Below are 72,089 nucleotides of genomic sequence, written 5' to 3'. Positions count from 1 at the left end.
TGTGGTCCATGCTATCACACCACACGCATCTAAAGGGTTCTTTTCCTTTAGGGCCTCGACGATTCATGTTGGCTAGCGTGACCCTCTCGAACTTCTTCGCTAGCTCTTCAATGATGTCATCATCAATCTTCTTTTCTTCCATGTTACTTTGTCTTGGCGGCTCCGCTACTTTCGGCGGTCTTGCTTTCTCCGTGGTAGTCGATCCCGTCAAGTCGGTGTCATCAACCCATTGGCGACGCTTGTCGAGCCTATTGCATCCCCGCTTCACCGCGATCCAGTTCGCTACGAGCCCATTTGCTTGGGTATCATCTTCGAGAAGAGTCCCCAACTCCCGTCTATCCTTTATGTCTACGGCCTTCAAGAAGTACAAAGTCTTGTCCTCTTCAAGCAACACTTGGTCCGTATTGGGGAGACGACTAAACATCTGGTCGAATTCGTCGTACACCCTCGAGACGCTCATCTTCTTATTCTTCTTCTCTATCCACTTCATCAGGGCATGTCGAGTCATCCTAGTTGAGTCTTCAGTCACGAACTCCGCTGGTATCATTTTCTCGAACTCGGACCATGTTGTCTTACCTTCTTGAAGCTCGATGACGCATCTTTGGATGTTGTTGGCGACAACTCTCTTGAAGCTTGCGATTTGACGTGCCTCAGACACGTCCCTCTAATTCATCTCCCTCTTATATGCATCAAGGAACTTCGTAACGTTCCTTCCATCGAATTGGCCCTCGAGCTCTACGACACGATCGACAGCCTTCTCCACGCTCGCGTCGTTGTCCCGAGATCTCATCATTTGCTCGACGATTAGCATCTTCCTTTCGAGCTCTCCTGCTTGGTTGCTTGAGGACGCCATCTCCAAGTATTAATCTCGACTTGATCCTTCCTACCGCCTTGTTCACGTCGGGTTCACCACTTAATTATGTCGTGAAGATCCGTCACTACGCGCGGATCGTGAGGCGGAACCGCCGGGGTTCTGGTCCAGAAGGATTTAGAGTCGATACAAGCTTTGGCGAGAAAGTACTTAAGATAGATTGGGAAAGAGAGAAGTTGAGATTAAACGATTGAGAAAGATCGATTGAACTTTTTATCTTTGGATTTAAGAAACAAGTTGCACCATCAATTTGATAACGAATTTCTTCTTCTTAATTTCATAATAAAAAAAAACCGTGTTTTTTCTCCTGCCCCTTCCCTCTTTTATAGATGCTCTCATGCATATGATGCATGTGAGGGTACAAGACATGCATAAATTGCATGTTTGCCATTTGGCGCTTATGTATTACATGTGGTGCATGATAACCATGTCACTCATTTTAGTTCTCATGTATGAGAATTTACATGTAAAAGTACAATGATAGAAATATAATTTCAACTAAATAGCATGGCTTAATGGTAAACCAATTGACTCCTAACTTGGAGGTGCAAGGTTTGAATCCTTACTTGCCCTCCTTGTATATGTAAATATGTATATATATTTATATATTTATTTATGTAGTCGCCAGACGCCGGTTCACCGGATACCGTCGCCGGATGCCGTTGGTTACCGGTGCGTCGCCGGATATCGATGCATCGCCGGATGCCGTCGGTTACCGGTGCCGCCGCCGGATGCCGTCGCCGGATACCGGATGCCGTTGGATCACCGTCGCCGGATTGCCGCCGGATTGCCGTCGGATCACCGGCTCCATCGCCGGTCCGGTTTTGGTTGGCCAAAACCCTTTACGAGTAGCTAGCCCACCTCCACTCTTAGTTCAAGTTACCTTGAACTCTCTATGCTCCACACATAGACACAACGATAATATCTTTTGCTTCACCTTATATATGATGAGAGTTGTATTTGTCGTTCCTATGTGGGATATCTCACAATTTTCTCCTTTCCTTTTACAAACTTTATACCCTCATATCTTGACATTTAGTTGTCCATTTCTCGTGTAATAAAGTGCATTCGAAACCTCCATCATTTTGTACTTAGATATTAAATCTATTTAAAATGTTATCTTCACAATTATTGTACTACGTGATTCATACTCGATTTCGTACGTTTTATAGGATTTTCACACTATTGCCGAAAATCTTCACGACAACGTGATTCATACTCGATTTCGTACGTTTTATAGGATTTTCACACTATTGCCGAAAATCTTCACGACAACGTGGTGACAAGCACCAACGACAACGGGACCTACCATCTTGTGGAGCTTGACGGTACGAGGATGGCAATACCGGTAGCGGGGAAGAGGGTCAAAGAGTTTAAGAAACGACACGAGTACGAGCCGGATCTGGGAAGCTTGGACGACGATGAAGGGCGGTTTAAGGCGGATGACGAACCGGAAGACGAGGAGTAAAGCATGGACCGGTTTTCTCCAGCAGGAGCCCAATTTTGGCGCATACCGGTGGATGTGCGGTTAGGTGGGGGCGGATGTCGTGAAGAAAACCGTCCCTAGGCGGAAACCGAGTTTAGCATGTGTAAACCGGCCCTTGCACGCGAGCACACTTTTCGTTGTATAGTAAGTAGGTAGGTACAAGTCGGTTGAGGTGAAATCCTAGGTAGCACGCATTCAATAGTGAGAGAATCGAATTGTATCTCTGTCCAAAAGGACAGAGAAGTAATATGATGTAACGGGTGATAACGGCCTCCCTCCTTGGGCTATAAAAGAGAGGGAGAGGAATGAGAAAGGAACGCGCGTTAGAGAGGAAGAGGTGCTGCCGGACTAGGACCGGCCCTTCTTCTCTACCACTCTCCATAGCCATTTTTGCGCAGGCTTTCGGGAGGCTGACTCTGCTCCGCGGAACGCCCGTGTGCTTCCGGCAGAGACTCCATCTCGCTCTTCTATGTGGGTGTGTGAGCAGGCGTCGGTGTCCGCCTTGCCTGCCTGTTAGTTGTAACAGTCTTGATATATACATACATGATCATATACTCGGACTTCGAGTCGTCTTGTTTGTTGTGTTGTTGGACTGTGATTCCTGTGTGCTCCCGTGTCAGTGCGTGTGCAAGTGTGTCTGTTGCCTTTCCGTTCTCCTCCTTCTCAGCTATTTCTCGGTACAAGGCCCCGGTGGTCCCGCCTCGTTCTCCACGCACGCGCGTAACAACGCGACAACAGTAAACCACTGATTCAAGTATGGGGCAATCGATGGTTCGAGGATGCCCATCTCCACCTTCTGTTACAGCAGGTCCATCAACTTCGGGATGTGAGCTCTAGGTACTGGAATCGGTTTGAGATTCCACGGCACATGCGGTACTGTGAAGATCACCACTGGTTCCACAACCGTCGGGTCTACGCACCCGATCTCCTCCGGTGTGAATGCGAAAGCCTTCCCTTGCCTCCCGAGCATTCTTCGAATCCGGTTCTCTTCCGCCGGCTGTAGAAAGTCACCCGCACCGATCTTGAGCTCTTGTAGTGTTATGTCGGTGAACGTGTGTCCTATGCTGGCCGGATCTCGTAAACTTGGGTCCGACGCGACCCCCTTTATCCATAACTCGCTGCCCTCCAGCAAGGGTGTCGCGACTGGCCTCACCTTCCGGTCCAGAGTCTTGTACTTCGTATCCACTCGGGCCGTCCAATCCGACTCGAGTCCATTACCGAAGTCGGTGATGCCTTCGTACATCTTTTCTGAACTTACCGGAATCGTCTAGTCCTCATTAAGGCCTTCTCCGAACACCTCCCATAACTTCCCTAAGGTGTTGTCAAAAGAGACCGCCTCCACGGCTCCGTTGATTTCCTCTTCAGGGCCGAGGACTCTGCATGCCCGAAGTCGCTCCTCCACCCGCTTCTTTTCCCGGCCAACTACGTTGGCTATCGTACAACCTCTGCTATCGAAGAACCAAAATTTCCTACCTATGGTACATGTCTTCTTGCCTGTAGTACATCTGTGGGGTTTTTCTGGGGTGTCCGGACTATCGCGGTCCCACGCCTTGATAGCCCTCTCTAAAAATCCCCTCGGTTTTCGCCACTGAGGGTGTCGCGGTTACGCTCATGGTTCGGTCGCACCGTCAGGAACTGGATCGAGTGACGCCCATCTTGGCTCTTGACTCGTGCATATGCCGAACCGTTGTCCAACACCTTTGTCTCCATCCGTGCCGCTATGATGTACGGTTCCCCAAGTATAACCGAATGCGAGGACGTCTCCTGCACAAAGAAGTGCTGATCGATCTCGACATCGCCGATTTTCACTCGTACATTCGGGCAGGCTCCATGCAGCTCTTCTATGGTGCGCGTTGCTGCCCGTATTTTCCACCTGTGCTTGGTGTTGATCGGCCACTTTCCCTTCTTGTAGAAGTCCATGGACATCAAGTTGATCTCCGAACCGTGGTCTACCAACACCACCACCGGCTCATGGACGTCCCCAATCCGAACAGGGGTTTCCGTAGTGGCCCCAGCCCAGTGTAGGCTCGAATAGTGGCTTTCCGCCAAATCTTCCTCTAGGGCCATGTCTTCTAGGTGCGTCGTTCGCACCTCCACCGGCTTCTACGGCTCTGACTCCCTCAAAAGCCTTTTCCGCTTCACCAAGTCTACGATGGAGTCATGGAAGTCCTTCTTGGCGATACCGAGCACTTCCCTCAGCGACAACTCCACTTTGCTATCGAGGATCCGTTCCTCTAGGACCTTTCGTAGGTCCGTGGTCCTTTCGATCTTTGTGCTCAACTGATAACCGACCTTCTTGGCCTTGTCAGGTGCGCCGGATGCACCGACATCATTCTGCATCGGCCCAAACCGGGTCTCATACCATTGGGAGGGTCCCCCCCCCCCCCGGTCTTTCCCGTGCGATTGTCTTCCAGTAGAACCTCGTAGTTCTGGCAAGCGGCATCCACGAAGCCCGTCTTCTCTTCGACCGGGTCACTGCACCCGGTTACCTCCCGGACCCGTCTTTCCGCGCGGTCCACTTCCTCTTTCCTTAACCGTACGCCGGCTAGGCTTTCCAACATCAAGGGCCTGAACCCAGAGTCTTTCGTTTTCCGGACTTCATCACTTCCGACCCGGATTCCAGCCGACGTCAAGTAGTGGACGGTCTCCGCGTGGCTAGCCGTCGCTTCTTCCATCAGTCGTTTCATACCCACTCGTCCGACATTCAGATCCAGGGCCCTTCGGGTCTCGCTAGCGTGCACCCGATCATTCCATAGGTACACCACGTTAGTCCTTACGGGTGTGGCCAACCGCGTCACATCACAAGCACCATTTCCCAGCCGGAGGCCTCCGGTCACGGACTTGTTCGCCGCCATCCCTCCGTGCTTGTGCAATCTGGAGGTCCCTCACCATCTGAGTCAGCTCCTCCAGAGCCGCTCCTCCGGACGAGCCTTTGACCATGCTGGTCGAAGTCGAGCCGGTCTCAAGCCAGTCTCGGGTCTCTTCCCTTCGCGCTGGTGGGGGTACCTGGACCTTCCTTGTCGCAACAGAACCCGCCCCCGTCAAGCCTTTATCGAGCCACTCACGCTGTTTGTTAAATCGGCCACAGACTCTCTTTACCACGGCCCAGTCGGTTGCTAGGCCGTCATCGGTCTCCAGCAGGAAGCCCACTTGCTCCCAGTTCCTTACGTCCACCGATTTAACGAACAATAGGACACGACTTGTGTCCAGTACGGTCCGGTCCAACGCCGAAAGATGCGCGAAGCGTTCTTCAAATTCCCGAAGGAGCACCGGCGCATTTCTCCCCTTCTCGGGGGTCTCCACCCATTCCATGAAGTCCCGCTTCGATAGCCGAAGCGCGTCATCAAGCCCGTATTTTTCAAGGAGCCGACCTTCAAATTCTTCCCAGGTCCGACTCTCAGCCCATACCTCAAGCACCTCCGCGTGGATGCCCGACATTGCCACCTGAGGGAATCCGGCCAGTCGCCTGTCCTCCGGGATGTTCCTGTTCCTCATCACCATGTTGGCTCGGTAAGTCTCCAAATAGCTCGTGGCGTCCTTCCCATCGAACCGGCCTACCGTGCTGATGATTGCTTCAATAGCCCTGTCGAGGGCGCCTGTGCCTTCGCGCTGTCGTGATATTACGCTAGTGCGTATAGAAACGAGGCGGGACCGCGGGGGTCTTGAACCGAAGAGCAAGCGAGGGTGGAGAAAGAGAGAGGACCGGTTACGCGGGACCGGGGATACACAGGGACACGGCCCTTCAACACAGAGAACGCGAACAGACGCCGACACAGGTAGACGCAAACAAATGAATATAAATGTATATATATGAGCAAGAAGCTACAACCCGCGATGGGGCACAGGATGGTTACAACTGAACAGGCCGGCGAACAGATGCCGATGCCTGTTCGCTGCGTCGCACAAAAGGGAGCAGGTCGGAGGTGCTACCGGAAGCACTCGGGCGTTCCTTGCAACATCGCGAGCCTCCTCGAAAACCCTGGACAGGAAAAGCTATGGAGGAAAAGAAGGAGAACAGAGAGCGAAGCGTCCAGAATCGGTCCGACAGCACTTCGTCCTCTCTGCGCTGTCCCCCGTTCTTCCCCGTCCTCCTCCTTTTTATCCGTCAAGAAGGAGCCGTTCGGCATTAAATTCCTACCTACCGTATCTAACCACTTCGATCCTCCTAGGTACCTAATTCGCCTCTATGTACAACTTGGCGCGCACGTGCGTGAAGAGCCGGTTCCCACGCCTCGGTGCCCCAATTCCACCCTTGGACGGTTTTCTTCACGACATCCGCCCCCACCTAGCCGCGCATCCACCGGCATGCGCCAAATTAAGTTGGGACGGAGAAAACCGGCCCGCCTTCACTCTTCGCCCATCGGTCCTTCCTCGGTCTCGGATCGGTCGTCGCTGCTGTCTAGGAGAACCGGGTCTGGCTCGTCGTCGTGTCGCTTCTTGAAGGCTTTGATCCTCTTTCCAGCCACAGGTATCGCCATTCTCGTGCCGTTGAGTTCCACCAGGTGATACGTCCCGTTGTCGTTGGCGCTTTGTACCGCGTACGACCCAAACCATCTCCGCGCGAACTTCCGTGTAGCCCGGTGCTGGTTGTTGAGGCTGCTGTCGTAGACGAGCACCCAATCACCTTCCTCGATCTTCTTCGGTCGAACCTGGCTTTGTTCTTTGTCCTCGCCACCCGGAGCTTCTCCGCAGCCAGCTCCACGTCCTCCGGTCTCCGCTCGAGTTGTCGTATACGCGCGGCCAACAACTCCTCCCGGCTCATCTCGTCCCTCCAGCCGACCGTTGCCCATGAGGAGATCGTCCGTTCCATCGGCATGATCGGTTTCTGGCCGAACATGAGCTCCGTCGGCATGTACCCGGTTACCGAACTGTGCGTAGTCCGGTCTGCCCACAAAGCATAAGGTAGCAGCCGCGGCCAGTTACCGACTTGGCCTCCGCATGCCCGAACCAGCGCCTTAACGATCGGCCCGTGTCCGCGCTCCACCTTTCCATTCGCCTCCGGATTGTACGCAGTGGTGAGCGAGAGCTTGACTCCCAGCCGGTCGAACAGCTCCGCAGCTTCTTCGGCGTCCAACTCCCCTCGGTCAGCCACGATCTTTCCGACGCACCCGTACCGGCATATCACGTCCTCGATTAGGAATCGACATACGGCCGCGGTCGTTTTGTTCTGAAGGGCTCGGCCTTCCACCTGGTTCGTTAGATCCTCCCGTGCTAGGACCAGATACCGCATCTGTCCTACCCCCATTGGCATCGTTACCAGATCTACCATCCATTTGAAGTGGATGGTCGGAGGGTACGTAGGGTGAAGCTCGTCCCGGTGTCGGACTACGGAGTGCATCTGACAATTTTCGCAAGTCGTCACGAACCGACGCACGTCCCGGTACAATCCCGGCCACCAATACTTCCCCTTGAGTTTCTCGAATGTGGCCCACGTTCCACGGTGTCCAGCCCAAGGGCTGTCGTGGTAGGCCGCCAGCAGCTCCTCCTGTTCCTCCTTCGTCGCCACCACCCGGAGCGGGACGCCGCTCCTCTTCTTCGGGTGTTTCCATAGATAGCCATCTCGGAGAAAGAAGCGGTACGCTTTCTTCCGGATCCGGTTGGCCTCGTCTTTCGTCCATGACGCATCCGGCGCCATTGTCCTCAAGAACCCGCCGATCCGCAGCCACTCCCCGTCGTACTTGCTCGCGTTGAAGTCGTTAAGCGCCGGAGTGCTCGTCCCGTCTGTTGTTACGTATGCTGCCTCAAAGAAGTCCACGCCGACCTCTTCGTCCTCCGACACCATGCCGCCCTCGTCATCGAACCTCGCCCTCGAAAGCATGTCGGCCATGGCGTTGTCTTTCCCGAAAATGTGTCGTATTTCCGGGTCCAGGGACTTGATGTACGCTATCCACCTGAGCATTGCCAGGTCCAACGTCGCGCATCCGGAAACCATGCCGAGAATTGGCAGGCAATCCGTCTCGATAATCACTTCTGTCCCGATCAGATAGTCTTTGTCGGCCTTTACCGCCGAAACGATACCCCAGAGTTCGCGTTTAACCTGGGCGTATCCTCGCTGCCGCTCACTGAGGACTTTCGCGCCGAATCGGATCGGAAACCGATTGCCGTCCTCGTCTTGTTGGTTGACGACCCACCCGATTCCGGTCGGACTCGTGTCAACCGTTATGTATACTGGGGTGCCCTTCTTGTAGACGGCCTTCCGGAGCGCCGGTGCTGCCAAAAGAGCCTCCTTCAGCTTCCGGACCGACGCCGTGTGCTCGTCAAGCCATTCGAACCTTCGCCCTTTCTTCAGCAACCCGTACAGCGGCTCCGCGACGTGTGCGTAATGCGGGATCCATATGTGGTAGAACGCGCATGCTCCCAAGAATCTTCGTACTTCCGTGACCGAGCTGCAGTCGGGCTTCATCGCGGAGATGGCTTCTACCTTTGCCGGAGATGGTTTCCGGCCATATGGCCCACATAAGTGTCCGACCACCATGATTTCCGACTGCCCGAAGGCTGATTTCTCCCCGAGAAGGTGAGCCTCGCATCCTCTAGCCTTTGCAGCACCTTCCGTGACCGAGCTGCAGTCGGGCTTCATCGCGGAGATGGCTTCTACCTTTGCCGGAGATGGTTTCCGGCCATATGGCCCACATAAGTGTCCGACCACCATGATTTCCGACTGCCCGAAGGCTGATTTCTCCCCCGAGAAGGTGAGCCTCGCATCCTCTAGCCTTTGCAGCACCTTCTCGCAGTCGTCGATGTGTGTAGCCACGAATCGCCGGCATCCGTCCGGCCCGATCGTCTTGTCCTTCTCTGCTACCGGGCATCCCTTGATCGGGATGTCATCCAGAAACGGCATGGTGATGTCCGGGATGCAGTCCCTCAGAACCTTGTTCATTGCATTCACCATGTGGGCCACCGAGTTGGTCCCTCCTTGCGGCAGCGTACACATCCGCACTAGGCCGAGGGGAGTTCGCATCGTCGTGATGTCACTGCTCTCCACGGCTAGCTGGAACTGGTCGTACCCTGAGTATAGATCACCGACCGAGTAAATCGACCTTCCGGCGAAGGCCTCCGCGAACTCGTCTATGGTCGGTCCGATCCCTGCGTTCCGAATGGTCACCCTATTGACCGGTTGCAGGTCCTGAATGAAGCGCAATGATCCGTTTTTCTTTGGTACGGTAAACCATCGGTTTGAATACGGGGCGCTCGACGGCTCGAGAATGCCCATATCAACTTTCTGCTTCAACAGCTCCATCAACTTCGGGATGTGAGCTCTCGGAACCGGAATTGGCTTGAGATTCCACGGTACATGCGGTACCGTGAATATCACCATCGGCTCTACGATCGTCGGGTCTACGCACCCGATTTCCTCCGGTGAGAATGCGAAGTCTTTCCCGTGCCTTCCGAGCATTCTCCGAAACCGGTCTTCCTCCGCCGGTAGTAGGAACCCGCCCCCACCGATTTTGAGCTCCCGGAGCGTCTCGTTGGTGAAGGTGTGTCCTATGCGGGCCGGATCTCGTAAACTGGGGTCTGACGCAACCCCTCTGATCCGGGACTCGCTGCCCTCCGGTAAGGGTGCCGCGACTGGCCTTACCTTCCGGTCCACAGTCTTGTACTTTGTGCTCACTCGGGCCGTCCGATCCGACCCGAGCCCCCGACTGAAGTCCGTGATGACTTCGTACATTTCTTCGGAACATACCGGTATCGTCCGATCTTCGTTAAGGTCTTCTCCGGCAACCTTCCTCAGCATCCCTAAGGTGTCGTCGAAGGAGACCGCCTCCACGGCTCCGCTGATTTCCTCGTCCGGGCCGAGAACTCCGCACGCTCGAAGTCGCTCTTCCGCCCTTGTCTTTTCTCGGCCGGCGATGCCGACTATCGTACATGCTCCGCTGTCGGAGAAGCAAAATTTCCTACCTATTGTACACGGTCTTATCGTACAGATGTGGGGTTTTCCCGGAGCATTCGGACTGTCGCGGCCCCACGCCTTGGCAGTCCTCTCTAAAAATCCTCTCGGTTTTCGGAACCGAGGGAGTCGTGGTTACGTTCGTGGTTCGGCCGTACCGTCAGAAACTGGACCGAATGGCGCCCGTCCTGGCTTTTGACCCTTGCATAGGCCGAACCGTTATTCAGCACCTTGGTCTCCATTCGCGCCGCCGTGATGTATGGTTCCCCTAATATGACCGGGTGCGAAGACGTTTCCTGTACGAAGAAGTGCTGGTCAATCTCGACGTCGCCGATCTTGACTCGCACGTTCGGGCAGGCCCCATGCAGTTCCTCTGTGGCGCGCGTCGCCGCCCGTATCTTCCACCCGTGCTTGGTGTTGATCGGCCACTTCCCCTTCTTATAGAAGTCCATAGACATTAGGTTTATTTCCGAACCGTGGTCCACCAACGCCACCACCGGTTCCCGAACATCTCCGATCTTTACCGGGGTCTCCGTGGTCGCTCGGGCCCAGTGTGGCCTCGAATAGTGGCTCTCCGCCCACTCATCTTCTAGCGCCGAGTCGTCGATGTGCGTCGTCCGCACCTCCACCGGTTTTTCCGGTTTCGTCTCCGTCGACAGTCTCTTCCGTTTCACCAAGTCTACAATGGAGTCGTGGAACTCCTTCTTGGCGATCCCTAGCACCTCCCGTAATGACAGCTCCACCTTGCTGTCGAGGATCCGTTCCTCTAGGACCTTCCGTAGGTCCGTAGTCCTTTCAATTTCCGTCCCTAGTCGGTATCCGCCCTTCCTGGGGTTATCTTGCGAGCCGGGCCCACCGGCGTCGTTCCGTTGTTGTCCGAATCGGGTCTCGTACCGTTGTGAGGGCCCGGTCGCTCCGGCTTTCCCCACTCGTTTCTCTTCTACCAGAGCCTCGTAGTTCCGGCAAGCGGCTTCTACGAAGCCCGTCTTCTCCTCGACCGGATCGCTCCACCCGGTTATTTCCCGGACCCGTCTCTTAGCGTGGTCCGTTTCATCTTTCCTCAGTCGCGCGCCGGCGAGGCCTTCCAACATTGCTGACCAGAATCCGTCTTTGCTCTCCTTTCGGGCCTCGCTGCCCCCGACCCGAATGCCGGCCGACGCCGAGTAGTGGATGGCCTCCACGTGTCGGGCCGCTGCCTCTTCCATCAGTCTCTTCATACCTCCTCGCCCGTCGTTTCGGCTCAGGGCCCTCCTAGTGTCGCCAGCGTGCACCCGGCCTTCCCACAGGTACACCACCCGGTTTCTCAGCGCCTCTGCGAAATCGCCGCAGTCCTTCCGAATGTGGCCGACCTCGTCGCACCACATGCATCTGTTTCCCACTGCAGGCCGTCGGTCGCGAGCCGGCTCGCCGCCTTCCCTGCGGGCTTGTGCAATTTGGAGGTCCTTTATCGCCCTCGTCAATTCCTCCAGCGCAGTTCCTCCGGTTGAGCCTCTGATCACGCCGGTCGAAGCTGAACCGGTTTCCAGCCACTCCTGGGTCTCTCCCTTTCGCACCGGCTGCGCCGGTTCAAGCTTCCTTGCTGCGACTGAGCCCGACCCGGTCGCCCCGTTATCCGCCCATTCTCGCCGTTTGTCGAAACGGCCGCAGGCTCTCTTAACCGCCGCCCAGTCGGTCGTCAGCCCGTCTTCGGTTTCCAGCAGGGCGCCCACGTGATCCCGATCCCGCTCGTCCACCGACTTGACGAACAGTAGGACCCGGCTTGTATCCAGGATCGTTCGGTCAAGCGTCGAAAGGCGCGCAAAGTTTTCCTCAAACTCCCGGAGGAGTGCCGACGCGTTTCTTCCCTTCCCGGGGGACTCCACCCATTCCATGAAGCTTCGTTTCGAAAGCCGGAGCACGTCGTCCAGCCCGTATTTCTCTAGGAGCCGACCTTCGAACTCCTCCCAGGTACGGCTCTCCGCCCGCACCTCGAGCACCTCCGCATGGATGCTCGGCATCGCCACTCGGGGAAATCCGGCAAGACGCTTTTCTTCCGGAATGTCCCGCATCAGCATCTCTGCACCGTAGGACGCCAAGTACTTCGTGGCATCCTTTCCGCTGAATCGGCCGATTGTACCGACGACCGCCTCAATGGCTCTGTCGAGGGCGCCGGAGCCCTCGCGTGCGTTTACTAACCGGTCAACGGCCGAAGCCATGGCCTCTGCCAGATCCGATCCCCTCATATCCTGCTCTTCTGCCGCCTCTTTCACGTCGGGTTCACCAAGATGTCGTGATATTACGCTAGTGCGTATAGAAACGAGGCGGGACCGCGGGGGTCTTGAACCGAAGAGCAAGCGAGGGTGGAGAAAGAGAGAGGACCGGTTACGCGGGACCGGGGATACACAGGGACACGGCCCTTCAACACAGAGAACGCGAACAGACGCCGACACAGGTAGACGCAAACAAATGAATATAAATGTATATATATGAGCAAGAAGCTACAACCCGCGATGGGGCACAGGATGGTTACAACCGAACAGGCCGGCGAACAGATGCCGATGCCTGTTCGCTGCGTCGCACAAAAGGGAGCAGGTCGGAGGTGCTGCCGGAAGCATTCGGGCGTTCCTCGCAACAGCGCGAGCCTCCTCGAAAACCCTGGACAGGAAAAGCTATGGAGGAAAAGAAGGAGAACAGAGAGCGAAGCGTCCAGAATCGGTTCGACAGCACTTCGTCCTCTCTGCGTTGTCCCTCGTTCTTCCCCGTCCTCCTCCTTTTTTATCCGTCAAGAAGGAGCCGTTCGGCATTAAATTCCTACCTACCGTATCTAACCACTTCGATCCTCCTAGGTACCTAATTCGCCTCTATGTACAACTTGGTGCGCACGTGTGTGAAGAGCCGGTTCCCACGCCTCGGTGCCCCAATTCCACCCTTGGACGGTTTTCTTCACGACAGCGCGCACTCACTATCCGATCCACATCTGAAGCCATGGCTTTTGCAAGATCCGACTCTCTCATCTTTCTATTCCTCTACCGCCTGTTCACATCGGGTTCACCAAATATGTCACGTTGTTAGCACATGCGTGGAGAACGAAGTGGGACCATGGGGGCCTTGGACCGAGAAATAACCGAATGAGAGGAGGGGAAGGAAACTACCAACGTAATCCGCACGCGCACGGACACACAGATTCACAGGAGTTGCAACTAACTCTGAACAATGGAGACAGAATGAATGTATGTGTATATATAAATTAGGGAGTTACAACCGGCAAGCCGGTGAGTGATAGGCTCCGACGCCTGCACACACACACACAAAACGCGAGATGGAGACTCTGCCGGAAGCACTCGGGCATTCTGCGGAGCAGAGTCAGCCTCCCGAAAACCTGCATAGAACGACTCTAGAGAAGACAGAGGAGAAGAGCTCGGTTCCAGTCCGGCAACACTTCGTCCTCTACAAAACGCGATACCCCTTTTTCATTACCTCTCCCTCTCTTTTATAGCCCAAGGAGGGAGGCCGTTACCACCCGTTACATCATGTTTATTCCCTATCCTTTTGGACAAGGATACGCCTCGATTTTCTCCCTAATGAATGCGTGCTACTTAGGATTTCACCTCAGCCGACTTGTACCTATCTGCGTACTATACAACAAAACTTGTGCCCACGTGTAAGGGCCGGTTTACGCACGTTATACCCGGTTTGCGCGTAGGGATGGTTTTCTCCACGACAACGTAAGTAGGGAGAGTTACGAGGAGAGCGAATCAAGGGGGCGGAGAATCTAGGAAGTTAAAGTGATAAGGCCATGAATGCTCTGTAACGGTCGCTCCTTGTGCTATAAAAGGGGGCGACCCTCGACTGATTTTGGTGTGGTCTAGAGAGGAGAAAGGAAACGGAGACCAAAGAAGATGAGGAATCCTACGACGTGTCACCGGAAGGCGCTGCCCGTTGTCGTGAAGAAAACCGGCCATAGGCGGAATCGGAGAACAAGGCGCATTAACTGGCTCTTACACGGATAAACGTGTGAATTGATATTTTGTACATGATTCATAATTGGGTCGGCTGATGCAAATACTAGGTAGTATACATTTATTAGGGGATTGTGCGTATCTCTATCGAAAGGGACAACGAATAAAGCGATTTGACTATGGAAGAATTGCGAACTATTTAAGAAGGGAGAGGAGGAAGAAAGTTTGTGCGTTGGGGAGGAGGAGGTGCTACTGCAGAATGGAGTGCCGAGCTCTCTCTTCTCCTCTGATAGTCGTTCTTTGTGGGTGTCGGGAGTTCGTTGCCTCTGCTTCGTGGACAGCCTGTGTGCTTCCAACAGAGGCTCCCCCCCCCTTTCTTTTGTTTCTTTGAGTCGAGTGTGTTCTGTCTGTGTGCGTGACTAGGATCCCTGTGTCAGGACCGTCGCCGCCTTGCCGGTTGTAATCGTTAGAGTTTGCAATCTCTGGATATTGTAATCGACTGTCACTGTAATTAAGAGTGTTGTTTCTTTCTCTTTCCTCCTCCCTTTGCGTATCTGCAACTCTTCTCTTCTCTTCTCTTCTCTCTCTCTCTCTCTCTCTCTCTCTCTCTCTCGCTCCTCGGTTCAAGGCCCCCGTGGTCCCGCCTCTTTCTACACGGACACACATATCAACGCGACACCGTGCTCATGTCAGACGCCCGAGTGCTCTCGATTAGGGGATCGACCTTCTGTGTGCCCACTCAACTTCGTATCTGACTACTGTAGAGCCTACACTCGAACACCGTCACTGATCCGGTTGTAATCACCCATGACGCTACGCACATATATTGATTAGTAGAAGCTTATCCACCTAATGCAAGTTATTCTTAGCATATCTGTCTATGCCTGTGTCTATGCACGACCCTCTTACATTGTCTCTCTCGTTTCGCTAAATCTTTTCTATTTAAACCGTGGTCTCAAGGCTCACGTAAACCACAGACTCTTCCTCCTTCTTGATTCCTTGGTTCAAGACCCCCATGGTCCTGCCCAACTTGTACGCATCCGCGAGGATTTCCTCGACATATTTGATGAGCCCGACGTGAAGAGGGGCGGAAAAGGAATCTGAAAATGAGAGGAAGTGAACTTGCAGAAGCAATGGCGGTGGCAGTAGACCACATGGTTAGCACTCGCGAGGGCGCGAGTGCCCTCGACAGGGCCATAGAAGCAAGATAGGCCGGTTTAGTGGGAAAGACGCCACGAGTTACTTAGAGGCCTACAAATCTGAAATGCAGATGAAGAATATACCCGAGGATAGACGGCTGACAGGGTTTCCCCGGGTCGTGACACCACACATCCATACAGAGATGACCGAAATACAAGCGGGCTGCCGTGATTGGGCGGAGTTTGCGGAGGAAGTTCTCGAAAGATACAGCTACGACGACTCGCTCTGGCTATCGAGAACAGCCCCGACAAGGGTTAGAACGCTTCGACGCTCCTCCAGGAGTTCGAGTCACGGTTCGCGCGGCTGTCTAGATTGGACCGAACCATGCTCGAAATGAGCAAAGTCCTATTTTTTGTTACGTCGTTTGACTCGCGCTGTCGTGCCTTTCGGCGCTAGATCGTTTGCGTGAGTCGGGTGGGAACCGCTGGGGTTTTGGAATAGTTTGAGATGATTTTAATGATGAATAGATTATTATAAACTTGCGAATCCCACAAGTATAATATATTTTATTAATCAGTATTTAGATAAGAATATGTATTTAGATTGAAAGAAAGATATAAGAAACTTGTGAATCCCGCAAGTATAGATTATTAGATTTATTAATATTTAGAATCCTAATTACAATTTATCATAGATTGGAAGAGATAGATTATATAAAACTTCATGAATCCCACGATTATAGTTTATTGGTGTTTCAGGAAATATATCCAATTTGCCAAATATTTCACACACCCCCCCAATTACATTGTGCTCCCCATCCTTATATAGCGATGAGGGAGTCATAGCAATCCATCCTTTTTCTTCTCTAACTATAGACTCCATACTTTTCCTATAGATAGACTATATGCTTTATCTAAAGTGATCATGCTTTTTCTAACTTGCGCGTTTTTTATCAACTATAGCTTTCATGCACGCTAGATGTGCATGCGTAGTTTTTTCTTTTAGCATGCATTTTCTTTTAACTAAAGTTTATCCTAGGTGAACTAACGTTTCTATGTGGAACATCTACTTTTTAATACTAATGAAATGCTAGTGCAATGGTAAGACATTACATTATTAACATGGAGGTGCAAGGTTCCAATCTTGCCCTATGCATGTAATGCTTATTTTGATATTTTCTCCTTTTTTTTCTTCATATTTATTCAATCGGTTATTTTATATTATTTTCACATAGTGTACGAAATACACTACGATAGCGCATCCGGGAAAGCATGGGCCTTCTTCTGGAAACCAACCGCGGTCTCACGACTGATTGGGCGACTGTCAAAGAAGTATGCAGTAGGATTGACAAATACCAAGATTGGAAAGAAAGGGGCTCCTCACCGGCCGGACTAGCTGTCGAAACCAGAGCCGAGCCGACATCGACACGAATGGAAGAAACGAGTAACTCGCTCGAGCTAGGCTCACCCCCGGCGAACATAGTCACGGGGCTTGCAGGCGGCGTAGGACTAAAAGAACTGACAAGGATGGTGCGCGACCTCCAGATCGCCCAGGCCCGGCGAAGCGACGAGGATCAGCCGCGCGACTGATGACCGCCAACCAATCAGAGGTGCATATGGTGCAACGCCACCAGAAATTCCCGGAGAGATTGCGCTGACCTCGGTGAAGCGCTCAGAAGTAATGTAGTCTATCTTTCGAATGGCAGGATACATGCGAGCAACACACGAAGATTGCTTGATGCGAATTTCGGACGAGGTGGCATGAAGAGGCTAATGGAAGAAGTCGCGGCATAGCACGTCGAAGCCGTCCACTACTCGGCTTCGGCCGACATCCACGTCGGCAAGAATGCGACCAAACCCAATTCAAACCCTGGGTTCTGGCCTGTTAATCTCGAGACCTTGTCTGGAGGAAGGTTGCAGAAGGGAGAAGCAGAGCGCGCGGTGGAGCGTGGCCGCACTGGGCAGGAGCGACTACAGAAACTCCCGTTCGTATTGGGGACGTGAAGGAACTGGTGGTAGCATTAATCAACCACGGGTCAAAAATTAACCTGATGTCGATGGACTTCTAAAAAAAAGGGGAATTGGCCGATCAACACCAAACACAGGTGGAACATATGCGCGGCTACAAGAGCCACAGAAGAACTACACGGGGCTTGCCCGAACGTCAGGGTGAGAATCGGAGACGTCCATATAAACCAACACTTTTTCGTGCAAGAGATGTCCTCCCACCCGGTCATCCTCGGCGAACCATACATTATGGCGGCTAGAATGGAGATCCTTGAAAATAACAAGGCCGATTTTTAAAAGGGGCTATCAAGGCATGGGGCTGTGATAGTCCGAATAGCCGAAAAACTCCGTACACTTGTAAAATAGGAAGGAAAGTGTGTTCTCCGACAACAGGGGATGTGCCATAGCCGGCATCAGTGGCCGAGAAAGAAAGCGGGCCGAGATACGCTTAAAGGCATGCGGAGCCTTGAGTCACGACGAAGGGATTGAGGAAGCTGTGGAGGTGGTCTCGTTCGATGATACCCTTGGGGAAATCGGGAAAGTAGCCGAAGGAGGCCTAAGCGAAAACCGAGTCATACCGGTCAACTCGATCGACATGTATGAAGTCATTGCAGACGTCGAAAGAAAAACCAGGGTGCATCGGATCCCCCAAGTAGACACCAAGTACAAGGCTGTGGACCAGAAGGTGAAGCCCGTCGCGGCCCCTTACCGGAGGGCAGCTGGGAACGAATAAAGGGGGTCGCTACCGACCCGAGCTTGCGAGATCCGGCTGACATAGGACACCATTTCACTGACAAAACACTATGAGAGTTGAAGATCGGTGGGGGTGGCTTCCTACTGCCGGCGGAGGAGGACTGGTTCAGAAGGATGCTCGAGAGGCACAGGAAAGCCTTTGCATTCTCGCCGAGAGAGATTGGATGCGTTGACCCAACCATTGTCGATCGGCGCGGACGGGTGCCGAAGGTTTGTCACCGACCATATCTCCGACTGCGAGAAGATACTACAGAGGCTCCAAGGCGCGCGGCTTACCTTCTCAAGAGAAAAGTCGGCCTTCGAACAACCAGAGATCTTAGTGGTGGGCCATCTATGTGGGTTGTATGGACGGAACCCATCGCCGACCAAGGTAGAGGCTATCTTGGCAATGAAGGAGGAGTGCGGATCCATCACAGAGGTCCGGCGATTCTTAAGAGCATGCGCCTTCTACCACATATGGATCCCTCAGTACACGCACGTCGCCCAACCACTCTACAGCTTGCTGAAGAAGAGCAGGAAATTTGAATGGACAAAGCAACATACCGAGGCGGTCCGAAGGCTAAAACGAACGCTCACCGCGGTACCAACTTTACGCAAAGCGGAATACGCACCGGGAACTCCAGTCTACATCACGATGGACACCAGCTCGACCGGGATAGGATGGGTCGTAAACCAAGAGGACGAAGATGGCACGCGTTTCCCTATCCGGTTTGGTGCGAAGGTACTAAGTGAGCGACAACGAGGATACGCCCAAGTCAAGCGCGAGCAATGGGGTATCGTTTTGGCGATTAAGGTCGACAAAGACTATCTAATTGGGGCAGAAGTGATCATAGAAATGGACTGCCTGCCAATTCTCGGTATGGTCTCCGGATGCGCAACGCTATCTTGGGTACATCAAGTCCCTGAACCCAAAGATACGACACATCTTGGGTAAAGACAACGCCATGGCCGATATGCTTTCCAGAGCAAGGTTCGAGGACAAGGATGGCATGATATCAGAGAACGAAGAAGTCGGCGCAAACTTCTTCGAGTCGGCAAGGATAACGATAAAAGGGTGAAGTGCTCCGCCCCTGAACGAGTTCGATGAAGACGACTACGACGGGGAGTGGCTTCTAATCGGAAGATTTCCTAAAACAATGACGGTGGACGCCTCGGTGACTAGGGAGGTAGCGGGACAGCTCCAAAAAAGGGCATACCGATACATCTTATGAAATGGGAAAATCTAGAGGGTCCCAAAAAGGCGAAACGACACGCCGCTCCGAGTAATAGTGCGGGCGGATGATCAAGAGAAGCTCATATTGGAGTTCCACGAAACCACTTGGTCTAGACACTAGGGTACATTGGCCACATTCAAGAAGTTAAAGGAGAAATATTGGTGGCCGGGTATATATAAGAGCGTGCACAACTTTGTGTCCACGTGCGAAAGCTGTCAGATGAAGTCGGTGGTTCGACACCGCGACGAGCTGCACCCAACATACCCCCCGGCCATGCACTTCAAATGGATGGTCGACTTAGTAACGATGCCAATGGGAGAGGGTCAGAAGCGATACCTAGTGCTAGCTAGAGAAGACCTAATGAACCAGGTAGAGGGTCGAGCACTAACAAACAAGACCACCACGACAATATGTAAGTTTCTGATCGAAGATGTCATATGCCGATACGGGTGCGTGGGAAAAATCGTGGTTGACCGAGGAGAGCTAGACGCGGAAGAGGCCGAGGAACTGTTCAATCGGCTAGGCATAAAATTGTCCCTCACGACGACGTACAACCCGGGGGCCAATGGAAAGGTTGAGCGGGGCCACGGCCCGATCGTAAAAGCCATCGTAAAGGACGAGTCGGTGATTGTCCAAGGTTGCTCCCTTACGTGTTATGGGCGGACAGGACTACCCACAGTTCGGTGACAGGGTACATGCCGGTGTCCCGAAGAAAACCGGCCAGAAGCGGAAACGGCGAAGCAGGGTGCATGAACTGGCCCTACACTTTTCCACACCAATTAATACCTTGTACATAACTAGGAGTAGGACGGAGGGTGTAAATAGACTAGATGTGACGCATCGAATGTCTAGGAAATCAAAGAGTATCTCTGTTAGAAAGGACAGAGAAGGAATTGATGAAAATGAGGGTGCAACGGCCTGCCTCGACGGCCTATAAAAGGGAAGGAAGTAGGCGGATGAAGGGATCATGTTTTTGGGGTATCGGGGATTAGCAAGGACGAAGTGCTGCCGGACCGGGTAGCGAGCTCTCTCTCTCCTCCTTCGGTGGTCATTCTTTGCGGGTTTTGGGAGATCACTGCCTCTGCTTTGTGGACAGCTCGTGCGCTTCCATCAGAGGCTCTCCCTTCACGTTTTTATGCTTGGTGTGGGAGCATTTTTTGTGTGTGTGCGTGTGTGTTCACCTAAGTTGGGTCCGTTGCCGGCTTGCCGGTTGTAATCGCTATTGATTTTGTAATTAAGACTTTGTTCTCTCTCTCTTTCTCCCTCTGTGTTTCTGCAAGCTGCTCTCTCTCTCTCTCTCTCTCTCTCTCTCTCTCTCTCTCTTCTTTCTTACGCTCCTTGGTTTAAGGCCCCCGCGGTCCCGCCTCTTTCTGCATGCGAAGAGCGTAACAACTCAACACCGGCGTAACTAATGTTTGGACAGAAACCCACCATGCCAGTGGAGCGGATAATCGTCTCGTGGACGGCGATCAATTGGGCCAACGAAATGAGCCGAGAGAAATTGCTAGCAGCCCGGATCCGGCAGCTCGAGCGAAGGCCGGGAGACGTGGAGCGGGCCACGACGAGGGTGAAAGAAGCGAAAATCCGGAACAAGGCCTGGTTCGACCGAGCACACCGGCTCTAACCAAGGAAGATTGAGGAGGGCGATTGGGTGTTAGTCTATGACAACAACCTCGTCAAACAAGATAGGTCTACGGGTAAGTTCGCGAAGCGATGGTTCGGGCCATACGTGGTAATTAGTGTCAATGATAATGCGACGTATCATCTCGTTGAGCTCGACGAGACCCGAATGACGACTCCGGTGGCCGGGAAGCGGATAAAGGCCTTCAAGATGCGGAACTGGACCCATGAGCCGAAAGTGCAAGTTCTGAAGTCGAGGACGAGTAGTAGATGGCCTAGATCCCTCACTAAATTCGCTGCACGGCACATAACAGAGTATGTGCGGTTTAGTGGGGGTGGATGTCGTGAAGATTCCAGGACATAGGTGGAAACAATGTGAAACACGTGGGAACACTGGAGTGCACGAGTGCACACCCCTAGTGAATTAGATAGTGTAAGTACTAGGCATAGCTAGAAGGAGGTGTACTAGGTATTTGAAGCATTAATAGGGATTCAGACATCGCGTAAGTTGGGAGAGTTACGAGGAGAGCGAATCAGTGGGGGGGGGGGGGGGGGGGTGGAGAATCTAGGAAGTTAAAGCGACAAGGCCATGAATGCTCTGTAACGGTTACTCCTTGTGCTATAAAAGGGGCGACCCTCGACTAATTTTGTGTGTGGTCTAGAGAGGAGAAAAGAGACGGAGAGGAGAAAGGAAACAGAGACCAAAGAAGACAAGGGATCCTACGACGTGTCACCGGAAGGCGCTTCCCTTGCTGGCGTCAGACGCCCAAGTGCTCTCGACCAGGGGACCGACCTTTTGTGTGCCCACTCAACTTCGTATCTGACTACTGTAGAGCCTACGCTTGAGACCGACACTAATCCGATTGTAACCACCCACAACGCTGTTGCACACAGTGCTCGGGCACAACCGAGGAATAGGATCAACTCACAGAAAACAAGAAATATAAAATGTACGAAGACAATGGAGAGAAGAGTACACAGGGTGTTTTACGTGGAAAACCCTAAATGGGAAAAACCACGGGAGTCCTCAAACTCCAACTATCACTATACACAGAGATGTACAATGGTGAAGCTACAAGGCAACAACCTTGAGCTCACTGTCTTCGCCACAGGCGGCGGTAATGCACAGAGGCATCGACCTCTTCCTCTCTCTCTCTCTCTCGGCTGCTCTCACTTCGCTCTCTCGGCTGAAAACATAAAATGAGCAACAACATAAACCTGTTTGCCCTAAGTCATATTTATACACATATGACTTTCGGGCTATTTACAAATATAGCCTCAAGGGCCCTTGGCAAACATATTCACAAATATGTCCCCGCATCCGGATCTCGCTCCGGGTACATTCATCATCCGGCTCCGTAGCCGGGGTCTTCATCATCCGGCTCCGTAGCCGGGACCGTAACCGTAACCGTAACCGTAACCGTAACCGTAACCGTAACCGTAACCGTAACCGGGATTGCCGTCATTCATCTCCGGACATCCCATTCGGAGGGACCGAAATCCCAACAAACTCCCCCTTCACTTCGGCATGGGATGTCTCTCCAATCCGATCCTCTTCCGGCATGCTTCCAGCTTGTCGGGTGTGAGTACCTTGGTCAGCATATCCGACCCGTTCTCGTCCGTGTGGATCTTCGTCAGCACGAAGTCCTTGTCTTCTATCCTTTCCCGGATCCAGTGGTATCTACGCTGGATGTGCTTCGTCCGGGAATGATAGGCCGCATTCTTCGCAAGGTGGATGGCACTCTGACTGTCGCAGTAGAGTCGGTACTCCTCCTGCCGGATACCGAGCTCTCTAATGAAGTCCTTCATCCATATTATTTCCTTGCCGGCTTCAACAGCCGCCATGTAGTCCGCCTCCGTGGTTGACAACGCAACCGTCTTCTGCAGCCTCGACTGCCACGAAACAGTTCCTCCTGCATACGTCATCACATACCCTGATGTGGACCGGCTGGTATCTGCATCAGCCGACATATCCGAATCGGTAAAGCCGTCGAGTTCGGCCTTACCGGAGCCGAATCGGAGGCACACGTTTGCCGTGCCCTTCAGGTATCGGAGTATCCACTTGACCGCGTTCCAGTGCTCTTTGCCGGGATTGCTCATGTACCGGCTCACCACTCCGACTGCGTATCCTATGTCCGGTCTTGTACACACCATTGCGTACATCAAGCTTCCGACGGCAGAGGCATATGGTACTTTCATCATGTCCTCCTTCTCAGCCTTTGTCTTGGGGCTTTGCTTGCTGGACAACTTGCAGTTTGCCGGGAGGGTTGACCCGACCGGTCTTGCTTCCGACATGTTGAACCGGTGAAGCACCTTTGTCACGTACTTCTCCTGTGATAGCCACAACTGCTTCTTCTTCCGGTCCCGGATGATGTGCATCCCTAGTATTTGTCTCGCCGGACCCAAGTCCTTCATTGAGAAGGTTCGGTGAAGAGCCTTCTTCAGCATCCGTATCTTGACCTGGTCCCGTCCGACGATCAACATGTCGTCCACGTACAAGAGGAGTATCAGAAAGTCTCCTCCTTCGAACTTCTTCACAAACACGCAGTGGTCGGACTGCGTTTTGAGGTACCCTTCGTCGGTCATGAAGGAGTCGAACTTCCGGTACCATTGCCGGGGAGCCTGCTTCAGTCCGTAAAGGCTCTTCTTCAACCGGCATACTAGGTGCTCCTTCCCTTTCTTCTCGAATCCTTCCGGTTGCTGCATGTAGATCTCTTCTTCGAGGTCACCGTGAAGGAATGCCGTCTTCACGTCCATCTGTTCTACCTCGAGGTCCATGCTTGCCGCTATGCTCAGCACCGTCCGGATGGAGGTCATCTTCACTACCGGGGCAAATATCTCGTCGAAGTCGACGCCCTTCTTCTGCTGAAACCCCTTCACCACGATCCTGGCTTTGTATCTCGGGGGGTTTCCGGCATCTCCCGGTTTCAGCTTGAACACCCACTTGTTTCGAAGTGCCCGCTTTCTTTTCGGCAACTCCACAAGTTCATACGTGTGGTTCTCATGCAGGGAATCCATCTCGTCCTGCATGGCACTCAACCACCTGCGGCTCTGGGTGTCATGCTTTGCTTCTTCAAAGCTCTCCGGCTCCCCCTCGTCGGTTAGCAGCACGTGCTCTGGATCCGGAAATCTCCGGGGGGCCCTCCTCTCTCTTAGAGGATATCTCCGTTCGGGAGCTTCGGTAACCGGTTCTTCCGATTCTTCTTCATCCGAATCCATTTCGGGATCGGGGCCGGTTCCGGTATCATTTTCATCTTCTTCGGCCGGTTCTGTTTCTTCACCGTCTTTGGCCGGATCCTCGAGTGCTAACCGGTCCCTTGCCGGTCGGGACTGCTCCTCGTAGAGTTGATCCTCACCGGTCGACTTGGAGCTCTTCATCTTCTTCTCCGACTCCCAGTCGGCGAGTGTCTTGTCCTCCATGAAGATGATGTCTCGACTCCTGAATATCTTCTTGTCGACCGGGTCCCATACTCGGTAGCCGAACTCATCGTCGCCGTAACCGAGGAATATGCATGGCCGGGTCTTTGGATCTAGCTTTCCTCTCCGGTCCTTTGCCACATGCACGTATGCGAGACACCCGAACACCTTCAGATGCCGGTAGGACACTTCCTTACCGGTCCACACTTTCTACGGCGTGTCTCCGTCCAAAGGTACTGAGGGTGATCTGTTTATCACGTATGTCGCCGTCGACATTGCCTCAGCCCAAAACCCCTTGGGTAATTTCGCATGCGCCACCATACTCCGGACCCTCTCCATTATGGTCCGGTTCATCCTCTCGGCCAGCCCGTTCAGTTCCGGCGTCTTCGGCACAGTAAACTCGAGCCGGATTCCCTTCGAGCGACAGTACTCCTGGAACTGCCCCCGGTATTCCCCTCCGTTATCCGCTCGTATCGCTTTCAGCTTCTTGCCGGATTCCCTTTCCACTCTCGCGTGGAGTTCTTTGAAAACGCACAACACTTGGTCCTTTGTCTTCAGCGGTGCCGTCCACAGCTTCCGGCTGTGATCATCAATGAATGTTACGAAGTACTGGGCTCCGCCATGTGACTTTGTTTCTACTTGACACACGTCAGTGTGCACCAACTCCAATGGTGCGCTACGTCTCGTCGGTGGCCTTGAGTGGAAGGAGGTTCGGTTCTGCTTACCGGCCAGGCAATCGGTGCACTTCTCCAGGTGCACATGCTTCACTGGAATAAGGTTGTCTTCTGCAAGCCTCTTCATCCCCTTCTCACTCATGTGGCACAGTCTTTTGTGCCACAGCTCACCGGTAGTGTCGGCTGCCACATTCAGCTCTTCCGGACATAACCGGGCATTCATCAGGTACAATGTGTTCTCTTTCCGGGCCCGAGCCACTATCAGGCTCCCCTTGCTGAACTTCATTACGCCGTTCCGGATGCTACCTGTGTAGCCCTCATCGTCTAGCCTCCCGGCCGAAATCAGGTTCAATCGAACCTCCGGAACGTGTCGGACATCCTTCAGCAGCATTTTGCATCCGGTCGGGGTTGTCAACCACACGTCTCCTATGCCGGCAATCCGGCATGTGCCTTCATTTCCCATCCGGACACAGCCGTGCTCACCGGTTGTGTAGGATGAGAAGTATTTCTTCTCCGGGGTCAGGTGGAACGACGCTCCGGAATCGACCACCCAGGTCATCTCATCGCCGGCAATGTTTAGTTCACTTTCTTCGGTAATGAGCATTATCTCTTCTTCACTTGCCGCGAGTGCCGTCGTTCCTTTCCGGTCCTGCCCTCGCCGATCCGGACCTCTCCGGTCCGTGGCTCCCCGGTATGCACCGTTTCTCTCCGGTGACTTCTTCGAATCGGTGTCGTCGGCTCCGTTGTCTTTTCGGTAATGCCGACAATTCTTTCGGAAGTGCCCCGGCTTCCCACAGTGGAAGCATGTGGGCCTTCCTCTTGACTGCGACCGGGTCCCCGACTTCTCCCGTCTTTGCGGACTCCGGTTCCATTGTCTTCCCCGATCCGATTCGGTAAGCAGCGCCTTCGAGTCGGAGGCCGGTTCTTTATCTCTCCGACGCGCTTCTTCGTTCAAAATACTTGTCTTTACCGTTTGTAAGGACAAGTTATCTTCGGTGCAGGAGGTGCTGAGAGTCACCACCAAGTTCTCCCAGCTTTCCGGCAATGTACACATCAGGATGATGGCTTGCATTGCATCCTCCAACGGGAACTTGATCGCCGCAAGCTGGTTCACGAATCCCATGAACGTGCTCACGTGTTCCACCATATTCTCGCCGTCCCGGTACTTGAGGTTCACTATCTTCCTCATCAAGGAGGTCCGGTTCAACGCATTCTTCCTCTCGTAGAGGCCCGACAGCTTCTTCCACATCTCATATGCGTTGGTGTCGTTCGCCACATGTTGTAGAACGCTTACATCGACATATTGCCGGATCGTCGCTACGGCTTTCCGGTTCAGGAGTTTCCACTCCGACTCTATTACCCCCTTGGGTATCTCGGCATTGTCGATCGGTTCATACAGGTCTCGGACGATGAGAAGGTCTTCCATCTTTATCTTCCAGTCGGCGTAGTTCTGTGAGTTCAACACCATCATGCCCGGAGGCCCACTACCGCCGCCTTCCATTTTCTGTGTTACCGTCGCTCTGATACCAGTTTGTTGCACACAGTGCTCAGCCACAACCGAGGAATAGGATCAACTCACAGAAAACAAGAAATATAAAATGTACGAAGACAATGGAGAGAAGAGTACACAGGGTGTTTTACGTGGAAAACCCTAAATGGGAAAAACCACGGGAGTCCTCAAACTCCAACTATCACTATACACAGAGATGTACAATGGTGAAGCTACAAGGCAACAACCTTGAGCTCACTGTCTTCGCCACAGGTGGCGGTAATGCACAGAGGCGTCGACCTCTTCCTCTCTCTCTCTCTCTCGGCTGCTCTCACTTCGCTCTCTCGGCTGAAAACATAAAATGAGCAACAACATAAACCTGTTTGCCCTAAGTCATATTTATACACATATGACTTTCGGGCTATTTACAAATATAGCCTCAAGGGCCCTTGGCAAACATATTCACAAATATGTCCCCGCATCCGGATCTCGCTCCGGGTACATTCATCATCCGGCTCCGTAGCCGGGGTCTTCATCATCCGGCTCCGTAGCCGGGACCGTAACCGTAACCGTAACCGTAACCGTAACCGTAACCGGGATTGCCGTCATTCATCTCCGGACATCCCATTCGGAGGGACCGAAATCCCAACACTAATCCGATTGTAACCACCCACAACGCTACACAACTTATCCACCTAACACAAGTTATTCTTAGCATATCTGTCTGCGCCTGTGTCTACGCACGACCCTCTTACACTATCTCTCTCGTTTGGCTAAATCTTTTCTGTTTAAACCGCGGTCTCAAGGCTCACTTAAACCACATACTCTTCCTCCTCACTTCTTGATTCCTTGGTTCAAGACCCCCGTGGTCCTGCCCAACTTCTACACATCTGCGAGGATTTCCTCGACAACGGATTCATGACACTATCCCTCCTCTTAAAATGACGAGTGGAAAGAGTTGTTAACAATGCAGGGCCGGGTTTGTTGGGATACCAACAATGGAAGTCGTCAATAATAGCTTGAGCATTACAAACATTATCGACAGGTTCCCATGTGTGATTGCTCAGAGTATGGCCTAGCCAATCAACTAGATAATACAACTTATTGCGCACAATCTTTGAATTAGAATGGAGGCTACCTCATACTCTGGGCCATCAGAAAGTTGGAGAAGAGGCGATTGCAACACGATACGATTGGGAATCGAGTTGGTGTGGTAAGGCTCCAAAAGAGAGTTGTGAAAGACTGGATGAAGCTGCAAACCTGCAGGAAGATCAAGACGGAATGTTGCATCATTAATCCGCTTCGTGATGACAAAAGGACCCAAGCGTTTATAATCTAGTTTATCACACGGTCGATTAGTCTTTATGTGACGGCGTACCAACCATACCTGATCACCAACCTTGAATGGAGACTAAAGACGATGTCGATCTGCATGGGCCTTATGTTGGGCTTGACCTTTTTGAAGATGAGAAGACAACTCAGACTGAAGGTGTTGTAGTCGGTGGAGATGTTGCTCTGCACTAGGGTTTGGTGAGATCACTAGAATGTCCAAGAGACACCATTGAGGATGGTTGCCAGTATAGGCATAGAAAGGTGTGACCTTGGTAGAAGAGTGTATGGTGTTATTGTATGCAAACTCTTCAAGATGCAATATATGACACCAATTATATTGTTGATAACTGATGAAACATCAAAGATACTGCTCAAGTGTTTGATTTGTGCGCTCTATTTGGCCATCACTTTCGGGATGATATGCTGAAGAGAGTTTGCAAGAGATTCGGAGCCCGTCACATAGGTGCTTCCAAAAGTGAGAGATAAATTGCAGTCCAAGATCACTAATTATGTTGTTTGGAAGACCATGATGGCGAAATACTTCATGCATAATGATATCTGTTGTTTCTTGACTACTGATGCTTTTTATGCAAGGTAGAAAATGTGTCATCTTGGAAGACCGATCCACTACGGTTAAAATAGCATCAAAACATTGTGAAGGTGGTAGATCTGTAATGAAATCCATAGTAATTGACTGTCATGGCTTGCTCGGAGTCGGCAATGGTTGTAACAACCAATAAGGATGATGCCTAGGCATTTAGCGAGTTGTGGCAATGGTAGCGGAAGATCGGATGTCTCAGGGAGAAATTGTACAGCTTGGAAGTCGGCGTGACAAAGACTATCAACGACCAAATTGGTTGCACCTTTCCGATAGGAGAGGGTAAACTAATAATCTTAGAGTGCTAACGTCCATCGCAACAAGCGGTCCGAGGGTTGAGTGCGGCTAATGAAGGCGACAACCTTTTCTTTCCCATGGCAATCGGCTTGCAATAGGTCAGCTCCTAACCCATGGTTTGATGCGTCTGTCTGCAATGTGAATGATTGGTCAAAGTTAGGATGGGCGAACAACCCCGATTCCTGGACCATGGTTTTGAGCCAATGAAGGCTATCTTCGCAACCAGGATCCCAAATGAATGAAACACCTTTCTTCAAGAGTTGGCAAAGGGGAAAAGTGACCAAGGCGAGGTCTAGATGAAGCAAAGGGAAAAAGTGATCATGCCCAAAAAACGTTGTCATGGAGAAAATTGGCCTTAGGCGGAATCAGTGTAAAAGGTGCATGAACCAGCCCTTACGTGTGGGCACAAGTATTGATAAGTTGTACATAATCAGGAATAAGTAGGCTAATGTAAATATACTAGGTAGTACACATTTATTAGCTAGGAAATTGATGCGTATCTCTGTCCGAAGGGACAGAGAATAAAGATGATGTAACCAGGATGTGACGGCCGTCCCCGACGCCCTATAAAAAGAGAGGGGAAAAGGTTGAAAGGGTATCGGGTTTTGGGAGGACGAAGTGTTGTCGGAGTGGGAACCGAGCACTCTTCTCATTTTCCTTCGTTGAGCTCTGCGGGTTTTGGTCAGTTGCCTTAGCTCGAGGGAGAAGCCCGTGCGCTTTGACGGGGGCTCCACTGCGTGCTTTGTGTGTGTGGGTGTTTGCATGTGGTCGCTCACCGGCTCACAGGTTGTAACCTCGAAGAGCATTGTATTCACCTAGTTGTCTTAATCGATTCCTTGTTTGTGAGTCCTCTGCGTATTTGTGTGTGTCTTGGCCCATTGTTGCCATGAAATCAGACGAGAGTGTTCATTCTTCGTACGTTGTCGCGGTAGTGTTGAGCCAGCAAGCACGAGTCGAGGATCGTTCACCCAGTAAGCACTATGTACCTACTTGCCAGTAGCCGGTACTCACCAGCCCATTGTTTCCCCTTGCTCCTCCCTCAGTTTCGAGTATTCCTTGGTCCAATGCCCTTGCGGTCCCACCTTAATTTCTTACGCGAGAGCGTAACAACACAACAACGTTGCAATGATTTTATGGAGGTGGGGTAGGGGTAGTTGGTGATGGCTGCCATGTTTGCAGTGTCCATATGGATTCCATCGCTAGAGATGATGAAGCTGAAAAAACAGAGGCTGGTGCTTCCCCATCGACACTTCTTCCATTGGAGTTGCAAGTTATGCTTAGTTATGCAAGCGAGGACTTCGGCGAGAGTTTGTCGATGGTCCTCCCAAGTGGCCGTGTGGATAAGGATGTCATTGAGATAAACGAGGAGGACACCTGTGCTGATAAGGGCGGCGAAGATGAAGTTTTCCATGCGTTGGAATGTGCTGCCGGCATCCGATAGGCTGAACGACATGCAAGTGAATTGGAATAGCTCGCGGCATGTGCGGAATGCGGTCTTGTGGGCGTCATAAGGTTTTAGGGGGATCTGCCAATATCCCAAGGCTAAGTCCAGGGAGGTGAAATAACATGAGCCACCAATTTGATCCAAGAGGTCGTCCACACGAGGGAGCAGGTACAGGTCATGGATAGTCACTTTGTTGAGAGGCCTGAAGTTGATGCAAAAGCAGAAGGTGCCATCATCCTTCTTGACGAGGTGGGGTTCCGAAACCCAATCGCTGGTGGAAGGAATGATAATACCTTTAGTGAGCATGTTGGTGACGGCGACATCGATGTGATCGTGGTCTAGGGGGGAACGTCAGCAGGTAGCTATGCAGATTAGAGTGGCTTCCCCGGTACAAATGGCATGTTGTACTGGGAAAGAGACAATAGGGGCATGTGTGGGCTAGAGGTTTAGTGATGGAAAACGAGCTAATAATTGGCCAATGGAGACCAATCGCTCTTGTGAACTATGGGCCACCAGAACTTGGCTAAGGGGGGAACAAGGGAGCTATCGTGTAGGAGGGGGATAGGGGGAGCATGTGGGACAAGAAGTTTATGGGCATCGAAATTAGTCACAGCGCAACGCTTGAGGAACCAATCAAAACCTAAGGTGAGGGGGAAGAGTTGGTGGGGCAAGACATAAAAGTGGTGTGAGAAGGCGAGAGTGCCTAAGGTGAAGGTGCAATGGGCTTGCATGAAAGAGTGGTAAAGATGTTGGTGATCACCAAAAAGGACTTGGATGGAAGGAGTAGTGGATGTGGGGAGACCTAACTGGTGAACAAAGGTGGTGTTAATGGAAGAGATACTACTACCAAAGTCTAACAAGATGGTGTGGGTGCAGTGATTAATGGTGGCGAGAATGGTTCATACCTACGAACTGGAAGAGGCGAATGCTTGGATGTAGAGGGCCAACTTTTCCATCAGCACCCCAGAATTCAGTTTCCCGGAAGCTTAGCCAATGATGTTGCGTCAACCATAGTTATCTGAACTTGTTGCTTGTGATACTGTTGTTGCAATTTCCAGCAGTGACGTCGGACGTGTCCATAATTGTGGCAGTAGAAACACTTCGGGCACCCTTGGCCATCATGGTTTGGAAAGGTTGCGGCGGGCCTGCAGTTGCATGTTTTGGACTTTAATGTCCATGGGGGCTGCGCCTTGGTATTGGGCGTGCAAGTTGGTCAATGATGGATGGGGCCAACAATGTGGGAGTCGGATAACATACAAGCTTCGATGCATTGGGCAATGAGGATGGCGTCGTTGAATGTCGTGGGACCTTGGTCCCGAGCGTGACGAGTGATGTCATGGCGCAAACAGGGCCATAAATAGAAAAGCTTGACATGCTCAGGCATGGTAGGGTTGGCACGAACAAGGAGTTGATTGAGGCGAACACAAAATTGGCCCACGGGTTCATGTGCTTGCTGCTGCAATGTTTCGAGTTGTTGTAACTCCATTTGGGCCGAATTTTGATGGGCAAAGTTTTGCATGAGGAGATCCCGGAGGATCACCCAGTTCTCTGTCACGTCGCTTGATTGTTGGACATACTAGGTGGCAGCTGAAAAGAGAGATGATGATAGAAAAGAGAGAGAAGGAAGATATAGAAACCCAAATCTACAAAGATATATTAATAAGGAGTGATGATCATAGAAACAAGAGAAAGAAGATACATAAACTCAAGCCTATAAAGATGAATTGATCACTAGAAAAACACACTACATGAATAGGCAAGAAAAACACCACAAGAAAAAAACTCTCCTCACCACCTCACTCTTCTTGCTTTATATGAAGTTCTCCTCTAGTAGATAAGTTTCGCTTGCTTTCTTTTCCACGCTTTTTTTAGAGCTTTTCCATCTCCTATTCTTAGCTATGATACAACGATCTTCTAATCATCATATCTCCCTCATCCATGCTCCAAATTTAGAGTTTTAAAAAGCTACGGATAGCTCTCGTCATAAGCTTTCCAAACCATATTTACACATTATATTTGGCTTCCAAACGAATGAGTTATGAGCGTTCGTTGTAGACTGCATTTTGGTGCCCGCTTTTTTCTTCTTTTACTTTTCTCCACGTGACTTGCTTTTTGTTTGACTTATCCTCAAGACCTTAGCTCGTGATCTTGCCCTTCGGGTGTGAATTCTCCATACCTTATATTTTTGTAGACTTCAATACCTTGAATTCTAAAAACACTTTCACATTTAGCCCTCCCCCTTGCTTTTTGGTGAACCATTTATGGTGAACCCTAAGCTACTAATAAAACTAAAGGTTCTCCTTCGCCTTATTCATGGCTATAGACAAAGAAGGAGAAAATAAATAGAAAAGAAACAAACTATGTGAGTAAAACCCCCGCTAGTCGATAGGAAAAACCTCACACTTCTAAACACACACACATACACATTGACAATTGCCATCACCATCTTTCTCCTTGTCAACACAAAGAAAGAGGTTACAACAATTAGTATATCTTCATCAACTTTCCAAACAGAAGTAGGTCTATGTGATACATAACTCTTGATAGAAGTAAGCATGTTAACATATGAATAAATCTTTCGAGCGAGCGAACCTTTTGTACAAATACCTTCAAAGCTTCGAGACTTGTCAGAATTGTCATATTTTGAATTATGTCAATCTTTGCTTCATCAACATGACTTTCTTCTTGGCACACCACATTCTCCACATTACCTTGTTTTTTATGTATGACCATTTCATCTAGAATCTCATCTCGAAAAGGAAGCAAAAATAAATCTCGTTTGGTTGAATCATTCAAGGATTGGAAGTTGACGTCTTTCTCCTTTGGAACAACCACAATAAGTGAGACAAACTTCAAATTCTCCAACTTGATGTGGTGTTTGATGCCTTCTACTCTTATCTGTGAATAGTCATTTATGAATAACTTTGTAAACTTAAAAAAAAGAGAAATAAACCTTAGATCCTCTTCTCCTTGGACATCGTTTGAAATCATCTTCTTTTTCCCCTTTAGGGTGATAATACTTTTCTCTTCAATGACTTCTTCTTCCTCCTTAGACACCATGTGGAATGATTTGTTTTCCCTATCCCATGAAGATTCATCAATTGTTATGCTTTCCTCTTCTTGATTGCCATTATCGATAGATGATTCCTTCTCCTTTATACATTTGATTAGTTGTGGTGGATCCTTTGATGGTGATAAGTTAATGATACTCCAATCATGCATTACAAGTAAATCTCTTGGCTCTTGGTCAAATTGTTGTTGAAGAGTTGATGCCCACATAACTTTGTTGCCACTCAATGCAAATCCAAAACACAAATCTTGCACGAACACCTTCATACACTGCAACTTGGCACTTACCAATGCTTCCTTACACGCATTGATCTCCAAAAGCCAATCTCCAGCTATCACTTCTAGGTTACCTTCTTCATCTTGCAACTTCGTTGTGGGTACTTCACCATCAACAACTTCTTTTGTCATATCTTCCATTTCATCTCGCACATATTCATCATCAACCACCATATCGCTTGTTGTATCAATAATGTCCTCAACATGATGTACATTGGCATCACCATCCATAACATCGCTTCTCATAACAATCTCCTTAGATTCGTCTTTCACATCATCATTCTTTATATCATGGTTGTCCTCATGAACTAGATGGGGGAACTCCACATTCATCACCTCTTCTTCATTGTCTCTGGAATCACCTTCATAGACATCATTATAACTCCAAAAATTAGAATAATGATATGAGGGAACCTGTTGAATCGGACATTGCAAGTAGGCTGGTTGTTGGCTCATGACCGATCCACAATTATTATAGCTTGGATTTATGGTATATGACGCCGATAATCCATATGCTTCACCGAATAACAACTTCTTCAATTGTTGATCATAACTTTGACATACTCGAATCAAATCATGGAAAGACCTTGGGTACTTCATATGCACTTCATATTGAAAATATGGATCTAGCCCTGCTTTGAATCTTTCCATCTTGAAGTATACATCTTCAACGCCTCCAACAAGTCCAATCCAAGTGGACCATATATCCAAAAACGTCTTCTCATACTCGAGGTAGCACATTGGTGAAACCATACGCAATTGGAAAAGTTCTCTTCGTAGATCTGTCGCATCGCGAATTCCATATCTTGCCATTAGTTTGATGATGAATCGGTAGATACAACCATCAATTAGTGGACAACCGTTCCTCCCGTTATACGGAAAGGGTCGACCCTCCCTGGAGCGCCAAAATGAAAAGAGAGATGATGATAGAAAAGAGAGAGAAGGAAGATATAGAAACCCAAATCTACAAAGATATATTAATAAGGAGTGATGATCATAGAAACAAGAGAAAGAAGATACATAAACTCAAGCCTATAAAGATGAATTGATCACTAGAAAAACACACTACATGAATAGGCAAGAAAAACACCACAAGAAAAAAACTCTCTTCACCACCTCACTCTTCTTGCTTTATATGAAGTTCTCCTCTAGTAGATAAGTTTCGCTTGCTTTCTTTTCCACGCTTTTTTTAGAGCTTTTCCATCTCCTATTCTTAGCTATGATACAACGATCTTCTAATCATCATATCTCCCTCATCCATGCTCCAAATTTAGAGTTTTAAAAAGCTACGGATAGCTCTCGTCATAAGCTTTCCAAACCATATTTACACATTATATTTGGCTTCCAAACGAATGAGTTATGAGCGTTCGTTGTAGACTGCATTTTGGTGCCCGCTTTTTTCTTCTTTTACTTTTCTCCACGTGACTTGCTTTTTGTTTGACTTATCCTCAAGACCTTAGCTCGTGATCTTGCCCTTCGGGTGTGAATTCTCCATACCTTATATTTTTGTAGACTTCAATACCTTGAATTCTAAAAACACTTTCACAGTAGCGACATTTTCGAGCAGGGTACGAACTTCCAAAGCTTTGCACTCGTCAGACCATCGATGGTAACTGGAGATCATCTCAAAGTGAAGCAGAGCATAGCTTGATTTGTGTGGTTGATTTGAAGCATGGCGTTGGAGAAGAGTTGGAGGAGCTCCTCGATTTGGAAAGGGTGTGGTTTTTTGTGAGGTTGCGAGAACTCGGGCTCCATCTGGCTATCAATGTTTGAGGCGACGAGAGGGAATTAGGATGCCATGAACGAGGTGGTAATGGCTAAAATTTTACCCCGATTCTCAACCAATGATGTAAAACACACATAAAAGGAAACCAAACCAACTTGCCTAGCTTCTTCCTTATCAAATTTCAATTTATAGAAGATAAAAATGTACCCAATTTGGGCCGGCCTATCTACACGCGTCCCAAAAGGGCACAGGGTGTGCTAAAAGGGTCGTGTGATAAAAGGCATGCACTCGCATGAAAGGGACACCACAATATGCATAAACAAACATGAATATTAGAACTTTAACAGTCTTATTATTGATAAAGTAATTTTGTATATCAACTATCCAACCTTAGCTCAAATAGTAAAGCGGAGAATTGTAGTTAGCCTATTGTGATCCTTAGGTCGTTGTTTTGAATCCGATAGGTAGTATCTCAAGCTTTCATATCTAGATCCACAATGTGCATAAATAAAAATAAATATTAGAATCTTAAAAGTAATGGTTGTTATTTATGTTGCTTGTATCGTTAGTCCGAATATGAGAGGTAAGATCTAAAGCTTTCTTACGATCATCATACATTATACTTTTGAGGAAACACAATATGCATCTATATAAACTTTTTCGATTAACAAATGTAATTTTGTTAATAAACTCTCCAACCTTAGGTCAGTTGCTAGAGCAAAGATTTGTAGTTGTCCTACTATGATCTTTAGGTAGACTGTTAGTTAGAATTCGAGAGGTCAAATCTCAAGCGTTCAATCCATGGTAAGGCAATATTCTTTTGCAGAGTCCATACAATATATGCCTTTTAGCTCCGTTAATAGATTGGAGAACTATAGTTAAACTATTGTGGTGTTGGGCTCATTAGTTTAAATCGGAGAGGTTAGATATCAAACATTCATACCATGCTAATGAATCCTTCTTTTGAGGATACACAATATACATGTAGATAAATTAATTTTATATAATTAAATGTAATTAGATCAATCATCTACCCTTACCTCAATTGGTAGAGCGGAGGACTGTACATAACTTATTGTGATACTTAGGTCGTTGGTTTGAATCTAACAACATGGATGTTAAGCTTTAATATTATGGTAATCCACTATCATTTTCAAAACCTAAAAGTAATTTACAATACGCATCAATAAACATAAATATTACAACTGTAATACTCGTCTTATTAATAAAATAATGATGACTGATAGATCAACTATCCGAGCTTAACTCCGTTGATAGAGTGGATTGTAGTTGGCCTATTGTGATCCTTAGGTCGTTGGTTCGAATTCGACAGGTCGAATCTCAAACTTTCCTATGATAGTAGTGTACTAATCCACAATGTGCATAAATAAAAATAAATATTAGAATCTTAAAAGGAATGGTTGTTATTTATGTTGCTTGTACTGTTAGTTCAAATAGCAGAGGTAAGATCTAAATCTTTCTTACGATGATAAGCCTTTATACTTTTGAGGAAGCACAATATGCATCTATATAAACCTTTTAGCTTATCAAATGTAATTTTGTTAATAAACTATCCAACGTTAGGTCAGTTGCTAGAGTGAAGATTTGTAGTTGTCGTACTAGTATGATCCTTGGGTTGTTAGTTAGAATTAGAGAGGTCAAATCGCAATTGTTCAATTCATGGTAATGCATTATTCTTTAGCGGAGTCCATCCCATATGCGTCTTCCGTCTGTTAATAGATCGGAGCACTATAGTTGCCCTATTGTGGTGTTGTGCTCCTTAGTTCAAATCCGACATGTTCGATATCAAACATTCATACCATGCTAATGCATTCCTCTTTTGAGGATACATGATATACATGTAGATAAATTAATTTTATATAATTAAATGTAACTAGATCAATCATCTAGCCTTACCTTAATTGGTAGAGCGGAGGACTGTACATAACTTATTGTGATCCTTAGGTCGTTGGTTCGAATCTGACAGGTTGAATGTTATGCTTTAATATTGTGGTAATCCATTATCATTTTGAGAACCAAAAAGTAATTTAGAAAATGCATCAATAAATATGAATATTACAACTTTAATAATCATGTTATTAATAAAGTAATTTTGTATAACGACTATCCGACCTTAGCTAGGTTGGTAGAGCGGAGGCCAATAGTTGGCCTACTGTGATCCTTAAGTCGTTGGTTCAAATCCGACAAGTCAGATTTAAGACATTCATATGATGGTAGTCTACTAATCTACAATGTGCATAAATAAAAATAAATTTTACAATCTTAAAAGTAATGGTTGCTATTTATGTTGCTTGTATCGTTAGTTCGAATACAAGACATAAGATTTAAAGCTTTCGTACGATGGTAATCCATTATACTTTTGAGGAAACACAATATGCATTCATATTAAGGTTTTCAATTGTCAAATGTAACTTTGTTAATAAACTACTCAACTTAGGTCAGTTGCTAGAGCAAAGATATGTAGTTGTCCTACTATGATCTTTAGGTAGACTATTAGTTAGAATTTCATAGGTCAAATCTCAAGCATTCAATGCATGGTAATGCATTATTCTTTTGCAGAGTCCATACAATATGCCTTTTTGCTCTATTAATAGACTGGAGGACTGTAGTTGCCCTATTTTGGTGTCGGGCTCATTCATTCAAATCCGAGAGGTTAGATATCAAACTTTCATACCATGCTAATGCATTCTTGTTTTGAGGATACACAATATACATGTATATAAATTAATTTTATATGATTAAATGTAGTTACAACAATCATCTAGCCTTAGCTTAATTGGAGGAGTAGAGGACTGTACATAGCTTATTGTGATCCTTAGGTCATTGGTTTGAATATGACAGAATGGATGTTAAGCTTTAATATTATGGTAATCCACTATCATTTTAAGAACCAAAAAGTAATTTAAAAAGTAATTTAGATTATGCTTCAATAAACATAAATATTAGAACTTTAATAAGTGTGTTATTGATAAAGTAATTTAGTCAACTATCTTACCTTAGCTCACTTGGAAGAGTGGAGGACTGTAGTTGGCCCACCTGATCCTTAGGTCGTTGGTTCAAATCCAACGACTCGGATCTCAAGCTTTCTAACTAGTTGTAGATTAGTCTACTAATCCACGTTGTGCATAAATAAAAAGAAATTTTAGAATCTTGAAAATAATGGTTGCTATTTATGTTGCTTTTATCGTTAGTTCTAATACGAGTGCTAAGATCTAAAGCTTTCTGACGATGATTACCCTTTATACTTTTGAGGAAACACGGTATGCATCTATATAAACTTTTTAGACTGTCAAATGTAATTTTGTAAATAATCTATCCAACCTTAGATCAGTTGTTAAAGCGAAATTTTGTAGGTAACAAACTAGTATGATCCTTGGGTCGTTAGGTAGGATTGGAGATATCAAATCGCAAGCATTCAATTCATGATAATACATTATTCTTTTGCGGAGTTCATACAAGTCATCTAGCCTTACCTCAAGTAGTAGAGCGGAGGACTGTACATAACTTATTGTGATCCTTAGGTCGTTGGTTCGAATCTGACAAAATGGATGTTAAGCTTTAATATTATTGTAATCCACTATCATTTTGAGAACCAGAAAGTAATTTAGAATATGCATCAGCAAACATAAATGCTACAACTTTAATAGTCGTGTTTTTGATAAAGTAATAGTAAATCAACTATTAGACCTTAGCTCAATTGGTAGAGCGGAGGACTGTAGTTGGCCTACTGTGATCCCTAGAATTTTAGAATCTTAAGAGTTATGGTTTTTAGATATAATCAATGATCAACCTGAAGTTGTAAATCTATCCCCTTATGTGCTCTTAGAGTGCACATTTTGTGATAGAGCCCCAAATGAGGAGTGGCTAGTGTGCAACTCAACCATATGGGTTGATAAGGTGTTAATCTAGGAAATCGTAGATGTGTAGGACACAATGTATTTAGGAAAGAGCGAAATAGGTAATAGGATTGGCTAATCAAGTCAACTAGAATATTTTTGGGCAAGTTACGATGTACTTAGTCTTGAAATATGTGCCATTAACTTCAAGATCAATACTATCTAGCAGTGGCCTATATCTAGGGAATTGGGTCATATTAAATGACAAGTCAGTTGACACAAAAGGAATATCTCCACTACTATCAACTGACTTGCACATTTAATGTTATACTCAGGCCAAACATAGAATATAATCCACTTTCTTACACAGTGGCTGGATTGATCATCAGTCCCCACTAATTTTGTAGTGAGCTGCTCTATATCCTATCTAAGCTCTAAGGTGTGAGTGCATGGGTAAACTACGATTGTGAGCTACTCTAATATCTAATAGAAGTTTTCTTTTCATATATCCATCTCTATAATTGTAACTCTATATATCTATCTAATTGATTCTCAATATTTCTAACAATGGTTGCTATTTATGTTGCTTTTAACGTACGAGAAGTAAGCTCAAAAATTTTCGGACGATGATAACCCTTTATACTTTTCAGGAAACACGGTATGCATCTATATAAACTTTTTAGACTATCAAATGTAATTTTGTAAATAAACTATCCAGCCTTACCTCAATTGATGGAGCAGAGGACTGTACATAACTTACTGTGATCCTTAGGTCGTTGGTTCGAATTTGACAAAGTGGATGTTAAGCTTTAATATTATGATAATCCACTATCATTTTGAGAACCAAAAAGTAATTTAGAATAGCCTCAAGAAACATCAATGTTAGAACTTTAATAGTCGTGTTATTGATAAAGTAATACTAGATCAACTATCCGCCCTTAGCTCAGTTGGTAGAGAGGACTGTAGTTGGCCCACTGTGATCGTTAGGTCGTTCGTTCGAATCCGACAGGTCGGATCTCAAGCTTTCCTAGTAGTTGTAGTCTACTAATCCACGTTGTCCATAAATAGAAACAAATTTTAGAATCTTAAAAGTAATAGTTGCTATTTATGTTGTTTTTATCGTTAGTTCGAATACGAGATATAAGATCTAAAGTTTTCTTATAGTGATAAGCCATTATACTTTTGAGCAAACACGATATGCATCTATATAAATTTTTAACACTGTTAAATGTAATTTTGTAAATAATCTATCCAACCTTAGGTCAGTTGTTAAAGCGAAAATTTGTAGGTGCCATACTAGTATGATCCTTGGGTCATTAGGTAGACTTGGAAACATCAAATCGCAAGCATTCAATCCATGGTAATGCATTATTCTTTTGCGGAATACATACAATATGCGTCTTACTTCCGTTGACAGATTGGAATACTGTTGTTGACCTATTGTGGTGTTGGCCTCATTAGTTCAAATACGAGAGGTTAAATATCAAACATTCATACCATGCCAATGCATTTTTGTTTTGTGGATGCACAATATACATGTATATAAATTAATTTTATATGATTAAATGTAATTAGAATAGTCATCTAGCCTTACCTTAATTAGTGGAGCGGAGGACTGTACATAAGTTGTTGTGATCCCTAGGTCATTGGTTCGAATCTGACAAAATGGATGTTAAGCTTTAATATTATGGTAATCCATTATCATTTTCAGAACCAGAAAGTAATATAGAATATGCATCAGCAAACATAAATATTACAACTTTAATAGTCGTTGTTATTGATAAAGTAATATTGTATATCAACTATCCGACCTTAGCTCAGTTGGTAGAGCGGAGGACTGTAGTTGGCCTACTGTGATCCTTAGGTCGTTGGTTCGAATCCGACAGGTCGGATCTCAAGCTTTCCTACGATTGTAGTATACTAATCCATGTTGTGCATAAACAAAAATAAATTTTAGACTCTTCAGACTTATGATTGCTATTTATGTTGCTTTTATTGTTAGTTTAAATACGAGAGGTAAGATCTAAAGCTTTCTCATGATGATAACCCTTTCTACTTTTGCGGAAACACACTATGCATCAATATAAAAATTTTATATTCTCATATGTAATTCTGTAAATAAACTATCCAACCTTAGGTCAATTGCTAAAAAGAAAATTGTTAGGTGTCATACTAGTAGGATCCTTGGGTTGTTAGGTAGAATTCGAGAGGTCAAATCTCAAGCATTCAATCCATGGTAATCCATTATTCTTTTGGGGAGTCCATTAAATATACCATTTAGCTCAATTAATAGTTTGGAAGACTGTGCTTGACCTATTGTGGTATCGTGCCTATTAGTTCAAATTCGAGATGTTGGATATCCAACATTCATACGATTGTAATGGATTCTTGTGTTGATAAACAATATACATATATATAAATTAATTTTATATGATTAAATGTAATTAGATCAATCATGTAGCCTTACCTCAATTGATGGAGCAAAGGACTGTACATAACTTATTGTGATCCTTGGGTCGTTGGTTTGAATTTGACAAAGTGGATGTTAAGCTTTAATATTATGATAATCCACTATTATTTTGAGAACCAAAAAGTAATTTAGAATAGCATCAACAAACATCAATGTTAGAACATTAATAGTCGTTTTATTGATAAAGTAATACTAGATCAACTATCCGCCCTTAGCTCAGTTGGTAGAGCGGAGGACTGTAGTTGGCCCACTGTGATCCTTAGGTCGTTCGTTCGAATCCGACAGGTCGGATCTCAAGCTTTCCTAGTAGTTGTAGTCTACTAATCCACGTTGTCCATAAATAGAAACAAATTTTAGAATCTTAAAAGTAATGGCTGCTATTTATGTTGTTTTTATCGTGAGTTCAAATACGAGATATAAGATCTAAAGTTTTCTGACAGTGATAAGCCATTATACTTTTGATCAAACACGATATGCATCTATATTAATTTTTAACACTGTTAAATGTAATTTTGTAAATAATCTATCCAACCTTAGGTCAGTTGTTAAAGCAAAAATTTGTAGGTGCCATACTAGTATGATCCTTGCGTCGTTAGGTAGAATTGGAAACATCAAATCGCAAGCATTCAATCCATGGTAATGCATTATTCTTTTGCCGAATCCATACAATATGCGTCTTACTTCCGTTGACAGATTGGAGGATTGTTGTTGACCTATTGTGGTGTTGGTCTCATTAGTTTAAATACGAGAGGTTAGATATCAAACATTCATGCCATGCCAATGCATTTTTGTTCTGTGGATGCACAATATACATGTATATAAATTAATTTTATATGATTAAATGTAATTAGAACAGTCATTTAGCCTTACCTTAATTAGTGGAACGGAGGACTGCACATAAGTTGTTGTGATTCCTAGGTCATTGGTTCGAATCTGACAAAATGGATGTTAAGCTATAATATTATGGTAATCCATTATCATTTTCAGAACCAATTTTCAGAACCAGAAAGTAATATAGAATATGCATCAGCAAACATAAATATTACAACTTTAATAGTCGTTGTTATTGATAAAGTAATATTGTATATCAACTATCCGACCTTAGCTCAGTTGGTAGAGCGGAGGACTGTAGTTGGCCTACTGTGATCCTTAGCTCGTTGGTTCGAATCTGACAGGTCAGATCTCAAGCTTTCCTACGATTGTAGTATACTAATCCATGTTCTGCATAAATAAAAATAAATTTTAGACTCTTCAGACTTATGATTGCTATTTATGTTGCTTTCATTGTTAGTTTAAATACGAGAGGTAAGATCTAAAGCTTTCTCATGATGATAACCCTTTCTACTTTTGCGGAAACACACTATGCATCAATATAAAATTTTTATATTCTCATATGTAATTCTGTAAATAAACTATCCAACCTTAGGTCAATTGCTAAAAAGAAAATTGTTAGGTGTCATACTAGTATGATCCTTGGGTGGTTAGGTAGAATTCGAGAGGTCAAATCTCAAGCATTCAGTCCATGGTAATCCATTATTCTTTTGGGGAGTCCATTAAATATACCATTTAGCTCAATTAATAGTTTGGAAGATTGTGCTTGACCTATTGTGGTATCGTGCCTATTAGTTCAAATTCGAGATGTTGGATATCCAACATTCATACGATTGTAATGGATTCTTGTGTTGATAAGCACTATACATATATATAAATTAATTTTATATGATTAAATGTAATTAGATCAATCATGTGCCCTTACCTCAATTGATGGAGCAAAGGACTGTACATAACTTATTGTGATCCTTGGGTCGTTGGTTTGAATTTGACAAAGTGGATGTTAAGCTTTAATATTATGATAATCCACTATTATTTTGAGAACCAAAAAGTAATTTAGAATAGCATCAACAAACATCAATGTTAGAACATTAATAGTCGTTTTATTGATAAAGTAATACTAGATCAACTATCCGCCCTTAGCTCAGTTGGTAGAGCGGAGGACTGTAGTTGGCCCACTGTGATCCTTAGGTCGTTCGTTCGAATCCGACAGGTCGGATCTCAAGCTTTCCTAGTAGTTGTAGTCTACTAATCCACGTTGTCCATAAATAGAAACAAATTTTAGAATCTTAAAAGTAATGGCTGCTATTTATGTTGTTTTTATCGTGAGTTCAAATACGAGATATAAGATCTAAAGTTTTCTGACAGTGATAAGCCATTATACTTTTGATCAAACACGATATGCATCTATATTAATTTTTAACACTGTTAAATGTAATTTTGTAAATAATCTATCCAACCTTAGGTCAGTTGTTAAAGCGAAAATTTGTAGGTGCCATACTAGTATGATCCTTGCGTCGTTAGGTAGAATTGGAAACATCAAATCGCAAGCATTCAATCCATGGTAATGCATTATTCTTTTGCCGAATCCATACAATATGCGTCTTACTTCCGTTGACAGATTGGAGGATTGTTGTTGACCTATTGTGGTGTTGGTCTCATTAGTTTAAATACGAGAGGTTAGATATCAAACATTCATGCCATGCCAATGCATTTTTGTTCTGTGGATGCACAATATACATGTATATAAATTAATTTTATATGATTAAATGTAATTAGAACAGTCATCTAGCCTTACCTTAATTAGTGGAACGGAGGACTGCACATAAGTTGTTGTGATTCCTAGGTCATTGGTTCGAATCTGACAAAATGGATGTTAAGCTATAATATTATGGTAATCCATTATCATTTTCAGAACCAATTTTCAGAACCAGAAAGTAATATAGAATATGCATCAGCAAACATAAATATTACAACTTTAATAGTCGTTGTTATTGATAAAGTAATATTGTATATCAACTATCCGACCTTAGCTCAGTTGGTAGAGCGGAGGACTGTAGTTGGCCTACTGTGATCCTTAGCTTTAATATTATGATAATCCACTATTATTTTGAGAACCAAAAAGTAATTTAGAATAGCATCAACAAACATCAATGTTAGAACATTAATAGTCGTTTTATTGATAAAGTAATACTAGATCAACTATCCGCCCTTAGCTCAGTTGGTAGAGCGGAGGACTGTAGTTGGCCCACTGTGATCCTTAGGTCGTTCGTTCGAATCCGACAGGTCGGATCTCAAGCTTTCCTAGTAGTTGTAGTCTACTAATCCACGTTGTCCATAAATAGAATATGCATCAGCAAACATAAATATTACAACTTTAATAGTCGTTGTTATTGATAAAGTAATATTGTATATCAACTATCCGACCTTAGCTCAGTTGGTAGAGCGGAGGACTGTAGTTGGCCTACTGTGATCCTTAGCTCGTTGGTTCGAATCTGACAGGTCAGATCTCAAGCTTTCCTACGATTGTAGTATACTAATCCATGTTGTGCATAAATATAAATAAATTTTAGACTCTTCAGACTTATGATTGCTATTTATGTTGCTTTCATTGTTAGTTTAAATACGAGAGGTAAGATCTAAAGCTTTCTCATGATGATAACCCTTTCTACTTTTGCGGAAACACACTATGCATCAATATAAAATTTTTATATTCTCATATGTAATTCTGTAAATAAACTATCCAACCTTAGGTCAATTGCTAAAAAGAAAATTGTTAGGTGTCATACTAGTATGATCCTTGGGTGGTTAGGTAGAATTCGAGAGGTCAAATCTCAAGCATTCAGTCCATGGTAATCCATTATTCTTTTGGGGAGTCCATTAAATATACCATTTAGCTCAATTAATAGTTTGGAAGATTGTGCTTGACCTATTGTGGTATCGTGCCTATTAGTTCAAATTCGAGATGTTGGATATCCAACATTCATACGATTGTAATGGATTCTTGTGTTGATAAGCACTATACATATATATAAATTAATTTTATATGATTAAATGTAATTAGATCAATCATGTGCCCTTACCTCAATTGATGGAGCAAAGGACTGTACATAACTTATTGTGATCCTTGGGTCGTTGGTTTGAATTTGACAAAGTGGATGTTAAGCTTTAATATTATGATAATCCACTATTATTTTGAGAACCAAAAAGTAATTTAGAATAGCATCAACAAACATCAATGTTAGAACATTAATAGTCGTTTTATTGATAAAGTAATACTAGATCAACTATCCGCCCTTAGCTCAGTTGGTAGAGCGGAGGACTGTAGTTGGCCCACTGTGATCCTTAGGTCGTTCGTTCGAATCCGACAGGTCGGATCTCAAGCTTTCCTAGTAGTTGTAGTCTACTAATCCACGTTGTCCATAAATAGAAACAAATTTTAGAATCTTAAAAGTAATGGCTGCTATTTATGTTGTTTTTATCGTGAGTTCAAATACGAGATATAAGATCTAAAGTTTTCTGACAGTGATAAGCCATTATACTTTTGATCAAACACGATATGCATCTATATTAATTTTTAACACTGTTAAATGTAATTTTGTAAATAATCTATCCAACCTTAGGTCAGTTGTTAAAGCGAAAATTTGTAGGTGCCATACTAGTATGATCCTTGCGTCGTTAGGTAGAATTGGAAACATCAAATCGCAAGCATTCAATCCATGGTAATGCATTATTCTTTTGCCGAATCCATACAATATGCGTCTTACTTCCGTTGACAGATTGGAGGATTGTTGTTGACCTATTGTGGTGTTGGTCTCATTAGTTTAAATACGAGAGGTTAGATATCAAACATTCATGCCATGCCAATGCATTTTTGTTCTGTGGATGCACAATATACATGTATATAAATTAATTTTATATGATTAAATGTAATTAGAACAGTCATCTAGCCTTACCTTAATTAGTGGAACGGAGGACTGCACATAAGTTGTTGTGATTCCTAGGTCATTGGTTCGAATCTGACAAAATGGATGTTAAGCTATAATATTATGGTAATCCATTATCATTTTCAGAACCAATTTTCAGAACCAGAAAGTAATATAGAATATGCATCAGCAAACATAAATATTACAACTTTAATAGTCGTTGTTATTGATAAAGTAATATTGTATATCAACTATCCGACCTTAGCTCAGTTGGTAGAGCGGAGGACTGTAGTTGGCCTACTGTGATCCTTAGCTTTAATATTATGATAATCCACTATTATTTTGAGAACCAAAAAGTAATTTAGAATAGCATCAACAAACATCAATGTTAGAACATTAATAGTCGTTTTATTGATAAAGTAATACTAGATCAACTATCCGCCCTTAGCTCAGTTGGTAGAGCGGAGGACTGTAGTTGGCCCACTGTGATCCTTAGGTCGTTCGTTCGAATCCGACAGGTCGGATCTCAAGCTTTCCTAGTAGTTGTAGTCTACTAATCCACGTTGTCCATAAATAGAATATGCATCAGCAAACATAAATATTACAACTTTAATAGTCGTTGTTATTGATAAAGTAATATTGTATATCAACTATCCGACCTTAGCTCAGTTGGTAGAGCGGAGGACTGTAGTTGGCCTACTGTGATCCTTAGCTCGTTGGTTCGAATCTGACAGGTCAGATCTCAAGCTTTCCTACGATTGTAGTATACTAATCCATGTTGTGCATAAATATAAATAAATTTTAGACTCTTCAGACTTATGATTGCTATTTATGTTGCTTTCATTGTTAGTTTAAATACGAGAGGTAAGATCTAAAGCTTTCTCATGATGATAACCCTTTCTACTTTTGCGGAAACACACTATGCATCAATATAAAATTTTTATATTCTCATATGTAATTCTGTAAATAAACTATCCAACCTTAGGTCAATTGCTAAAAAGAAAATTGTTAGGTGTCATACTAGTATGATCCTTGGGTGGTTAGGTAGAATTCGAGAGGTCAAATCTCAAGCATTCAATCCATGGTAATCCATTATTCTTTTGGGGAGTCCATTAAATATACCATTTAGCTCAATTAATAGTTTGGAAGACTGTGCTTGACCTATTGTGGTATCGTGCCTATTAGTTCAAATTTAAGATGTTGGATATCCAACATTCATACGATTGTAATGGATTCTTGTGTTGATAAGCACTATACATATATATAAATTAATTTTATATGATTAAATGTAATTAGATCAATCATGTGCCCTTACCTCAATTGATGGAGCAAAGGACTGTACATAACTTATTGTGATCCTTGGGTCGTTGGTTTGAATTTGACAAAGTGGATGTTAAGCTTTAATATTATGATAATCCACTATTATTTTGAGAACCAAAAAGTAATTTAGAATAGCATCAACAAACATCAATGTTAGAACATTAATAGTCCTGTTATTGATAAAGTAATACTAGATCAGCTATCCGCCCTTAGCTCAGTTGGTAGAGCGGAGGACTGTAGTTGGCCCACTGTGATCCTTAGGTCGTTCGTTCGAATCCGACAGGTCGGATCTCAAGCTTTCCTAGTAGTTGTAGTCTACTAATCCACGTTGTCCATAAATAGAAACAAATTTTAGAATCTTAAAAGTAATGGCTGCTATTTATGTTGTTTTTATCGTGAGTTCAAATACGAGATATAAGATCTAAAGATTTCTTACAGGGATAAGCCATTATACTTTTGATCAAACACGATATGCATTTATATAAATTTTTCACTGATAAATGTAATTTTGTAAATAATCTATCCAACCTTAGGTCAGTTATTAAAGCGAAAATTTGTAGGTGCCACACTAGTATTGATCCTTGGGTCGTTAGGTAGAATTGGAAACATCAAATCGCAAGCATTCAATACATGGTAATGCATTATTCTTTTGTGGAATCCATACAATATGCGTCTTACTTCCGTTGACAGATTGGAGGACTGTTGTTGACCTATTGTGGTATTAGGCTCATTAGTTCAAATACGAGAGGTTAGATATCAGACATTCATACCATGCCAATGCATTTTTGTTCTGTGGATGCACAATATACATGTATTTATATTAATTTTATATGATTAAATGTAATTAGAACAGTCATCTAGCCTTACCTTAATTAGTGGAGCGGAGGACTGTACATAAGTTGTTGTGATCCCTAGGTCATTGGTTCGAATCTGACAAAATGGATGTTAAGCTTTAATATTATGGTAATCCATTATCATTTTCAGAACCAGAAAGTAATATAGAATATGCATCAGCAAACATAAATATTACAACTTTAATAGTCGTTGTTATTGATAAAGTAATATTGTATATCAACTATCCGACCTTAGCTCAGTTGGTAGAGCGGAGGACTGTAGTTGGCCTACTGTGATCCTTAGGTCGTTGGTTCGAATCCGACAGGTCGGATCTCAAGCTTTCCTACGATTGTAGTATACTAATCCATGTTGTGCATAAATAAAAATAAATTTTAGACTCTTCAGACTTATGATTGCTATTTATGTTGCTTTTATTGTTAGTTTAAATACGAGAGGTAAGATCTAAAGCTTTCTCATGATGATAACCCTTTCTACTTTTGCGGAAACACACTATGCATCAATATAAAATTTTTATATTCTCATATGTAATTCTGTAAATAAACTATCCAACCTTAGGTCAATTGCTAAAAAGGAAATTGTTAGGTGTCATACTAGTATGATCCTTGGGTGGTTAGGTAGAATTCGAGAGGTCAAATCTCAAGCATTCAATCCATGGTAATCCATTATTCTTTTGGGGAGTCCATTAAATATACCATTTAGCTCAATTAATAGTTTGGAAGACTGTGCTTGACCTATTGTGGTATCCTGCCTATTAGTTCAAATTTAAGATGTTGGATATCCAACATTCATACGATTGTAATGGATTCTTGTGTTGATAAGCACTATACATATATATAAATTAATTTTATATGATTAAATGTAATTAGATCAATCATGTGCCCTTACCTCAATTGATGGAGCAAAGGACTGTACATAACTTATTGTGATCCTTGGGTCGTTGGTTTGAATTTGACAAAGTGGATGTTAAGCTTTAATATTATGATAATCCACTATTATTTTGAGAACCAAAAAGTAATTTAGAATAGCATCAACAAACATCAATGTTAGAACATTAATAGTCATGTTATTGATAAAGTAATACTAGATCAACTATCCGCCCTTAGCTCAGTTGGTAGAGCGGAGGACTGTAGTTGGCCCACTGTGATCCTTAGGTCGTTCGTTCGAATCCGACAGGTCGGATCTCAAGCTTTCCTAGTAGTTGTAGTCTACTAATCCACGTTGTCCATAAATAGAAACAAATTTTAGAATCTTAAAAGTAATGGCTGCTATTTATGTTGTTTTTATCGTGAGTTCAAATACGAGATATAAGATCTAAAGATTTCTTACAGGGATAAGCCATTATACTTTTGATCAAACACGATATGCATTTATATAAATTTTTCACTGATAAATGTAATTTTGTAAATAATCTATCCAACCTTAGGTCAGTTATTAAAGCGAAAATTTGTAGGTGCCACACTAGTATTGATCCTTGGGTCGTTAGGTAGAATTGGAAACATCAAATCGCAAGCATTCAATACATGGTAATGCATTATTCTTTTGTGGAATCCATACAATATGCGTCTTACTTCCGTTGACAGATTGGAGGACTGTTGTTGACCTATTGTGGTATTAGGCTCATTAGTTCAAATACGAGAGGTTAGATATCAGACATTCATACCATGCCAATGCATTTTTGTTCTGTGGATGCACAATATACATGTATTTATATTAATTTTATATGATTAAATGTAATTAGAACAGTCATCTAGCCTTACCTTAATTAGTGGAGCGGAGGACTGTACATAAGTTGTTGTGATCCCTAGGTCATTGGTTCGAATCTGACAAAATGGATGTTAAGCTTTAATATTATGGTAATCCATTATCATTTTCAGAACCAGAAAGTAATATAGAATATGCATCAGCAAACATAAATATTACAACTTTAATAGTCGTTGTTATTGATAAAGTAATATTGTATATCAACTATCCGACCTTAGCTCAGTTGGTAGAGCGGAGGACTGTAGTTGGCCTACTGTGATCCTTAGGTCGTTGGTTCGAATCCGACAGGTCGGATCTCAAGCTTTCCTACGATTGTAGTATACTAATCCATGTTGTGCATAAATAAAAATAAATTTTAGACTCTTCAGACTTATGATTGCTATTTATGTTGCTTTTATTGTTAGTTTAAATACGAGAGGTAAGATCTAAAGCTTTCTCATGATGATAACCCTTTCTACTTTTGCGGAAACACACTATGCATCAATATAAACTTTTTATATTCTCATATGTAATTCTGTAAATAAACTATCCAACCTTAGGTCAATTGCTAAAAAGAAAATTGTTAGGTGTCATACTAGTACGATCCTTGGGTCGTTAGGTAGAATCCGAGAGGTCAAAGCTCAAGCATTCAATCCATGGTAATCCATTATTCTTTTGGGGAGTCCATTAAATATACCATTTAGCTCAATTAATAGTTTGGAAGATTGTGCTTGACCTATTGTGGTATCGTGCCTATTAGTTCAAATTCGAGATGTTGGATATCCAACATTCATACGATTGTAATGGATTCTTGTGTTGATAAGCAATATACATATATATAAATTAATTTTATATGATTAAATGTAATTAGATCAATCATGTGCCCTTACCTCAATTGATGGAGCAAAGGACTGTACATAACTTATTGTGATCCTTAGGTCGTTGGTTCGAATTTGACAAAGTGGATGTTAAGCTTTAATATTATGATAATCCACTATTATTTTGAGAACCAAAAAGTAATTTAGAATAGCATCAACAAACATCAATGTTAGAACATTAATAGTCGTGTTATTGATAAAGTAATACTAGATCAACTATCCGCCCTTAGCTCAGTTGGTAGAGAGGAGGACTGTAGTTGGCCCACTGTGATCCTTAGGTCGTTCGTTCGAATCCGACAGGTCGGATCTCAAGCTTTCCTAGTAGTTGTAGTCTACTAATCCACGTTGTCCATAAATAGAAACAAATTTTAGAATCTTAAAAGTAATGGCTGCTATTTATGTTGTTTTTATCGTGAATTCAAATACGAGATATAAGATCTAAAGTTTTCTTACAGGGATAAGCCATTATACTTTTGATCAAACACGATATGCATCTATATAAATTTTTCACTGATAAATGTAATTTTGTAAATAATCTATCCAACCTTAGGTCAATTATTAAAGCGAAAATTTGTAGGTGCCATACTAGTATTATTCTTGGGTCGTTAGGTAGAATTGGAAACATCAAATCGCAAGCATTCAATCCATGGTAATGCATTATTCTTTTGCGGAATCCATACAATATGCGTCTTACTTCCGTTGACAGATTGGAGGACTGTTGTTGACCTATTGTGGTATTAGGCTCATTAGTTCAAATACGAGAGGTTAGATATCAGACATTCATACCATGCCAATGCATTTTTGTTCTGTGGATGCACAATATACATGTATATAAATTAATTTTATATGATTAAATGTAATTAGAACAGTCATCTAGCCTTACCTTAATTAGTGGAGCGGAGGACTGTACATAAGTTGTTGTGATCCCTAGGTCATTGGTTCGAATCTGACAAAATGGATGTTAAGCTTTAATATTATGGTAATCCATTATCATTTTCAGAACCAGAAAGTAATATAGAATATGCATCAGCAAACATAAATATTACAACTTTAATAGTCGTTGTTATTGATAAAGTAATATTAGATCAAGTATCCGACCTTAGCTCAGTTGGTAGAGCGGAGGACTGTAGTTGGGCTACTGTGATCCTTAGGTCGTTGGTTCGAATCCGACAGGTCGGATCTCAAGTGCTCCTGCGTTTGTAGTATACTAATCCATGTTGTGCATAAATATAAATAAATTTTAGAATCTTAAGAATTATGGTTGCTATTTATGTTGCTTTTATCGTTAGTTTGAATACGAGAGGTAACCCTTTATACTTTTGAGGAAACACAGTATGCATCTATATAACCTTTTTATATTCTCATATGTAATTTTGTAAATAAATTATCCAACCTTAGGTGAGTTGCTAAAGCGAATATTTGTAGGTGTCATACTAGTATGATCCTTCGGTCGTTAGGTAGAATTCGAAAGGTCAAATCTTGAGCATTCAATCTATGGTAATCGATTATTCTTTTGGGGAGTCCAGACAATATACCTTTTAGCTAAGTTAATAGATTGGAAGACTGTACTTGACCTATTGTGGTATTGGGTTCATTAGTTCAAATCCGAGACGTTGGATATCCAACATTCATACGATTGCAATGCATTGTTGTTTTGAGGATACACAATACACATATTTATAAATTAATTTTATATGATTAAATGTAATTAGATCAATCATCTAGCCTTACCTCAATTGGTGGAGCGGAGGACTGTACATAACTTATTGTGATCCTGAGGTCGTTGGTTCAAATTTGACAAAATGGACGTTAAGCTTTAATATTACGATAATCCACTATCCGTGGAGGATTGTACATAACTTATGGTGGTCCTTAGGTCGTTGGTTCAAATTTGACAAAATGGACGTTAAGCTTTAATATTACGATAATCCACTATCCTTTTGAGAACTAAAAAGAAATTTAGAATATGCATCAACAAACATAAATATTAGAAATTTCATCTTGTGCTATTGATAAAGTATTACTAGATCAACTATACGACTGTAGCTCAGTTAGTAGAGCGAACGACTGTAGTTGGCCCACTATGATCCTTAGGTTATTGGTTCGAATCTGACGGGTCAGATCTCAACTTTTCCTATGATTGTATCTACTAATCCACGTTGTGCATAAATATAAATAAATTCTAGAATCTTAAAAGTAATGGTTACTATTTATGTTGCTTTTATCGTTACTTTCAATACGAGAGGTAAGATCTAAAGCTTTCTGACGATGATAAGCCTTTAGATTGTCTAATGTATTTTTGTAAATAAACTATCCAACCTTAGGTCAGTTGTTAAAGTGAAAATTTGTTGGTGTCATCCTAGTATAATCCTTGCGTCGTTCGGTAGAATTGGAGAGATCAAATCGCAAGCCTTAAATCCATGGTAATGCATTATTCTTTTGCGAAGTCCATACAATATGCCTCTTACTTCCATTAATACATTGGAGGATTGTAGTTGACCTATAGTGGTGCTAGCTAGGCTCATTAGTTCATATCCGAGAGCTTATATATCAAACATGCATACCGTTGCAATGCATTCTTATTTTGAGGATACACAATATACATGTATATAAATTAATTTTATATGATTAAATGTAATTAGATCAATCATCTAACCTTCCTCAATTAGTGGAGTGGAGGACTGTACATAACTTATTGTGATTCTTAAGTCCTTGGTTCGAATTTGACAAATTGGATGTTAAGCATTAATATTATGGTTATCCAGTATCATTTGGAGAACCAAAAAGAAATTTAGAATATGTATCAACAAACATAAATATTAGAACTTTAATAGTCATGTTATTGATAAAGTATTATTGTACATCAAGTACCCGACCATAGCTTAGTTGGTAGAGCAGAGGACTATGGTTGGCCCATTGCCATCCTTAGGTTGTTGGTTCAAATCCGTTAGGTTGGATCTCAAGCTTTCTTACGATTGTAGTCTAGTAATCCATGTTGTGCATAAATAAATATAAATATTAGAATCTTAAATGTAATGGTTGCTATTTATGTTGCTTGTATCGTTAGGTCAAATACGAGAAGTAAGATCTAAAGCTTTCTTACAATGGTAATCCATTATACTTTTGAGGAAACACAATATGCATCTATATAAACTTTCTAGATTGTCAAATGTAATTTTGTAAATAAACTATCCAACCTTAGGTCAGTTGCGAGAGCGAAATTTTGTAAGTGTCATACTAGTATGATCGTTGCATCATTAGGTAGAATTGGAGAGATCAAATCTCAAGCATTCAATCCATGTTAATCCATTATTATTTTGTGGAGTCCATACAATCTACATTTTAGCTCCGTTAATAAGTTGGAGGACTGTAGTTGACCTATTGTGGTGCTGGGCTCATTAGGTCAAATCTGAGAGATTTGATATCAAATTCATACAATTGCAATGCCTTCTTGTTTTGAGGATACACAATATACATTTATATAAATTAAATTGATATGATTAAATGTAATTAGATCAATCAACTAGCCTTACCTCAATTGATGGAGCGGAGGACTGTACATAACTTATTGTGATCCTTAGGTCGTTAGTTCGAATGTGACAGAATGGATGTTAAGCTTTAATATTATGGTAATCCACTACCATTTTTGAGAACCAATAAGTAATTTAGAATATGCAGCAATAAACATAAATATTCGAACTTTAATAGGTGTGTTATTGATAAAGTAATTTTGTCAACTATCTGACCCTAGCTCAGTTGGTAAAGCGGAGGATTGTAGTTGGCCTAATGTGATGCTTAGGTCATTGGTTCGAATACGACAGGTCTACTAATCCATGTTGTGCATAAATAAAAATGAATATTAGAATCTTAAATGTAATGGTTGCTATTTATCTTGCTTCTATCGTTAGTTCAAATACGAGAGGTAAGATCTATATACATCTATATAAACTTATTAGATTGTCAAATGTAATTTTGTTAATAAACTATCCAACCTTAGGTCAGTTGTCGAGAGGTCAAATCACAAGCGTTCAATCCATGGTATTGCATTATTTTTTTGCCGAGTCCATACAATATGTGTCTTACTTTAGTTATTAGAGCGGAGGATTGTTGTTGACCTATTGTGGTGTTGGGCTCATTAGTTCAAATACGAGAGGTTAGATATCAAACATTCATACCGTGCCAATGCATTCTTGTTGTTGAGGATGCACAATATACATGTATATAAATTAATTTTATATGATTCAATGTAATTAGATCAGTCCTCTAGCCTTACCTCAATTAGTGGAGCGGAGGACTGTACATAACTTATTGTGATCCTTAGGTTGTTGGTTTGGTTCTGACAAAATGGATGTTAAGCTTTAATATTATGATAATCCACTATCATTTTGAGAAGTAGAAAGTAATTTAGAATATGCATCAGCAAACATAAATATTACAACTTTAATAGTCCTGTTATTGATAAATAATATTGTAAATCGACTATCTGACCTTAGCTCAGTTGGTAGAGCGGAGGACTGTAATTGGCCCATTGTGATCCTTAGGTCGTTGGTTCGAATCCGACAGGTCGGATCTCAAGCTTTCCTACGATTGTAGTATACTAATCTGCGTTGTGCATAAATAAAAATAAATTGTAGAATCTTAAGAGTAATGGTTGCTATTTATGTTGCTTTTATCGTTAGTTTGAATACGAGAGGTAAGATCTAAAGCTTTCTAACGATGATAAGCCTTTATACTTTTGAGGAAACACACTATGCATCTATATAAACTTTTTATATTCTCAAATGTAATTTTGTAAATAAACTATCCAACCTTAGGTTAGTTGCTAACGCGAAAATTTGTAGGTGTCATACTAGTATGATCCTTGGGTCGTTAGGTAGAATTTGAGAGGTCAAATTTCAAGCATTCAATCCATGGTAATCCATTATTCTTTTGGGGAGTCCATGCAATATACCTTTTAGCTCCATTAACAGATTGGAAGATTGTGTTTGACCTATTGTGGTGCAGGGCTCATTAGTTCAAATCCGAGAGGTTAGATATCCAACATGCATACAATTGCAATGCATTGTTGTTTTGATGATACGCAATATACATGTATATAAATTAATTTTATATGATTAAATGTAATTAGATCAATCATCTAACCTTACCTCAATTGGTGGAGCAGAGGATTGTACATAACTGATTGTGATCTTTGTTTGGCCCTATATCCGCTTCTATGTCTTATGACTAGCGGAGTTCTGTGCGGAGTCAGTCAATCTTGATCTCGGCTAACTGTGGAACCCTTTTCGCTTTTGCGGCTATGGCGGTTTGAGCTTCAATCTCCTCCCGTAAATTGTTCAACTCCTTAGCATCAGGGGTTTGGTCCGCCGATATGTTGCATCGTAGTCATGTTTCTTTCTAATTGCGCAATGCGCTCTTGAGTCAGCTTCACTTTCTTCCAGACATCTTTATTTTTAATAGCCATATCCTTGGCGCCCACACTGACTCCTGGCAATTCTCCATGCATCTCGACCAGGTCCGCATTTAATGGAGGTAATTTGATGCGCATACGGCAAATTCCCGCGTTACGCTCTCTACCCACCTTGGCAAGGGGCCCCTGCCCTGATCTTCGCTTTCCGCCGTACTTGTCAGCGCATGCTCAATCATTTGATGTTCAACGTGCTCCTCATCCATTCTCTGGGACATCCTGATCTGTTGTGTCACCAAGAATTCCATGAGTTCATATCGTTCCAAACTGCAATAGTGCGTCGAACTCATGGGCCGTATCCAGAATGTCCGCATATTTCAGGACTTCCCTTTCTGCTGTGAGAACTCCGTGTGGGCCTGCCACATTGAGACTGAGCCGTAATGATTGGCAATTGCTCATGGATTAACTCGAATGTGGTTGCGGGCTCCGTGTGGGCGAAAGTTTCGACTCGTGCAACTGTATCTTTTACCAGTCTGCGCCCATCTTTCTGATCTAGCCTACGATGTTTAGGCTTTGGGCTTCCGCTGTTAACCGTTTCTCGGGAAACACCTTCGATGAGTCTACAGGCTATTGGTATCAAGGGATCGTGTTACGTGGAAGCCTCTTTTACACTGAGAATATGATATGAGAACGAGGAGCATGCACGGGCTACAACCCCTTAGGCATAGACGTAGCTCGGTTGCGAGTACCGGGGAGAATACACCGATGAAGGAACAGTAAGAGCGAGATTTATATTAAATGAAAAGCTCACAACGATTACAGTACACAACGCTCAGTCGGAAACAGGTTGTGCAAAGCTCGGTGCTACGATAGTAATCTTCCTAAATAATCTACATCCCCCTCCTTTGAGGTATGCATATCTCGGGTTATATAGTTTTCCTCTTCAGACAGAGCCGAGCCATCGACTGATTGTGAGGGCTAAAAACTCCACTATTTCTAGTTCTACCTATTTCCTCACCTACTATTCTACCTACCGGCAAGTTTACATAATGTATTTATATTTCTGGCCTATGGACAACACCTGGCATGCCCGTGGGACAGAACTTTGTCCATCGAACCCACGAATCACAAAGTGGAGAGATAACCACGAATTTTGCAACAAAAGAAAAATTCTTTACAAAATTTTCCCGTTTATACAAGGGCTTATGGGTTTGTTTTAATCCTCTTCTAATATGCCGAGGATATCCTCTGGGGCGTGGGGTCGGTATGGCTGCTCGGAAGGTGGGGTTGGTGATGGAGGTTTTACTACCGAGTCGGGGGTGGCTATGTCGTCGCGTGCGCCGCCCTCTGTTGGTTCCGATTCAGGCAAGGTCGTGGTTGTAGTTTGTGGCTCAGTTGGGATGTGGGGATCTGTAGGGACAGGTTCCTCCTGTCTGGCTTCCGTGGGGGTGGGCTCAGGTTCTTGCTCGTTAGTCGTGGCAGTTCTATTAGTCTCGGTAGCTAGGCGTTCCTCTTCGTAAGCTTCGGCTTCTAAATGGAACACCATTAGATCGTCGTTGAATTCCTCGAGAAGTTGCTCAATGGCCGCGGTGTGGGATGCTACTAAGGTATGATATTCCTCAGTCAAGTCTTCACGAAGGGTCTGGATGCTGGTGTCATCCATCTTGTAAAACCCTCGACCCTCCTTCCTTCAGTTCTCGGCGTCCGCGCATAGTATGTGTAGTTCAGCGGCTTGGGCCGACCATTCCTGCCAGACACGGTCGAGCGTTTCCTCGATCTTCTTGGTGAATTGTTGGCGATACTTGTTGATCAAGATCTTTATTTTAGTATCGTCCATGCCGATGCTAGCTCGGTGAACTTCCACTTCCTCCCTTGCGGCCTTGGCGTCTTCTTGGCTTTTGTGGACGAGCGCTAAAGTAGCTTGGTTATCCTTTGCTTTTTCGGTTGTGAGCATGATTATCTGCTTGTAACATTTGGTGAGCTGAGCTACAGTTTCGTCCATGTCCTGTCTCCAAGCATCCCGATGTCGTTCTCCGGCAGCGATGTGCTCGGTTTGCAACTAGTGATACGCATCGGCAATTTTTGCCCTTTGCTCTTCAGAGATCCTCCACTTTTGCATGTGCTCGTTTGCCAATTCTTGTAATGCCCTTTGTTGACGGCATAATTCTTGGTTGTCTGCGAATAGCTCGCGTTCCCGTTGGCTATTCCACTCTGCTTCTTTGAGGAATCGTTCTTTGGCCTCGGTGATAGAGACCTGAAGGGACATCACCTCTCTTTCTTGTTCTTTGAGTGCGGTCGAACTTTCAGCAAGCAGTCGCTTGAGGTCAGCTTCACGGCCCGCGACTTGTTCCCGTAGTTGGCCAATCATGTGGTTGTGGTTTTGTTCTGCTAACTCGGCCAGAGCGATCTGGGCCTTAAGCTCCTTTTGGTAGTCACAGAGGGGAGGCCCTATCTGGGTTGTAGCTTGCTGGTTCCGGGGAGTGGGTTCCCTGTCCGTCTGTGTAGATCTTTCCATGACAACAAGTGGTGGTGACGTTTGAGTGGAAGCGTGGCTGTTTTGGGGTTGAGGGCTTCGCTTAGCCCATGATGATGGCTCGCTTATCTGTACCGACTCCGTCATTGTGCTTGCATCGATCGTGGCTACCCTGGGCTGAGTTGTGTCGTCGTTGTGTGCTTCGGTAACAGTAGTACTCAGGCTCGGGTTCGGAAGAGGGGCTAGTGGGACATCATTTCTCGGGGCAGTGAGGCTTAAGAGCGGTTGTTCTTGATGTTGCTGCTCTAATGACCCCAGTTTATGCTCGGTGGCTTTCCATAGCTCGATGGCCTGTTTGGCTTGTTGCTGTGTCGTTTTGACATGCTAGGCCATGTCCTTGGCTACCCAAGTTGTGTGGTGCAAATTGCGATATGCCTCAACTACGGCCATGTTCAGATCTGGTAACTCCATGAGGAGGGAAGTATTTTGTGCTTGCTTCTTCCGCCCTATCTTTTGTAAGGCTCGATCCTCATGAGGTTCGATTTCTCCCATTAGAGCATGTTGGATCATCTTTGTTTCCGCATGCTCCTCGGCCATACGAGCAACGGCAGCTACTTGGGCGCGCGTGAGGAAATCCATTAACTCATATGTTGTGCCTAGCCGAAGTAGTGCACTAAACTCGTATGCCTCCGCGGGAAGATTTTGTAACCTAGGACTTCCTCCTCTGATATCTGCGTGGTTTGTCCATGCTCGATCCTACCGACTTGGAGCCATGACTCCACTGGTACCATGGCCGTGGAGGTCGTGCTGGCCTCTTTGGATTTCTGATGCTATGTGCCCTCGGTTTCTGTGGTTGACTCTCGATTGATGTGGCATCTCTTTTGCGGCTGATCTTGTGAGTCTGGGGCCGGTGGTGTTGGCTCCTCGGCTTGTTTCCTCTTTTGTTGCCGTATACCCGAGGGCTACTGGTTCGTGGAGCGTGGGCTCGGTTGTGGAGAGGGCATCGATGTCCTTGGTGGCTTCTGTCGTATGGTGACATCCTCAGTCATGGGCTCCTCGGCCTCGTCCCATTCAACACGAGTTGCTGTTAACGCCCGTTGCTTCTGTGTTTTTGGTGGGGGTGGTGCCGAGGCGGGAGTAGGGTTCCGAACGGTCGAGGGAGGTGGAGAAGGCGAAGGGTCATCCCATTCTTCCTGGGTTAACGCCAAAATCTTCTCCCGTTGTTTCCGTGGCGGTGGTGGGGAGGTCAAGATGTGACGAAGGGAAACCTAAGGAGGTGGGTAGAGGACTGTGAGGAAATGATTAATCACAGGCAACAATCGCTTACCAGTTTGAAAAGATTCGAGCGCCGCATGGACTCCTTCACCGGTGATGATTCCCCAATCGATTTTGTTGCCTTCGTACGCTCTGATGATGATGGCAGCTTTATTCTATGGCATACTCGTGGGATTTCTATGCACAAATGCATATTCCATCAAAATCCGGGTGATCTCCCCAAAAGCCTTGTTTGGCCCTCCGTACATGCGGTAAGCTTTTCCCGACATCAAATACATCCCAAAATATTCCTTGAGGGTCGCGTGGGGAGGGATTTCAACCTCATGGTCCCCACCTCACGCAAGGTCCAGAGCAACGCGAATCATGTTGTTGGTTACGGTGTCAGGGTGGATTCTGCGTGCTATTGTTGGGGCGTCGACGACCCGTAAGTACCTGCCTAGTCCTCGTTGTTGTAGCCAAGAACGGGTTTCCTGCAATGCTGCGAGAGGCATGGTGGACTCGAAGGTTTGCTGACAAGGGGCGTGAGGGGAAGCGAGGAGACGAGGATGAGACAAAGAGATGGAAGAAGATGGTTCGGGAGGACACCGTTGTTCTATGCAGGGACTACGAGGGCGAGAGGAGGCCTGTTTGTAGGAGCGATTAGAACGAGAGAGAGCTTGGGAGCTTGAAGATGGTGAATGCAAGAACATTGTTGTGTGAGTGAGCGCATTGTGTGGGGTAGGCAAGAACACCGTTGTTCTGCCTAGGGTTTTGTGCAGGGAGAAGATCCTTTAGATTCTTGGTTGTGGCTGCCATAATAAGGTATTATGGCCACGCGTCCCAGGAGTGCTATGTCTGGTGTGCATGCTCCTTAAATATTCTATTTTAAAGTGAAGGTGACTAGTTGGTGCGCCTAAGAAAATGTCGTGATTTGGGGTGATTAGTTAGGTAGTTTTAGGTAAGGCTAATTTAACTACTAAAAACCATTCCTACTATATACATTTGGTGGGTAGGTCATTAATTTACAGATGGGGACACGTGGCCTCCTTCGTGACATCATCTGTGCACTGGTCTGTGCCGTGGGACTTGGCGAAGGGATTATCTGGGGTATTCCCGTGGTAAGGTCGAAGTCGGAATCCATTTACCCAGCTTTTGACGATGTCTCCGGCAAGTGTGCCGAGTTGGAATGTGTCGATAAACTCATCAATTATCCAGAAGGGGCCTGCCCACCGTAATCGTAATTTCCCCGGCATAGCACCGAGTCGAGTTTGGAAGACTAGTATCGCTTCGCCGATGGTCAGTGTTTTCTCCATACCTTTCCGGTGACGATCGACGAAGGCTTTGCGTTGTCGTTGGCGTTGTTCTAGTTGAGCCATGCTGGTCACTCGATGTTCGCCGAGTTCGAGGAGTTGTTCGAGCCGATATTACTCTGATTGGGCCTCAGGTAGCTTTTCCTTAACCTGAACTCGAAGACTCGGAACCTAGAACTCGATCGGCATGACTGCTTCCAAACCAAAGGCCATCCGAAAGGGTATAGATTGAATGCTAGTTTTAAATGTGGTGTGATATGCCCATAATGCACTCTGGAGCTTGGCATCTCAATCGATACGGTTCTCATTGACGATTTTTTTCAGGATTGTTTGCAAAATTTTATTAGTAGACTCCGCCAATCCGTTTGCCTAAGGATAGTACGGTGTGCTTTTCTTATGTATGACCGCGTAGTGTGTAGTGAGCTCGCAAATTATGTGGTTTATAAAATGCCCGCCTTGGTCACTAATGAGCTCGATTTGGCATCCATAACGGCACCATAGATGTTCATATACGAATTTTGTCGTCGATGCAGCTGTGTTGTTCCACAGTGCCTTAGCCTCGACCCATTTTGTGCAATAGTCTGTGGCCACTATTATGTATTTGTTACTGGTGCCGGCCGCGGCTGGTTTGAAAGGCCCCACAAAATCCAACGCCCACTTTTGAAATGGCTCTAACGGAAGGATGGGTTGGTGCGGCATCCGAGCTTGCTCAGTCGGTTGTCCCATGCGTTGACACAGGTCGCACTGTCGACAGAATTCATGAACATCTTTTTTTGTTGTGGGCCACCATAAGCCACTCTGCCATATTTTTCTTGTCGTGGCCTCTCCAGCGTAATGTCCCCCTGAGATTCCGTGATGTGCCTCCTGGAGGATTGTGTGTTTCTCGAATTGACGGATTCCATGGCGCCAGATGTCGTCCGAGCCTTTGTGGTAGAGGGTGTCAGAGACCAAACAAAAGTTTCGGCTCCTAACCGCTAGTAGTTTCCAAGCGTCGAGGGTCAAGTGGTCGGGAGGAAGGCCGGTGCTAAGAAAATGGGTCATCTTCGTGATCCATTCGTCTTCATGTTCGTCTGGCACCATTGTGAGACTAAAAAGGGCAACGTCAAGTAGATCATCGTACGTGGACTCGGCTGGTTCTCCTGACTCGAGACGGCTCAAGTAGTGAGCTACGACGTGTTGGACTCCGGGCCGGTGCTGGATTTGAAAATCAAACTCTTGTAGCATGAGCATCCATCGGGTTGGGCGACCCGTGAGAGCTTGTTTATCAACCAAGTAGAGAGCCAAGTTATCGACGTGGAATGTGAACTTCCAGCCCAAGAGGTAATGTCAGAACTTGTTGATGTTGTAGACCATACCGAGGGCCTCGCGTTCTGTTGTTGAGTACTTCTTCTACGCGGCCGAGAGTCGTCGGCTAGCGTAATACACCGGCCGGTACCAATTTGGTGGTGTGTGTTGCATGAGTGCACTGCCTATGGCTATATTTGATGCGTCTACGAAGATGTGAAAATGTTCCGCCCAGGCTGGTGGCTGTACAACAGGGGCGTGGGAGAGCATTAACTTCAAGGCCTGGTAAGACTCGTCTTCTATTGAAGACCACTGAAATGGAAGTCGATGCACAGCCGCGTGTAATGGAGTCGCGAAATCGGCCAAGTTTCGTAACATCCGGCTATGCCATCTGCTCTGGCCTAGGAATCAGCAGAGAGCCTTCGCGGTAGAGGGCGCGGGAGCATTCAGAATGGCATGCACTTTATCCGGGTCCATGGCGATACTTTCCTGGCTGACTATGTGCCCGAGCAGGTTGCCGCTTGTCACTAAGAACACGCATTTTGCCGGATATAAGCTCAATCGAGCTTGTCGACATCGCTCGAGACAGAGGCGTAGCTGGGTCATATGCTCCAGCCATTGGCCATACACGGCAGAGTCATCGAGGAACACTTACATGAACGTCGAGATATACTCGTTGAAAATCTCGGTGATGATGCGTTGGAATGTGGCCGGGCCGTTTTTAATCCGAACATCATTACCATGGCCACGAAGACACCCCATTCCGTGACAAACATCGTTTTCTCCTGATCGTCCGGGTGCATTCTGATTTGATTATAGCCACTGAACCCATCGAGGAAACTGTAACATTCATGATCAGCCACTGTGTCGAGGACACTATCCATGAACGGAAGAGGAAACCCATCCGTGACTGTCGTCGCGGCATTGAGTTTGCGGTAATCAACGCAAACGCGGATTTTCCCGTTTTTCTTGGGGACGAAGATGATTGGGGTTAACCATGTGGCTCTTTTTACTGGGAGTATAAAGCCTACACGTAGGAGTTTGTCGATTTCCTCTTTGACCTTAGCCGCGTAGTTGGGGTTCATACGGTACTGTCGTTGTTGGATCGGTCGAGTGTCCGGCTGGAGGTGTACTTGGTGTTGGTAAAATTGGGGATCCAATCCCTTCATATCAGTGTAAGACCATGTGAATACATCATGATACTCCGTGAGAAAGCATATCAGGGCTGATCGTTGTCGTGAAGATCCGTCACTACATGCGGATCGTGAGGCGGAACCGCCGAGGTTCTGGACCGGAAGGACTCGAAGTTTTTACTAGCTTTAGCGAGAAAGGATTTAGGTTAGATTGAAAGAGAGAGAGATCGAGATAAGATAGAACGCTTGATTTTTTATTGAGAGAGAGATGAAGATTGAACTCTTGACTTTAGATTTGAAGAACAAGATTAATACATCAATTGGATAACGAATTTTCTTCTTAATATTAATTTTGATTTAAAGTACAAAGCTTGCTTGATCCAAAAAATTTACATTAGTCCCTTCATCTTTTTCCTCCCCTCTTTTATAGATGTCCTCATGCATTTGAGGGTAGAAGACATGCATAAAATGCATGTTTGCCATTTGGCGCTCATGTATTACATGTGGTGCATGATAACCATGTCACTCATTTTAGCTCTCATGTGTGAGAATTTACATGTAAACTTATAATGATAAAAATATAATTTCAAGAAAATGTGTTGGCTTAGTGGTAAGTTTATTCACGCTCAACTTGGAGGTGCAAGGTTCAAATCCTTACTTTCCCTCCTTGTGTATATGTATAAATATTTATTTATTTATTTATCCATCTAGCCGCTGGTTACCGTTCGGTCGCCGGATCCCAGTTCCGTCGTCGAACGTTGCTTACCGTTCGGTCACCAAATGCCGGATGTCATCCAGTTCCGTCGCCGGATGTCGGTTACGTTGCCGATTGCCGATTGCAGCCGGCTTACCGGCTCCGTCGTCGGTGCGGTTTTGGTTGGCCAAAACCTTTGCAAGTAGCCAGACCACACCCATTCATCCAGTAGCTTAGTTCAAGTCGCCTTGAACTCTCTATGCTCCACACATAGACACAAAGATAATATCTTTTGCTCTACCTTATATATGGTGAGATCCTTATTTCCTGTCTTTGTGGGATACCTCACAATTTTATTTTTCTCTTTGTCTTTGCAAACCTCCTACCCACATAAGTTGACACTTAGATGTCAATTTCTTATGTAGTAAAGTGCATCCGAAAGCTCTTCAAGACCTCCATCTTTTTGTACTAAGATATTAAACTTACTTAAAATAAGTATCTTCACTATTATTGTTTTATATGAATCACACTCGACTTCGTACGTTTTATGTGATTTTCACACCATTGCCGAAAATCTTCACAACACCGTTCGTCAGCTAGTAAGTTATTAGCGATTTGTAGAGTACGTGGGTTCTTGTCGGAGCCAAGGTTCAGTGACTCGAGCGTTGATGCTTTGACTCACTGGGAGATGGTGAGTTCTCATTCAAACGCTTCCCGAGCTTGTCGTAATTCCGCGATAGTTGTGGAATCGGCCTCGTCCTAGGGAAATGAATCTATCGTGACATCCTCGTCTGGTGGAGTGCCGAAACCCAACGTGGCGTTTATTTCGAAGAGGGGTATGATAGTGGGATGATCTTCCAGGAAGTCATCCACCTCCTCGTCGGCTAAGCCGTCGAGCATGTGTACCCCTTCCGCGTATAAGGGGGTGGTGTTGTGGGGCGTGGTTAGGCGTTCTTCTATTATTACCCATACCTTGCTCTTCCCCCGGCAGAAAGAGATCATATTCCACTGCCAATGTTGTTTAATATTTGTTGTGCGCAGCCAGGGTCGGCCAAGTAGCATTGGGTAAGTGCCCAGAGCTTCGAGGCATAACACAACTACCAAGATAGTGAACATGTGGCCGCCTAACGTGAAATCAAGGTGGCGGATTAACCCAATGGGGCGAACCGATTGCGTATCGGCCATCCGAAGCCAAAAGGGGCAAGGTTCCCATTGGTTCAGGCCAAGTGTGTGACATGTGGCCTTGCTGATGACATTCACACCAGAGCCATCGTCGATTATGCATCCATGAAGGTCGCGTCCTTTAATCATGATTTTCATGGGTGGATTCTAGGAATCCATGATGGGTGGGCCCGTCTCTGGCTCTGTCAGGTTAATAGGGGGTGCGACTGATTTGTCGTTAGTCGTGAGCGTAGCTATGGTATCCCGAAAGCACAGCATGAGTGGTAAAAGCTTATGCAATGGTAGCGAGATCCTAGAACTGGTAAGGGCTTCCCACATATGGTCATCTTCTGCCGCGGTGAATGGTCCTGCTAGCAGTGGTGCGCCGATGGTCACGTCCTGCATCTCTTTGTGCATCCGTTCCACGTTGCTTTTATTGGCAATCTCAATTCATTCCTTGGCTGCTTGTCGAACGTCATCTTGTTCTTGCCATTGGTTGGCTTGGGTCTTGCTATGTGTATTGACGTGTTGAACATCAGCCATAATAGTATTCACGGTCGGGGCCTTGCCGCATTGGGTATTGGGTAGCGTAGTGGCCGGGTTGGTTACACTTAAAGCAGGTAACGGATACCGAGTTGTTGGTGTCACCGTGCTCAGTGTGTGGGAAAGGTTATGAGTGGTTCCCGGCCGCTTGTGTAGGCGTGTTGGCCCGTGGCACATTGTGTGGGACGTTTGGAGGGGGTTCTCGACGATGATTGTTGTTCTGCCGTCGATTGTTCTGCGAATCTCTATAAGATTTTCTTCTATCGTTTCGGGAATACCGTTGGTCATACTGGTCATCCCGGTCATCGTCGTACCAGTCATACTCATCGTTTGCTCTATGTTGGTCATCACGATCTTGGTCATGGCGGTCATCCGATCTCCTGTGGTTGTCATGCCGGTAGCGGTCGTCGTCGTCGCAGTGCCGACGATCTGGGGATCGTGGTCGCTCGTTTTCCCGATGGCGGTATTTGACGTTCATCTTGCCGTGAGTAAGTATTTCGAGGCTCGATCTGGCGAACTGGAGTCGTCGTTGTGCGGTTGAGCATGTTGTATTCGCGTTGTTCGACCGTGTGGGATCGGGACTGACAGATTGGACAATGTGGCCGGTGAGGGCACTCGAGAGCCAGATGGCCTGAGCCCGAATAGGCTGTGCATTGGAGGGCTTGTCGAAACCGGTTGTCCTCCTAAGGAAGAGTGCTTTGCAAAGAGCCCATGGAGAAAGCCGTGGTATGCTGTGTCCGATCAATGGCAAGGACGCATGCGATGACTTGCTCGATTGTCTGGTTCGAGAAATTGGTAAGTGCGAGAGTCATCCGTAGAGGCTCCCGTAGGCTAGAAAGGAAGGTATCCGGAATGTGATGAGCGGAAACATCATCGGCCAGTTGTCGGTAGAGATCTTGAAAACGGATCGTGAACTGCGCGACTGGCTCGTGAGGTTCTTGGCTCATGGAAAAGAACTGTCGGAGTAGTTCACGCTTCGGAACTTCGCGGTGAAATAATTCTAGAAACTTTGTTTGGACTTCCTGGAACATTGTGACCTCCCCCAAGTCGAAGCGGGAATACCATTGAGCAGTCGGTCAATCAAGGGATAGAGTAAATTCCGCGATTTTGGAGGCCTCGATTTCGGCAACTAATAACCGCTGCGTCAAGTGGTTGGCCTGCCATGTGGACACAAAAGCACGAGTGTGTGATTCCGCATCGGGGCCGTCTGTATTCGTGGGTAAGGGTAAGGCATGGTATCGAGATCCGGGTCTTCAGGTAAAGCCGGAAAAGGGTTAGGATCAGGTTGGGTGACCTCTGGGGGCTTGGCGGGGAGGTTGGTGCGGAATCAACTCGCGACTGGGTATCGGGTGGCGAGGATTGCAACCGGTGAGCCTCCGATAGGTCCTGGAAAGATTGCTCAGTGACCGCCGAGTCGGAAGTTCCTTTGACTGGCTCAGGGCGTCGGGCAGGGGGCCGAGATCATGTGATGCAATTGAGCGCCGTAATGGCGGCTGGGGTTTGCCTCCTACGTAGTTGGTTGTGACCTTACAGCTGTAACCGAGCGTGCCAAATTGTGTTAACCGTTTCTAGGGAAACACCTTCGATGAGCCCACAGGCTATCGGTATCAAGGGATCGTGTTACGTGGAAGCCTCTTTTACACTGAGAAGACGATATGAGAACGAGGAGCGTGCACGGGCTACAACCCCTTAGGCATAGACGTAGCTCGGTTGCGAGTACCAGGGAAAATACACCGATGAAGGAACAGAAAGAGCAAGATTTATATTAAATGAAAAGCTCACAACGATTGCAGTACACGGCGCTCGGCCCGAAACAGGTTGTGCAAAGCTCAGTGCTACGATAGTAATCTTCCTAAATAATCTATATCCCCCTCCTTTGAGGTATGCATATCTCGGGTTATATAGTTTTCCTCTTCAGACAGAGCCGAGCCATCGACTGATTGTGAGGGCTAAAAACTCCACTATTTCTAGTTCTACCTATTTCCTCACCTACTATTCTACCTACCAGCGAGTTTACATAATGTATTTATATTTTTGGCCTATGGACAACATCCATGGTTGTGTTCTGGTTCCTGCTCACCCATTGTTGTTGGTGCTTCAACAGCCTCTGTTGGTTGCTCCGGCTGTGTTGGCTCCACGATGAAGTGAGAAGGTTGTGGTTCTTCTTCCCATTCCGTGGTTGCCAATTCCGCTAGCCGTCGTTTCGCAAATTGTGGCGGGGGCGTACGTTTGCTAGTCGGCGGGGCGGGGAGTCCACGCGGTGGAAATAGTATCGTAAGGTACTATTGAATGATCAGCCTTACCTTTTTCCCGGGTTGGTATGCATGAAGTCCCTCTCATAGTGCCTGTCTCGTAATTACTCCCCAATCTATTGAGCAACCTTTGAATGTGTCGATGATAAACCCTAAACCCTTCCAGCAAGAACTTTGCAATCTCCCGAAAAAATGGATTCGGGATTTTCTTTGTTCTGTAGGCCTTGGCAGATGTCGAATATTGTCCAAAATACTTCTCCAGTTCGTTGGATGGAGGAATTTCGAAGTGCTTCTCGCCCGTTGCAAACAGACACAACTTCCTCCAGATACTAGCATTCGTCACCGTGTTGATGTTGAGCTTCATGGAGATGTCCTGGGCATCGGGGTGTGATGGTGCTTCTGTAGAGAAACAGAGACAGGGAGATAGAGAAAGAAAGAAGGATGAATTCTGATTTTTAGATTTCCTGTTGCTCTTCTCTCCTCAATTAGAGAGAGGCGTGTGATGTTTTCATATAGGATACATGTGACTCTTCGTATCAGGAGTCATAACTGTTTATTTTAATTATTTTACAATTTTATTCTTTTCGTTATATTTTCCAACACTCCTCCCTAAGGAAAATAATCAAATTTCTAGGCTTTTATCTTTGGTTTCTGTATGATTGAGTAGTCCGATGTTTTTGCAACATTGTAGATGTTTATGACTTGCTACTGGCTTTGTTAAGAAATCTGCCCACATCAAAGTTGATGGCATAAACTTTATGTTGATCTTCTTTTCTTCAATCATGTCTCTTAAGAAGTGGTGCTTGAAATATATGTGACGTATGTTGTCGCTAATTCTTGGGTTGCTTGCCAACTTTAAGCATGACTGATTGTCGTAATAGATTTCTATTGGTTCTTCTTTAGGAAAATTTATTTCTTCTAATATGGCTTTTAGCCAAATTCCTTCTTTTGTAGCTAGGGTAGCAGCAACATATTCCGCTTCTGTCGAAGATAGTGAAACCATAGCTTGTTTTTTCGATCTTCATGCAATCGCTCCTCCAGCAAAGGTGTAGACGTAGCCACTTCTGGATTTTCGGTCATCCACATCTCCTCCCCAATCAGCATCGGTCCATCATGAATAGCAGTTGAGGGGTTTGCCCATCCACACAATTTTGGTTGGATTGACTCCGAATGCATGGATTGAAAAGTAAGACACAAGTGTTTAGTATGTTTAAGATATCGAAGAATTCTCTTCAGTGCTTGCCAATGTTTGGGGCCAGGGTTTGTCATAAAGCGTGATAGTAATCCTGTGCTAAAGCATAAATCTGGTCTCGTGCTACTAACTAGATATCGTATGGAGCCTATTACTTGTCTATAGGGAATGTTTTCCATTTCAATTTCTTTTATGAGTGAATTTGGGCTATCTTCAATGGACAACTTAAGTGGGTTTGCAATGTTCCATGTTAAAACGTTTTAGAATATAATCAATGTATCAAGATTGTGAGAGTGATATTTGTCCTAGACTTGTATTTCTTTTTACTTCTATTTCTAATGTTGGGGACAAGGTCGTCAGTACGGAAGAACAAACAACATCTGTGATGTTGAAGGACCTGTGTATGAGAATGAACACGATACACACACACACACACACACAAAGATAGGCACAAGGAAAAACGTTTTATTTCTTAATAGCAACAATTACAAATGACCCCCCACCCTTCACTAAAGGTTACAAAGTCACTTTATATAGTGACTATCCTAGGGCAACTACCCTTTATGTTATTTACAGAAATAGCCCAAACTTGGGTTGTCCAAAGGGACTGTGTGAATACGGCCATTATACACTCGTATTCGACACTCCCCCGTAATGGGCTTATACATGGGTTATCTGAAATTACAGGTATATACAAGGTTTATCGGACAGATCGGTTTTGTTCGAGTCGACAAGATCTGAAGACAGAAGACCAAACCGATCGGGTTGGAAGAGTTGAAGTCGATCCTCAAGGAACTGATGTCGGTTGTCCGAAACCATCCTGTGCTGTGTGTACAACTTTAACCGGACCGATTTTTCGTTATGCCCATCTAGTGCCGAAGGGACCGGAAGCGATCCGCCGAAAGACACTTGTTCATTCCATCTACGACATTATCGGTTGTGGATATCTTCTCGAGACGGATTTTCCCTAAAATGACGCAGTCCCGAACAAAGTGATATTGAACATCGATATGCTTGGAGGCGTGGTGGTGAACCGGATTTTTTGACAAAGCAACAACACCCTGACTATCGTTGTAGACAACTGGAGCCGAGTCGAAGTCGACTTGTCGAAACGTTGTCGTGTTACTACGCTTTCGTGGGTGAAAAGAGACGGGACCGCGGGGGCCCTAAACCAAGGAGCGTGAGAGAGGAGAGAGAGAGAGAGAGAGAGCGTTTTTGCTGAACACAGTGAAAGAGAGAGAGAGAGAAAACAGAACAATTCGATTATAACACCAAAAACGATTACAACCGGCACACTGGCAACGGACCCAACACGGGAGTCCACCCACACACACGCCAAGCACAAAAACGCGAAGGGAGGGCCTCTGATGGAAGCGCACAGGCTGTCCACAAAGCAGAGGCGACGATCTCCAAAACCCGCAGAGAATGACAACAGAAGGAGGAGAGAGAGAGCTCAATACACGGTCTGACAGCACTTCGTCCTCGCTAACACACGATGCCCTGTTCTTCCTTCTCTTCTTCCTTATATAGGTCGTTGGGGAGATTCTGTTCTCCTTCAGTCACAATCACATTACGTTATTCTCTGTCCCTTCGGACAGAGATACGCATCGATTTCCTAATAAATGTGTCGCACCTAGTATATTTACATCAACCGCCCTACACATAATTATGTACAAGTTATCAATTCACACGCCCACACATGGAAGGGCCGGTTTGTGCATGGTTTCTCTCGTTTCCTCCTAGGGACGGTTTTCTCCACGACATCCACACCCACCAAACCGTGCGTCCACCGGTACGCGCCAGATACAACACTTGCCGGAGAAAACCGGCCCGCTATCACCCGTCGCTGCTCGAATCATCATTCTTTTCGAGCCGGTTGTCATCATCAGTCGCGCATGCCGGGTCTGGTTCTTCCTCTTGCTACTTCTTGAATACCTTGACCCTTTTTCTTGCTATCGGCATCGCCATCCGTATCCCATCGAGCTCCGCGAGATGGTACGTGTCGTTGTCATTCACACTCATTACCGCATAGGGCCCGAACCACCTCCTCGCAAACTTACGCACCGCCTTGTGCTGATTGTCGAGGTTGTTGTCGTACACCAGCACCCAGTCACCTTCCTCAATCTTCCTCGGCCTCAGTCGGTGAGTACGGTCGAACCGACCTTTCTTCTTTTCTCGTGTTGTACGCAGCCTTTCCTTCGCCCGCTCCACGTCTTCCGGTCTGCGCTCGAATTGTCGAATCCTTGCTGCCAGCAACTCTTCCCGGCTCATCTC

The 72,089-nt window shown here is 45.2% G+C and overlaps 10 non-coding genes across 10 annotated transcripts; all 10 read left to right on the top strand.

Annotated features, from left to right (window-relative positions):
- Nucleotides 1-40,898: 40,898 nt before the first annotated feature.
- Nucleotides 40,899-40,984, top strand: TRNAY-GUA (transfer RNA tyrosine (anticodon GUA)). The gene is given in 2 exon segments: nt 40,899-40,935; nt 40,949-40,984. It is a non-coding gene; the product is annotated as a tRNA-Tyr (tRNA).
- A 3,615-nt stretch (nt 40,985-44,599) lies between these two features.
- TRNAY-GUA (transfer RNA tyrosine (anticodon GUA)) lies at nt 44,600-44,685 on the top strand. Its single transcript is given in 2 exon segments — nt 44,600-44,636; nt 44,650-44,685. It is a non-coding gene; the product is annotated as a tRNA-Tyr (tRNA).
- Nucleotides 44,686-45,684: 999 nt separating this feature from the next.
- On the top strand, nt 45,685-45,770 carry TRNAY-GUA (transfer RNA tyrosine (anticodon GUA)). The gene is given in 2 exon segments: nt 45,685-45,721; nt 45,735-45,770. It is a non-coding gene; the product is annotated as a tRNA-Tyr (tRNA).
- Nucleotides 45,771-46,757: 987 nt separating this feature from the next.
- On the top strand, nt 46,758-46,843 carry TRNAY-GUA (transfer RNA tyrosine (anticodon GUA)). The gene is given in 2 exon segments: nt 46,758-46,794; nt 46,808-46,843. It is a non-coding gene; the product is annotated as a tRNA-Tyr (tRNA).
- Nucleotides 46,844-47,842: 999 nt separating this feature from the next.
- TRNAY-GUA (transfer RNA tyrosine (anticodon GUA)) lies at nt 47,843-47,928 on the top strand. Its single transcript is given in 2 exon segments — nt 47,843-47,879; nt 47,893-47,928. It is a non-coding gene; the product is annotated as a tRNA-Tyr (tRNA).
- A 790-nt stretch (nt 47,929-48,718) lies between these two features.
- Nucleotides 48,719-48,804, top strand: TRNAY-GUA (transfer RNA tyrosine (anticodon GUA)). Its single transcript is given in 2 exon segments — nt 48,719-48,755; nt 48,769-48,804. It is a non-coding gene; the product is annotated as a tRNA-Tyr (tRNA).
- Nucleotides 48,805-49,587: 783 nt separating this feature from the next.
- Nucleotides 49,588-49,673, top strand: TRNAY-GUA (transfer RNA tyrosine (anticodon GUA)). Its single transcript is given in 2 exon segments — nt 49,588-49,624; nt 49,638-49,673. It is a non-coding gene; the product is annotated as a tRNA-Tyr (tRNA).
- A 790-nt stretch (nt 49,674-50,463) lies between these two features.
- TRNAY-GUA (transfer RNA tyrosine (anticodon GUA)) lies at nt 50,464-50,549 on the top strand. Its single transcript is given in 2 exon segments — nt 50,464-50,500; nt 50,514-50,549. It is a non-coding gene; the product is annotated as a tRNA-Tyr (tRNA).
- A 1,656-nt stretch (nt 50,550-52,205) lies between these two features.
- TRNAY-GUA (transfer RNA tyrosine (anticodon GUA)) lies at nt 52,206-52,291 on the top strand. The gene is given in 2 exon segments: nt 52,206-52,242; nt 52,256-52,291. It is a non-coding gene; the product is annotated as a tRNA-Tyr (tRNA).
- Nucleotides 52,292-55,595: 3,304 nt separating this feature from the next.
- On the top strand, nt 55,596-55,681 carry TRNAY-GUA (transfer RNA tyrosine (anticodon GUA)). Its single transcript is given in 2 exon segments — nt 55,596-55,632; nt 55,646-55,681. It is a non-coding gene; the product is annotated as a tRNA-Tyr (tRNA).
- The last annotated feature ends 16,408 nt before the right edge of the window (nt 55,682-72,089 follow it).

The sequence above is a fragment of the Azolla caroliniana genome, unplaced genomic scaffold, assembly GCF_043228905.1.
Source record: "Azolla caroliniana isolate FFs.n. ecotype wild unplaced genomic scaffold, voAzoCaro1.0.p SCAF_1, whole genome shotgun sequence".
In the NCBI taxonomy this organism is placed as follows: domain Eukaryota; kingdom Viridiplantae; phylum Streptophyta; class Polypodiopsida; order Salviniales; family Salviniaceae; genus Azolla; species Azolla caroliniana.
This window is presented reverse-complemented; position numbering and strand designations above follow the sequence as displayed.